Genomic DNA, 72,089 nt, shown 5'->3' with positions numbered 1-72,089 from the left:
TTTGGAAAACTGGTAATGGAAATTGAACTGAAGCCAATCGGTTAACCGATTGACCGGTTCGGTTCATTGGTTATTTTACTTTTTATTATAGAAAAATATATAAATATATAATAAAATACTAGAAATATATATAATATTATATTTTAAATAATAAATAATATATTATATATTATAAATATATATTTATATATACAATACATATTTATTAATTTATAATATATTAAAATATAATATATACAAAATATATAAATATATGTATACTGGTAAGTTTGGTTAACTGCTGGTTTTCTATTTTAGTTAACCAAAATCGAACCGGCAGGTTTGACGGTTTGATTAACTGAATTTTTGGTTTGGTTTTGGTCAGTTTTTTCAGTCGGTTCGATTTTTTGTTTTTGTTTTTTTTTTTTTTTAACTCACTCCTAACACAATATGCTTGTCCATCTTCATGGTACACATGAGAAATGACTTCATTTGTGTGGTTGATTGGAGCGGCCCATTCAAAAAAATAATCACAAGGCTTCACATTTGGTTGTTTCCCCTGCATAGAATATTTGTAAGGACAACTATGAACAATTGCAATCATCCCAATTATAATAAAACTGAATTCATCCTAACACTCACAACTTTACGAGGGCAGGTATAGAACAACTTCTATGGGTTTGATGCTGTCTCGAACACCCCGATGACACATTTCTTCCCATAATCACATACCTTTGTTTCAAACCTAAGGCTAATTGGTGACTGTAGGGTGAATATTGAGTGCTAATTCATTTCTACAATAAAAATCAATAAATTGAAATTAATTGCACATATAAAATTGATAAACTTATTTGCTAACTTTAACCTAAACAAAATGTGAAAAAAATACAAGCACCATCACTTATGTATGACCCTGTAACCAATCCATTTGCACAATGTGGACACATATGGTTCTGCACAACCCTGAACCATTAGATCATCTTGAATTAGAGGGTTTAAAAGGTTAATCTAATTTCAACAATGAATTGAACCCACAATGGTGAGAGCCACACTTTAGTGGATTTTCCTCAAATGCTAGAATCTGTCCAATCTTCAAGCTTGGGGCTTAGGGAACTGTACCAATATTGAGACAATAAACTTTTCCATGAATAACCCTACATAACCCATACCTCAACAAAGAGGAAACCTTGTGAACTTAGAGCTTTCATAGATGTCTCATAACCATTTGATAGGTCTACTACCTCTACAAATCTCAAACTGTAACATTCAAATCATTAAATGGTTCCATTCAGTTGTCTCTGAGGAACTTGGCAGAATTATCCAATCTGATTCCATATTTATTTTCTACATTTGGAAATCTTTCATAGCTACAACTTGGAGGAACCATCATTCATGGTTAAGTTTATCAATCGGTTGGATTATTACAAAACTTAAACACTAAGTGCAAAATGGCATAAAGTGCAAAATAGCAATAACAAGTGTTTAGTTATCTACCAAGTTTGGATTTAAACTATATCAACGGACATCAAAGTGCAAAATGGCAATGACTTCAAGTTGTAATCAAGGGACATGATCACCAAATAACCAAACAACGGAATACATTTCAAGAAGGAAGAACATCTATAATCACTTGTTACCAAACTAGTATAATCACTCAAGAAACCAAATACCTTCACATGATCACCACCCAAAAACGAAAAACAGTTACATTGTTTCCACACTTGTTAGTTTCGTCATTTCAAGAACCAAAAACCCTAAAAAAATAAGCACACGAACAAAAACCATTTTCACTTGTTACCACACTAATATAGTCACTCAAATAAACCAAAAATGAAAACATTTACATGATAATCACCCAAAAACGAAAACACTTAGCTTGTTAGCAAGATGGAGGCACACTCACCGGAATAAAAAAACTTTATGCAGATACAACCCACCCACTTACGCTTGCCCTCCTCCACCAGTGAAATCACTGATGCCGTTCGCGTGGAGAATAAGCTCGGTACGCTTCAGAAGCTTCACCCCGGTGGAGAAGAAAGAGAAGGGAACTTCGTCTGCAAATGATAATAAGGGTAAAATCGTCCAAAAACTTATCATAACGGTAATTTGGGGATTAAAAATTATGGTAACAGCAAAAGTAGAAAACTGAAAACCCAAAGTTCAAGTTCGGGTCTTTGTCTAATGGTACAAGTTCGGGGGTCCTTTTGTCCAAAAAAAGTACAGGGGAATTTGTTACAAATCCCATAGTGTAAAGGGGGCCTTTGTAATTTATCCAAAGTTCAATATTTTGCAATGTATTGGCAATAAGTAGGGAAAGGAAGGAAAAGGCCGAGAAACTTATACAAGGTTTGTAAAAGTAATTCTATATTTCCTTTTCTTTCTCTACTTTTTTCTTCAAATCAAACATAACCTAAGGGGTCAGCATAGGAAACACTACAAAATCATTTGTATCATGCCTTTTTATCATGTTGACATTGTACTGTGACCGTATAAAAGCATATCGGGGCATGTTAGGATTGTATCATAGCCATATTGGGGTGTATCAGCCGATATAGTACAATTTCATGTAGGCCAAAAAAGGCTTCTAACTCTCTCCAAAAGCCTTCTTTCTCTTCAAATTCACCAAATCATCCTTAGACATTCTTGGATTGTAAAATCTTAAAAAGAAAACCCAAAAACAACTTCCAAAACTCAAGATTTTTAAAGCTTTTAAAACTTTTTACAAAACTTAAAAAAGTAAATATTTTTTTTTCAAATTATTTGATAGTTTGTTATATTATTGTGTTTTTTTAATGGTTGGAAATACTATATATATAACCCTATATTTTTTGTGCTTTAAATAGATTAAAGAAAATTTAGAAAAAATATAAAGTAACAACAAAAAATAAAATTTTAAATTTTTGGGTGATCTACCATATCCGTAGATCTATTGAAATTTCTAAAATAGTCATTTTTTATCTTTTAGTTTTTTAAATAAAAATATATTTTTTCATTTTTAGTATGAAAAAATATTTATTTTTAAAACTTTTTGTAATTTTAGATTTTTTTCTAAATTTCAATTCATAGATCTATTGAAATTTATTATAAAATATTTATTTTTTATTTGTTGTAATATTTATTTTTAAATCTATGGATTACATCCATAAAATTATTTTTCTGTTAATTTTTGGTGTGATCTAACCATAATATTTACCATTTTGTAAATCTATGGATTACATCCATAAAATTATTTTTCTGTTACATTTTATTTTTTTATTTTTTGTTATAAATTTTGTAATAAAAAATAAAATAATTGTTTGAATAAGAAATAAATAATTGTTTAAAATTTTATAGAAAATGTTTCATTAAATAATTATTAAGCTTATATTTTGTAGTTATATAACATTATTATAAAGTACCATTATGTTGCCATATGTTGATTATGACATTTTTTTCATAAAAATCACATCCTTATGTAATTTTTATGAATATATAACTCATTTAGGCCCTATATTTAATGTTATTGATGTATATTTATGATTTATTGGAGTATCTAAAGTATTTTCATGTGTTTCCATGATTTTTTTGCATATTCAATACATATCACAATACATCTTTTAAATTTGGTTTTCCAATACACTTATTGATGTAGGCGCATGTGGTAGGGCCAAGAAGCAATCCTGGTTGTATGTTGCTAACTAACTCCAAACGAGTTTAAGTATAAATAAGTGGCATCACTCCCTAGGTAAGTTATCTTGGCTCTTTTTGCTCTCTAGCTCCTGGGTGACATCATTTGAGCATTCTCTCCTCAGGTCTCATCCGACCCCCTTATTACACACTCACTAACTTGACCGTCGGAGTCTCTGCCACTGGGATAACACCTGGGGTATCTGACGTGCTTCCTCCTTCACAGGCGGACTTATAGGCCCTCGTCTTCATCAACCCTCAAACATAAGGGTGTTAATGGATTGGTTTGGACTGGACCCCCGTCCAATACAAAATCAATTTGGACAGATTGGACGAACCAAAAAGACATAGTGGATTGGAACAATCCGGTCCAAAGTATCTATTAGATTGGACTGAACTTAGTCCATTCGTAATAAATTTATATTGAATTTGGTTGGATTAAACCAATATCCAGTCCATTGATATAAAATAAGAATATAGGTGTCGATGGCCCAGGCTTGGGTTGAAACGAATCTAAATTAAAATGAATTTGAACAAATTAAACAGTCCAAACATTAAATTAAACTGATCCAAAATGGTCCAAATTATTCATTGAATTGGACCTGGTCTATTTGTAAAAGACTCACATTGGATGGATCGGATTAGACTAAATCCAATCGAATCACTACCCCTTACTAGTACATAATAGCACTCGAGTAAGGAAGTGAGTGAAAATAACTTGTTGCCCTACACTTACATTTCCCATACCGTAAACCTTAAATTTTACCGTTCTTTGATTTTTTAACGAGAAAAATATGAAGAGGTGAAGAACTAAAAAGTTGATCGCTACACTTTCAAGTTTCAAATCAAAATGTTTCGTAACCTAACATTTAGGCTGTCAAGAAGGTACCTTTTTCCTCTTTTCCTCTGCTTTCCGTTTAGCTGTATCTTCTTGTTCTTCCCACTCTGATGGGCCCTTGATTTTGGACCATCGTCAACCCTTTATTCGTCTCAACTTGCAAATGGGAGATTCATGTATGTATCACTATCAGAATAGTGTACAGAGCTTGATAAATGAGTCATGCAGCAGACGAATATGGATGGCCCCTAGGACTTGACGTGTGGTCACTAGGTGGTGGTCCGAAAGTGCTCGATGTATTGCCGCATTCAAACGCAATAGCCTTCAGCTACCTGGCAAAAGGAGCCATTCTTTTGACTCTCTACCACTTCAAATTATTTCTCTTTGTGTAAAGCTGATTTTGAACCTACTCTCAATAAGATAAGAGCAATAATATCAATAAATAAATGAGTGGTAAATACTCTTCTTTTCTCATTTGTACAGACAGGAATTTCGCCCGCAAGGTTATATCTTTTTCTTTCTTTAATTGGAAGATAGAAACATCATGGGTCTGACATGAAACTTATAGATGGTTGATGGAAAAATGGGGTATCTGAATAGGATATTATTTTTAGAATGTTATTTGCTCTCATTCAATTTTATTAAATTTGTTGTTGGGTTATACACAAATTTGTTCTCAAGATACAATAGAGACTTGGGACCTAGGAGAGTCTACAACCAGCAAAATTAAAGAGTCTCCGAATAAACCTTTTATAGATTAGACTGAGAGAGACAGGAGTGATTTCGAAAACTTGTGTGTGTAAATGCTTAATTCACGCTCCTTAAATAATTTTTGAAGAGTTATGGAGAGAGAAAAGTATTGATTCATAAAAGACTCCTTGAATAGTCACAATTTCAAACATTGTGACTGTTAAAAAGGTAACTAACAGTTTAACTTTGAATTATGTCTCTTGATCACACCTGGTCGAATCGTGGCCATTGAAAACTTCAACCGTCAGCCTTGCACCAAAAGTTAAAGCCACCCTTCGTGAATCATGCGGGTGTGCGACGTGCGAACAAAGTGTGCCCTTAAAGCGCCTCATTGCGCCACACACACGCGCACACGCATGCGTGGTAACAAGCCTCCATACTCTACTCTATATATCCAAAGAGAATAAATAAGCTCCTATTAAAAAACTCAAAATAAGTCTTGTAATTTTCCAATGTGAGACAAGTTAAAACTGGTTTTAGTAAGAGAAAAAACTATTTTTCAATACATGTGTGCATGTATATTTTTCATGTAATTGATCAATCAAACCCCATTGGATTTAATCTCTAATCTATACTACTTTAAAAAGTATGAATGTCCTCAAGAATATTTCTGGAATTTTCCAATGACAAAATTTACCTCTCTATGTAAATTTAGTGATAAAAAATAAGGACTAATAGGGTAATTAGTTCTTGATATTAAATGAGTTGAAAAGAGGTATTTTATAGATATTCAATGCATTCAATTCTCTCTCATTAAATCCAACATTTAATTTATTAACTTGCTTTCATATTTATTGAATCATATATTTAATTCATTTTTATTTCTTCTCATCATTAAGTTCTATTAATTAAATCCATACTTAATAAATTAATAATTTCAATAACATAAAAGCTTATACTTTTAAAATCTACCTAACAAAAATAGTGTTTTCATCTAAGTGGTGGTAAGAAATTAAATCATTTTGGGTCAAATGAGTTAATTCATATATCCACGATTAAATAATAAAATTAAAAAAATAGATAAATTGAAAAAAATAGAAATAAAAAAAATCAGGAACATTTTTAACATGCATATTAAAAAATAATAAGTATGACAAATAAGAAATATTTTTATTAATGATGAAAATGGAATGTAAAATTTAAAACCAATTAGAAATAAAAATATTTTTCTATTCTCTCTCATTAAATCCTATATTTAAGATATATTTTTCTCATTATTAAATTCTTGTAATTAAATCCACAATATTAATTTTAATAGTATAAAATAAATATTTTAAAAAATAATCTGAAAACAAAACCATTTTCTTCCCTCATGGTGGTGGGTAAGCAATTCAACCATTTGGGGTCAAATGGATTAATAAATAATGTCATAATTAAATAATAAAAATTTAAAATAAATAATTATGAAATGTAAGAGTATTTTTATTAATGATGAAAATGGAATACCAAATTCAAAATCCACCTAGAAATTAAATAATGTCATAGTCAAATAATAAAATTTTTAATAATAGAAAATACAAAGAATCACAAAAATAATAAAAAAAAGATAGAGAAAATTTTAGCACATATCTAATGTTATATATTTATAAAAAATAAAATATTGGATACATATCTAATATTGTACATTCATTATATTGAACAAAAATAAGTTTTATACATAAGAAATAATGTTATCAATGACGGAAATGTAATACAAAATTTAATGACAACATAGAAATAAAACAATTTTTATTTTTAGATGGTGGGTTAGTGGTTTGAATAAAATGATACCATAGACAAACAAAAAATAAGTGTAATAAGTAAAAAAATATTTTATATGATATAAATGAAATATATAATTTAAAGGGGAAATTATAGTTAAAGTCGGTTGTACATTTAAAATTAGGTTGCAGGTTGGTCCAGAAACCAACAAAACTCTGACAACTGGTTCTACATTTTGAATTATAAAAACCCCCACCATGTCATTAGAGGCTTATGTGGTTGTTGCCAACATGTGACTCTTATTCCATGTTGGACATAGTAAAAAACCTGTATAGAAAATAGGTTTTCAGTTTTCACAGTCATCTCTCGATTTCCTACTCCCTCTATCTCTCTCACTCTTTCAGCTTCGGTTTGTAGCCAAATCAAAATCTCTCTCTCTATTGTTCTCCCTCAATCTTTGTAATTATTCTCCCTCACTCTCTCTCTCGGTCAATATCTCCTTCTCCCTCAATCTCTATTATTTTCCAGTTGGTGTAAATTTCATAGCTAAGAGTTTCTTGTGAATTTTTATCAAACTAGTGTAATCATTTTTGAATCATACCAAGTTGGTCTCATGTTTTTTTATACGATCTGATTAATACTTTATAAGTGTGTAAGAAAATGAAAAAAAAAATGAGAGAGGGAACATGAGAGAAATTGAGGGAGAACAATAGAAATTAAGGGAAAATGAGAGATCAATTGAGAAAAAGAAGGAGAGAGGTTGAGGGAGAACGATAAGTAGAGAGAGAGAATGAGAGAAATTGGTATAGATAACGTAAATACAAAAACCAAAAACCATTTTTATTTATTTTCAAATCACATAGTTGTTGAGCAAATAAAGATGACTGAGTGAGTGTGAGGGAGATTGAGAGAGAGAGAGAGAGAGAAACTAAAAACTCTTTTTTTTTTTTAATTTTCCAATCAACTAACATTAAAGGGCAATTTCAGCATAAGCTTTTTGTTGTATCCAATATGGATTAAGAGTCACATGTTGGCAATGGCCACATAACCCTCTGATGACATGGGGAGGGTTTTTATAATTTGAAATGTAGAGTCAGTTGTTAGAGTTTTGTTGGTTTATGGACCAACTTGCAACCTAATTTTAAATGTACAGCTGGCTCCGATTATAATTTTCCCTAGTTTAAAACTAATCCAAAAGCAATTCTATTTTCTTATCTGGATGGTAGGTCAATGATTCAACTTTTCAAAGAAAACCTATGATGTTATAATTGAATATTATTATTATTGGTGTTGTTTAGCAAGTGTTCTTAGAGAGATCTTTCAGTAGTCCAAATGGCCAAAAGACATATTGAGCCTTTATGGTCTTGTCTTAAAAGACAATGACCATTTGGTAATCGGTTCAGTCTATCGGGCTTTTAAAAATGCATTTAGAGGTTAGATATCATGCAAAAAAAAACATAAAGTTTCATTTGAAACTTCCCAAAATTTGGTGTTTCCGGTCTTTCAAGGCCTTTCTGTGCATCCATCTTCTCATCTTTTTGGCTTTTAGTTACCAAATGGTCGAGCTTGCCAAAGCCCAGAAGACCGTGTGGAAAGACTTGTCAAACGCCTATTATTATTATTATTATTATTATTATTATTATTATTATTATTATTATTATTATTTGCTTCATGCAACCACACAACAGGGGTAGCCACCCTTGCTTAATGCTGAAAGGGATTCTATATCACAAAGCATCCGCATTTTAAAACCAGTTAGGATCAAGTAAGCACAATATTGTAAACAAATCCAATGAGCACTTAGAAAACTTTTTGACACCTATCTATTAAAATACCCCAACCTACCCTTGAAAAAGATTAAAAACCATTTTTGTCAATTGTCAAAATATTTATCAAGTCCTCATTGAACATGCTTACTATATCATGCCTATTAGATATCGTCTCTTTCAAAATGAGTCTAAGGACCTGTTCGTTTTCTCTGAAGTTTTACATCTGAAAGTGTAATAATTACATTAAGAGGTATATTGGTATTGGTGAACTTTTCTTTCCTTTGAACTCTGAATGCAGAGAATGTTGTTTTGAATTATGAATTATGAATTCTGAAAGCTATCAAATATCCATTTTGATCCCATATATGAGAGTTTTTGTTTGTCTTTTTTGGGGTATCATTGGAAAACAAAAAGTAGTATGATTGCACTTTAAGAGATAAGAGGAAATGAACAACCAATTTTCTCTTAAAATTAAAAGATTCCTCTTAAAAGATAAGAGTTAAGAGGAAACGAGCAAACCCTGACTGTGAAAAGATGCTGGTCATGGGTTTGCTGCCACAAGACTCGTTTGGAACCCAAATCAGGACCTGTAGTCTGCATTTGAATTTGGATGGGCCATATCAAGATCGTAGTTGTTTTTGTGCCCTACAAACTATATATATGCTTCCTTAACATAAGAAACTTTACCAAGTATGGATAAGGTAAGTGATGTAGTGCAATCCAGCACTCCTAGCTGACCACTGACTGGCTCCTTGCTGGCAACGAGCGGGACCTGAGAAGATGAAAGGAAGGATTCTCAGGGATTTACCCGGTGGGAATACTCCGATGCTTAAGTTAGTACTATGTATGGGAAGTAAAGGAAAAAACGAAGACTAAGAGTGGAGGTCGCGCTGTTTTCCTGTACTCAAGAGATTTTTTGGTTTTTTCAACAGAAGTTTCTCCTCTGCCCTGAGGGCTTTTATAGGGGCGCTCCTTGGGGGATCGGACATAACCGCCATTGGACCCCCTGCCACAGTCGTTACTTGCCAGGGCTATGCAGGTGGCCGTTGTGACATTCTCCTTACTCGGGCGAGTGACACGTCTCCAAAGTGACAAGCACGCCTTCGCCTACTAAGAGACGTGGGCGCAGATTGTCGAAAGGACAGGGACTACACCGTCAGTGAGGGATATGGTGCAGTATGATTGGTATGGCCTGTCAGATAGAAGCTTCCTGTGGAATGCTCATGCGACCCACTCCCGAGCTACTTTGCAGCGAGCTTGGAATACTTCGGGAGTACCCTTAGTAGAATTAGTCCTTGGGATGACTTGTCTGCTTGGGAGTTCGGGCGAGTTGGTTTTCTTAACTTGCGAGCTAAAGTTTGCCTCGGAATATCCCTTTGGGGGTAGCTCGGGGAACCCGGAGCCTGCGTCGTGGTGAGCTGCATTATGGGCCCGTTACTTAGCTGTACTGGGCCACAATGCTGAGCTGTCGCTTATGGCGAGTCAGTGTCCACATGTCATCGTTTCATAGATTGGGTCAAATCACCCTTCATCAATTGCCCCCCACTCCTCGGGCTAAGGATATCGCCTTAGCGCGGGGAGTTTATGAAGAGCGATGGGCTGATTTGACCTAAATTCAAACTTGATTGACTACCCTCATTAAATGCATTCGCGGGAATCAAGAGATCTTCTGTTTTCCTTGACTTTTCGGATTCCAAAAACGTGCTTTGGTGGCCTTTAATTCCGAACGTCGTGCAGCCGCGACTACCTTAATCGTGGAAGATGTGACGCCAATCGCCTTTGGTTTTCAAAAGGCATGCAGTTAGGAAATCTGCAGACCATTGGATTTGCTTTGATTCGGGCCGTCAGTTTGAAAGGGCGGGGGCTATAAATAGGGGCCCCCTCGGGCCCTACCTTCCTCCACGCCATCCTTTGGATTCTGAGGTTGCATACTTCGCCTAGCTTAATTGAGTTCCTCAATCTGCTTCGTTTCGTCTTACTCTGGTGAGTCCCAATCGCCGTCAGCCATGTCTGGGTACCCACGTCATGTCTATCACAAGGGCGATAGCCAGGATGATGATGCTCCCTCGAGCTCGGGGGGAGCCTAGGAGCGTATCTCGGAGGCTCAGGAAGCCTCTAGCGATACGGCATCTACTTCTAGGGGAAGGGAGCCTGATACCTTTGGCCCTTCCTTAATGATAGCGGAGAGACTCAAGTCTCTGATCTGCTACTTTCGTCTCCCTGGGGGCCTGGTTTACAGCCTCCCTACTAGAAACTTCCCATGGGAGCATGGTCCCAATGACATAGTAATCTTCCAAGAATAGCTTGAGGCTGGCTTGCGTTTCCCCCTGCACCCCTTGATAGTGGAGGTGCTAAATCATTTTAACGTCACCATTGACCAACTTCATCCCAACACCATTCGAAACATGGTTGGGACTATATCTTTGTGTTATGAGTATTGTCTTCCTTTAGATCTTGATATTTTTGCTTCTATCCTTTGTATAAAGAACACTGCTCTTGGGGTTCCTCCAGAGAGGCGCTTTTATTACCTCTTCCCCCGTCGCGGCTATAAGCTCTTATACGAGCTGCCGAATAAGATTCCCGCCTAGAAGCGGGACTACTTTGTGATCCGTAACCCTGAGGGGTGGCCCTTTCCCACTGCTTGGAGGGCTGCTATCCAGGACCCCGAGGCCGAGCTGGACCCTGAGACTCAGAAAATGATGCTGTCCTGGGCATCGGTAGGCTTCCATTGCTCGGACTACTTAGCCGAGGAGAAGCTCATGCAGGCAGGCTTGAGCTCGGGTAGGTCGGTCTTTTAGGTCGCGTAGTGCCTTGTGATTTGTATACACATGCATTTTGTTTATTGTTGGACTAATACCTTATGGTCTTGTGGCAGCCATCATGTCTAGTGCTTATTCGCGCCGCCTTCTCTCGGGCAGCCAGAGATGCCATGCGAAGAGGATGCGCCCCGATCGAACCCCGCCTTCAGGAAGCACTAAGTTCAGGTCCGCCGAGTCGGTCCTTCCCTCTTCTTCGCCCGAGGTTCCAATGCCCCCTCCTGAGGGGACTAGTGGGACTAACCTTGGGGGAAGCAAACTCCCCCAGCCAGGGGAGGTATCCTTCAACCCCCTTCAACCCCGTCCTTACCTCCGATTCCCAGTGGGAAACTGGGAAGGGGTAAATGATTATCTGGTAGCCCGCCGGAGGAGCCGGAAGGCAATTACCAATGATGAAATCGCTCAGTGGGGAAACATGGAGCATGGAGATCTATCCGTGTTTGCCTCTGTTCACTGTATGGTGGTAAGCAACCTTTTTTCCCTCTTCTTCTCTTGTTTTGCCATTTTCCGTTGTCTTCTGAACTTTCTTTCTTGTCGATAGGTAAATTCTGCCATTCATGCCATGGCCCTCCAGATGCACATCCATCGCGTCAACGCTCTCGACCAGCGTGCTACCAACTAGAAGCTCTAGGTTGAGCTCAACCAGATCTGGGGCGAGCTCCATCACACCCGCAAGAGGAGCGAGTCTCAGGAACTACTCGTCCATGACCAAGAAGCTCAAATCGCTCGGCTTACTGAAGAGAGCGCACGCTACAAGGAGGAATCGTCGAGGATGGCGGGGGAGAGGGAGCTTCTCAGGCAGCAGGTGCGGGACTTGGAATCCACTCTTCTGAACCGGACCCGAAACTTCGATCAGATGGTGGAGGCTGAGCGAGAGAAAGCGGTCTAGGATTTTAAAGACTCCTACGAATTTCATGACTTCCAGGCGGAGTATGGTTCGGGTTCATACCGCTCAAGGTTTAAGCTCTGCCAGTGGCTGGTTTGGAAGAAGTTCCCTGGGCTCAACCTTGACGGCATTACTATGAAGGGTCTGTCTCCTGAGACAGTGAACCAGGTGGATGAAGAGGAGCCCAATTCTCCAGAGGACGAGGAGGTGGATTCTTGAGGCGGCGTTTCTTTGGGCTTCTATGGCTTCTGAGTGCCATAAACCCAGTCTTTCACAAGTTTTTCAGTTGGGCGGTTGTGCCCTATGATGATGGAACCTTTCCCGAGCTGTTTAGCTCGGTTATTGCACTTGTCATTTTCATTTTTTTTCAATGAAAGTTTTCTTCCTTCTCCTGAGTAGGATGGACTCCCTCTATTTTTACTAAAGCAATCTCATCACTTGAGTTGTTAAAGTTACATACTTGAAGTAGGGCTCTTTGGTAGGCATTATCCCGATTTGTCACGCTTAAGGCCTTTGTGTTATATCAAGAAGTGATTACAATGTATGCCTGAGCTAAGCATTGGTTGGCTATTTCTCAGTTCAACCAACGTATCGGGACGAACTATGCTCGCGGGGTTTAAACCCGAGCTACTTACGCTTTTAATATTTCATACCTTGCCTTTGCCACTAAAGTGTCTTTTCTTCATGCCGAGGTCTTTGTTAGCTCGGTGTTTTGGCCCTTAGGCTTTGGGAGGGACCCATAGTCCGCCCCTCGATTTCTCCCAGGCTGAAGTGGCAACTGGGGCCTTTTTGTGCCAAGGTCATGTTAGCTCGGCATTCTGGCCCTTAGGCTTTGGAAGGGACGCGTGGTCCACTTGATTTTTATAGGTAATATTGCCTCAGGTTGATAGGCTAATAGGTTGCAGTCCTAATGTACGCAAGGTCCCTCACTTCGTCGAGTAGGTCGATGTTGGTACGTAGCTCGTCTTCGTTTGTTTGATCACTGTATGCTTCCAGGCTCAACGTAGGTACTTCGATCTCTACGGGAATCACTGCTTCAGTGCTGTAGGTGAGATTGAAGGGTGTTTTTCCCGTGGCGGTCTTCTCCATGGTTCGGTAGGCCCATAAGACACTGGGTAGTTCATCTGCCCACAATCCTTTAGCTCGGTCCAGCCGTGCCTTTAGTCCGCGGAGGATGGCTCTATTTGTGACTTCTGCCTGACCGTTTGCTTAAGGGTGCATGACTGAAGTAAAGTTCTGTTGGATCCCCATGTCTCGGCACCAATCTTGAAATTTGATGTCATCGAACTGTTTACCATTGTTGGAAATCAATACCCGAGGTAGTCCAAAGCGGCATACGATGCTCTTCCAAAAGAAGTTTTGGACATTTCGGGTTGTGATCATCACGAGGGGCTTGGCTTCTACCCACTTGGTAAAATAGTCCACCGCCACTACTAAGAACTTTCTTCCACCCGTTGCTGGCGGGAATGGCCCGAGTAGATCAATGCCCCACTGCACAAAGGGCCCGGGCTGGTGAGATACTTGAGGTCGGCCGCGGGTTGGTGGTGAATATTGGCATGTCTCTGACATTTGCCACATTTTCTGATGAGTTCCATGGCGTCTACCTTCATTGTTGGCCAATAATACCTTTGCCGAAGTGCTTTCTGGGCAAGGGCCCTACTCCCCAAGTATCCACACACAAACCCTCATGAGTGTTGCAGAGTACGAGCTCGGCTTCGGTAGGTCGCAAGCAACGCAGGTAGGGGAGCATATAGGATCTCCTGTGTAGCCGCTCATCTATCATAACGTATTTAGCTGCCTGGTGTTGCACCCTTCTGGCTACTTTGCGGTCCGCAGGGAGGGTCCCGTGTAACAAGAAGCTCATGAGTGGGTCAATCCAGCTTGGCTCTACTCGAACGACAGGAGCGACCTCCTCTACCCCCGCGAGAGTGCTAGGCTGAGACAGGTCCTCTATGTACACAGTTCTCATGGTGATGTCGCTAGTGCTGGCTAACTTGGAGAGGGCATCAGCCTCGACGTTCTTTGATCTGGGGATCCATCTGATGAAGTGTGATTGGAAGTCGAGCAGGGCCTCTCTGACTTTGGCTAAGTAGGTGACCATGGTCGGCTCGCGAGCTTCATATTCGCCCGTGACCTGGTTGACTACGAGCTGGGAGTCGCTGCAGATACCGATGTGCTTGGCTTTTACTTCTCTGGCCAAGGTTAGTCCAGCTATCAGCACCTCGTATTCTGCTTCATTGTTGGATGCCTCGAACTTAAAGCGTAGCGCGTACTCTAGCTTCATGCAGCTTGGGTCGTGTAGAACTATTTTGGCACCGCTGCCCCATTGGTTCGAGGAGCCATCTACGTGAAGGATCCAGGGCTCCTCATCCCAGCTTGCGGTTGGCTGAGCTAGGAGAGGTGCCACACTGGCTACTACTTCACGGGGTTCGGACTTGACCGATCCGGGAGCTTTGGGCTCACCCGAGGTGGGAGCCTCGTGCTCAATCGAACTGGGAACTTCGGAACTGAATGTGCATTTGGCTATGAAATCTGCCAAGGCTTGGGCCTTAATGGTTGTTCGCAGCTTGTACTGGAGGTCGTACTCGCTGAGCTCGATGGCTCACTTCGTTAACCGGCCGGATATCTCAGGCTTAAGCTATACTTGCCTCAGAGGCTTGTTGGTAAGGACGATAATAGTATGAGCTTGGAAGTACATACGGAGCTTCTGAGCTACAATTATTAGTGCGTATGCTAACTTTTCCATCTCCGGGTATCTCGTTTATGCTCCTTGCAATACTTTACTAACATAATAGATGGGTCGTTGGACCCAATCTACTTCTTTTATTAGTACCGAATTGACCACCTCGTCGCTCGCCAAGAGGTAGAGTTCTAAAACATCGCCCTCATCGGGATGGGTTAAGGTCGGCACACTAGTGAGGTATTCTTTGAGCTTGTCGAACGCGAGCTGGCAATCTTGGGTCCATTCAAACCCTTTGCTCTTTATTGCCTTAAAGAACGACAGACAGCGGTCTGCCGATTTAAACATGAAACGACTTAGGGTGGCTATGCGGCCATTCAACCTCTGAACTTCTTTCAGCTTTCGGGGTGGTTTCATGTCCAAGATGGCCTTAACCTTATCCGGGTTGTCTTCAATGCCGCGCCGGTTAATGATGTATCTTAGGAACTTACCCGAGGTTACACCGAACACACACTTGTTTGGATTCAATCTCATATTAAACTTATGCAAAATTTCAAAAATAGAACGCAAGTCTTGTATTAATTCATGTGAGAGTTGAGTTTTGACGACCATATCGTCTACATAGCATTCTACTTTTCTGCCGATTAACGGCGCAAACAATTTATTTACAAGTCTCTGAAAGGTTGCCCCTACGTTTTTCAACCCGAATGGCATAACCTTGTAACAGTAGAGGCCGAACTCTGTGATGAATGTAGTCTTTTTTTCGTCTACTGGGTCCATCTTGATCTGGTTATAGCCCGAATAGGTGTCCAAGAAACTGAGCAACTCATGCCCTGAGGTTGCGTCCACCAGACGGTCAATTCGGGGGAGCGGGAAGAGTCTTTCGGGCAAGCCCAGTTCAGGTCGGTGTAGTCGACGCACATGCGCCACTTTCCGTTGGCCTTCTTTACCGGGACGGGCTAGCTACCCAGCTCGGGTATTGGACTTCTCTTATAAAGTTCGTTGCGAGGAGCTTCTCGACTTCCTCGTCGACCACTTTCCACCGTTCTAGGGCTAAGTTGTGTTTCTTCTGTCTAACGGGCCTAACTACAGGATCAGTGTTCAGCTTGTGAGTTATGAGTCTGGGGTCTATACCAAGCATTTCTACCACGGACCATGCAAAAATATCTAAATTTTGAAGTAAAAAACTTACCAGTTCGGATCATAGGGGCTCCTGGATGGAAGCACCAATATGGAGCATCCGAGCTGGGTCTGCTGTCGAGGTCGGGACCGTGACCGTTTCTTTCGTGGGCACGGCTCGCTCTTCGCCTTGCTCCATGGGTCACTCCAGTTCAAGGTCATCGGCTACCTTGGTTTTCCCCTTTAGGGCAGCAACGTAGCACTTGTGGGACTCAAGTTGGTCGCCCCGCGCTACTCCCACCCCAAAGTCGGTTGGGAACTTCATAGCTAAATGGTAAGTAGAGACCACCGCCCATAGGACATGGGTGATCGGTCGACCTACTATGGCGTTGTAGGGCAAGGGGGTCGCTACCACCAGGAAGTTGTGCTCGAATCTGGCCACACAAGGCCACGTGCCGATCTCTATCGGGACTGTTATTTTCCCAAGGGGCCGGACTTCTTCTCCACTGAAGCCTACCAAAGTAGTGTCTGCGGGCTTCAGGTCACTTCTCTGCAACTGGAGCTGGTCAAATGCAGCTTTGAAAAGTATGTCGGCCGAGCTGCCCGAGTCGACGAGTACGCGTCTGACCTCGAAGTCATTGATTCTCAGCTTTTTCACGAGTGCGTCGTCTTGGGGGTAATGGACCCCTCGCGCATCGTCTTCTGTGAAGAAAATCAGCTCTTCTGTTCTTAGCTGCTTTGGGGGATTCTACTCCTCCCAGGTGACCTCACGAACCGATGTCCGAGCTACCGCTGAAGTGCAACCCACAACGATTGTGCCTCCCACCATCATGTGGATAGTCCCCCGAACTGGCCTCTCCTCCGAAGGCTGTCTCTGTGATTGTTCGACCGGCCTGCTGCTGGACTCGGGAGCGTCTCTACTGTGCTCCCCTTGCCGACCTGTTCTATTACTATTATTATTATTATTATTATTATTATTATTATTATTATTATTATTATTTTGTATAAAGTTCCTCAAATATCCGCGACAGATGAGCTCCTCTATCTCGTTGCGGAGGTTTTTACAACTCTCGGTATTGTGATCGTGGTCTTTGTGAAAGGTGCAATACAAATTCTTATTTCTATCACTGGGATTCCCCCTCAGATGAGGTGGCCACTTCACGTATGGGGCGTCCTTGATCGCCATCAGAATTTTGGCCCGCTTTGCGTTCAGTGGAGTGAAATCAGCTCGGTCCGAAGCAGGAGCTCGGAACAGCTAACCCGGCTTTGCACCCCGGGGTGTTTCCTTTTTTCTTCATGTGTCCTCTTGACTGGGAGGTTCTTCTCTCTTTCTTTTTTGGGTGTGCCCTCACCCTTCTGGTTGATCTCCTCTTCGGTGGCTATGAACTTATTCGCAAGTTTCAGAAACTCGGTTATGGTCGCGGGTTGGTTGATGACCATGTGCCACTTGAACTCTTTGTGTTTCACGCCCTTCTTGGCCGCTACAAGGCATACAATGGGATCCAGGCGTGGTATCTGCATACAAGTGTCGTTGAACTACTTGATATAACTCCTGATGGACTCTCCCTCCCTTTGTGCTATGTTGAAGATGCTTTCTTTAGTTCGCGGGCACCGCTTGCTGGTGACAAAGTGGGACATGAAGGCTTGTGCGAACTATGCCCAACTTCTTATTGACCCGGGTGCCAAGTTCTGGTACCACATGCGGGCTGCTCCCCTAAACGTAGTGGAGAAGGCCACGCACATGCATGACTCACTGGCTTGCGCCAGGTGCATTTGTGACCGAAAGGCATCTACATGATCACTCGGGTCGAACGACCCGTCATACTTGTCAAGAGGGGGGAGCTTGAAATCCTTGGGCATCGGGACCGCCAGGAGTTCGAAAGATAGGGGAATAGAATTGAGAGAAGGGGAGTTTTGGCTTCGACCGAGCCTACCTCTTCTTTGCCCATGGGTTCGGGCAAATCGCAGGTGACAGATCAACGAGCTCGGCGTCGGCACCTCTGCTTCCTGACGGGCTCAGTGTTCGTGTTGCTCGCTTCCACGCTATCTAGAACAGTTTGCACCGGGGGTAGCTTGGTCTGCTGGTGATGGTTACGGACCGAAGGGGCCTGCTTGGAGTCTGCTGCTAGGATTTCAAACTGATTCTCAAGGATCGGGGTTCCAAACTTTGACTGTCAGGGTGACGTTGACCGACTGGGCCGGGGTTCTCTCGACATGTCCGCCCGCGACGAGATCGGGGTAGCAGGTCTCTCCCGTCTGCCGTGGGGGGAGGCTTGGTTTTTTGGGAGACTTTGGGGGGCCTCTCCTCGGCCAAAGTGTTCACTCTGGTGGCAAGACTTGGCTTGCTGCGAGACCTAGTGCTGAGGCTGGAGCTGAGGCTGTTGAAGCTGAGGTTGGGGCAGCTGGGGGAACTTTTGCTGATACTGGTACTGGGAGACATGGTGCAGCACGTGCTGTTGATAGAGATGAAGCTGTTGGAACTGTTGCATTTGGGCCTGCATGGCCCTCATGCACTGCACTAGGTCCTCCAGTTGGTTCGGGCTGGCCGTCGGGGGCACGACCGAAGGTTCGGTGAATATCGTTCCGACTATAGCAGGAAGTGGGGCGATGACAAGTGCCACTGTGAGAGGCATGCTTAAGCTGGGGATTCCATCCGCTGAGAGGGGGACAATGAACTGTCTGATACATACAGTAGGAAGCTGGGGTTGTTCCCTGGAGTTATCCATTTCCGTGCTTCGTCTGACGTTGCTAGGGGAAGCCATGAATGTTGGATTGTTTTAAGGAAGAAGAAGGAACTGAAAGAGTTTAGAGGGAAAGGCCTTTTGAAGCGATTCCCCCAGATGGCGCCAAATGATGTAGCGCGATTTGGCACTCCTAGCTGACCTTTGACTGGTTCCTTGCTGGCAATAAGTAGGACCTGAGAAGATGAAAGGAAGGATTCCTGGGGATTTACCCAGTGGGAATACTCCGATGCTTAAGTTAGTACTATGTATGGGAAGTAAAGGAAAAAACAAAGGCTAAGAGTGGAGGTCGCACAGTTTTCCTATACTCAAGAGATTTTTTGGTTTTTTCAGCAAAAGTTTCTCCTCTGCCCTGAGGGCTTTTATAGGGGCGCTCCTTGGGGGATCGGACATAACCGCCACTGGACCCCTTGCCATAGCCGTTACCTGCCAGGGCTGCGCAGGTGGCCGTTGTGACGTACTCCTTACGCGGGCGAGTGACATGTCTCCAAAGTGACAGGCACGCCTCCGCCTACTAAGAGACGTGGGCGCAGCTTGTTGAAAGGACGGGGACTGCGCCGTCAATGAGGGATATGGCGCAGTCTAATTGGTACGTCCTATCAGATAGAAGCTTCCTGTGGAATGCTCGTGCGACCCACTCCCGAGCTACTTTGCAGCGAGCTCAAAATACTTCGGGAGTACCCTTAGTAGAATTAGTCCTCAGGTTGACTTGTTTGCTTGTGAGCTCGGGCGAGCTAGTTTTCTTAACTTGCGAGCTGAAGTTTGCCTCAGAATATCTCTTTGGGGGTAGCTCGGGGAACCCGGAGCCTACGTCGTGGTGAGCTGCTTTATGGGCCCGTTACTTAGCTGTACCGGGCCACAATATTAAGCTGTCACTTACGTCGAATCAGTATCCACGTGCCGCCGTTTCATAGATCGGGTCAAATCACCCTTCATCAATAAGGAACCTTAAGCTGTGTTTGATTTGAAAGAAAATAAGACAGAAACAATACAAAATTTTCTATCAAAATTCAACTATGTATTAAGTCAAATTCCAACAAATCATTCATCTAAATTGATTATTAAAGGCCTCTCACTTATTACTGGTGTTAAATGGAACAAAAATCAAAGATTTGTTATGCTGATTGAATAATGAAAAGTATTCATGAGACACGAATGTCCACCATACGCAATTATTGAAAAAACTTGAAAAGGACCTTCAGATGTTAAAACGACATGCCAAAATCGTTGCCAATCCAACTTCTCTTGGATGGTTACAACACCTACCTCAAATGCAGCCAATCTTACTTCAAGTCTTCAACACAAGTCTGAAGGCGAACGGATTAAGCTTAAGTTTTGATATGAGCACCAATCCACAAGTTCGGATAAGGTCGGTACGACGTTGTAAATACATTTGATGAGTACTTAATTTTTTTTTTGACACCTTATCCCTTAAAATACCCTCATCCTATCCTTGAAAAAGATTAAAATTCATTTTTAACAGTTTTCAAAATACTTATCAAGTGTTCATTTAACCTATTCACTTATGTTGTGCCTACTAAATTTGGTCCCCTAATCCATTTTATCGAATTGGCCATAAGGCATCCTTCATGTTGAGAGTCCCGATCTACTGGCCACACACGTAGCTGTACATCAAAAATATCGGTGATGTAAATTACAACCAATGTTGGCAGGATGCACACGGCCAACAATGTCATCACTGATCAGCAGATCCGAACTCTCATGTTGAGAAGGCATGGGTTTAAATCATGAAGAAACAGACTCTCCATGTTGTATGTTAATCGACCTAACCTAAAAGACAATATTGGTAGAACTTGCAGCCAATCAACCCATGACCAATGAGGTGATATTTATATTAAAATTCACAAGGGTGTTTTGATTGATCAAAGATCTTCTGGTACCGTATCTTTTCGGTATCATAATTTTTCCCTAATTGCATATAACACCTTGCTCCTAAGAGGTCTAAAACACAACAGCAATAACAAAAGAAAAAAATATATGAATATGAGCGACCAATTAAGGCTGATAGGTGTTCCATTTGGGGCTGAAGGCCATGATCTACCAAGTACCATCTAACTGCTACGGATTGGAATGACCCATATATACCTAAATCATGGTTTTTAAAATCAACCCGGTAACTGAATCGATCAGGGGTCCGGTTATTGGGTTGAATGGTCTGATCGTTCGAATCGAATATTCAGTCCGTTTTGACAAAAAAATAAAAAAATAAAAAATAAATAAAAAATGATCAAAATCGTTTCAACGGTTAATTGTCCGGTTCAGCGGTTCAATGATCAAAATCAACGGTTTTGAGGGGAAATCCGATTTTTGGAGAAATCGGAGCCAGTCACCCGACCGATTCCTGGTCCGATCGTCTGATCCAGTCCAATTTTGAAAAACTTGACCAAAATACAATTTTGTATTAAATTTATTCTTTTAAATTAATTCATACATGTTCAGCTTATTAATAATAGGGGTTTATTACTATTTTGGGTTCATGTAGTGGAAGCGATTTACATGGATTATCTTTATTAACTCTTTTATAAGTTTAGAAATTATAATGGGTTTATTTGCTTTATGCATATAGATGTAATTATAATTGGTTCATGCTTACTATATTGATTCTAATGTAGTGCTTCATAAAAGCTGTTTTAAGTGTGTTTTTCTCATTGGTTTGCTCCTTATTTACAGTCAGTTCAGTTTTAGAACTAGTACTGCTGTTGATATCATAATATCCACATCTTAATTATTCTAGTCTTATTCTAATGTTTTCCAAGCATATCCCAATGCCCCTTAAAATTGCTTTTCCAAAATTCTATACAATATTGATACTTCCAATCCTGTTAGATATGGTGTTTGGGATAAGTCTCCCTAAATCACAGGTTTTGATGCTTGGATCAGTCTTATAAAAATTTACTATATATGTTCTGCATTGACAATAGGCTCTCAAAATCACAATTTCTTAATGCTCAATCCAACCTTATGTGAAGGGGTGATAATCTTAAATTTTACAGATTGGATTTTCTGCCCACTACTCTTTATCCATACTCTACCTGCCTTAATTACAACCCCACATCGCCATCTTGTATTGTGAGATGTGTGGCTATAGTGTATTGTGGGTAGGGTGCGGGTAGGGAAAGTGAATACGAAATCTCGGTTCTATTTTATTAATTATTTTCAAAAGAAAATTTTAAAAGAATAAGAGAGGACTTAGCCGTCTTACCCCATAACCCAAACATACATAGCTTTCCTTCGTCATCTCAGGCCACTAAAAAAAAGTAAAAAAACCTAATCAATTCTAAAAACATGCAAACCCAAATTATCTTCATACATAATATGAGCCAAATTTCTAGGAATACTACAATGGTATCCGTCTCATAAGATATGGATCAACCTAATATTCATTCAAGATGTAAAAAAAAAAAAAATTATTGTTGCTTTCCCATCAAAATATCAATAACTATTCTATTGTTGCTTTCAACCTCTAACCCTCAAATAATTATTCTTATGTATTGATTTCACTGATGTAACATTTTGAATGAGCCTAGGTCTTCTTCTACGCACTAGATTCCCACGTGAGAGCAATCTATTTTCCTATTAATTATATAAATTGTTAGATTATTAGATATATATATATATATAATTATCTAATTATATAAATATATAATAGTAATTATAAATATTGTTAATAACTATATATCAAATTGTTTGAATAGTTTTAATCATTTTTATTTTTTTAATTTTTTTATCAAAACGGGTTGATCATTCAACTCGATAATTGGATCCCTTACCGGTTTGATTAATGGTTTTGACCTTTCTTTTTAATATTTTTAATTTTTTTGTCAGAACAGGTTTGACCCGATAACCGGATCCTTGATCGTTTCGATCTTCAAGTCGGTTTTAAAAACCATAATGTTTTGTCATTCGAGCATGTGACTCATACAACCCGAAAATAGAACTGTTTTAGCCACCAATTTTTTGGTCAACGGTTTGACTGTTCGGTTCGAACAGACAATCCATTCTGACAACAAAAATTAAAAAAAAATGAAAAAACAACCAAAAACCATTGAATGGGTCAACGAGTTAATGGTTCGACCATTTGGGTCAATGGGTAATTGAGCGATTCAACGGTTTTTGTCCAGGGATCGGGGTTGGGGTAAAACGGAACCGGTTGTCTGGACGGGTCCCAATTAAAAAAAAAAAATCAGATGACCGTTCTGACAACAAAAATTACAAGCAAAAAATTGAGTGTGTGAGGTCCATTAAGCAGTACCATATGTGTTATGTCATTCGAGCATGTGACTCATATGACCTGAAAATGGAATTGTTCTGGCCACCGGTTTTCGGGTCGATGGTTTGACTGTTCGGTTTGAATGGATGGCCCGTTCTAACAACAAAAACTAAAAAATAAAAAAATGACCAAAAACCGTTGAACGGGTCAATGGGTCATTGACCGATTCAACGATTTTTTGCCAGGGATTGAGATTACGATAAAATGGAATTGGCTGCTTGGATGGTTCCCAATTAAAAATAAATAAATAAATAATAGCAAAAAACCATTTTGTGGGTCAACAGGTCGCTGGTTCGACAAATCGGGTCAATAGGTCATTGACCGATTCAACGATTTTTGACCAAGGACCGGATCAACAGGTCAACGGTTCCATTCCAGCCCCTACGAAGAAGGGCCCCTTTGCTAGTCTAAACATTATTGTACATGCAATCAAATTTGGTCATTTGTAAAGACCTAGCTTATGTGATGGTAAGTGGAAGTCCTCAATTATTCTTTTATAATATAAAAAATAATAAAAATTAAACAAACCCTCAATAAGAAAACTCTTCTATCACCTCTTTCTATCCCTTCCCCCACCTTCTTGTCCTCTTCAGTTATAGATGAAACAGTGCTTTGAAACCATCCTTGATCCAAACAGTTAGACTGTTTAGCCTGGAACCGTTTAGATAATCGGTTTTGCTTCACCTTTAACCTGGTTTTTGGTCAAAAACTATTGATTTGGTCAATGATCCGTTGACCCAAGTGGTTGAATCATCGTCTCGTTCAATATTTTTGGCATTTTCTTATTTTAATTATTTTATTATCAAGTTGAAAGGGTCCATTCATTCAAATCAGACAGTTGAACCGTCTACCCAAAAACTGGTGGCCAAAATGGTTCCAATTCCTATTGATTTTTAAAACCTTGAGATGAAATGCCAACAGCTGACATGGTTTTTTGGCATTTTCACCGCAACTGTCCAACCCCTAATGATGCAACTTTTGTCAATGACAACAAATAAAGTGATAACCTAGGAAATTCTGATGGTAAAATCAATAAGTAAAGAATACAGTGCAAAGAAACCGCCTTAGTAAATGGAAAAGCCAATTCCCTTTCTTATGCAGTCAAGCAAACCCTTGTTCAATCTGTAACTCTATATTGTAATCCCCATTTACTGCATGAGTGTAGCAAAACTGCCACAAAAAAAAAAAACTATCAATGAGATGGAAAAATCACAAAAGCAATTCTAGTGGAAATTTGGTTGTAAAACACTTGAAATGAGCTGCTTGGAACAAACTCTGTTCTCCAAAAGACATAGGCGGACTTGGAGATTTCTTACCGAGCCTGAATCTTTATGAGTCAGAGTCTTAAAAGGGAATACCTTTAAGGGAAACATGGTATCCCCTTCACAGTCTCCAGAACTTGGAAAGCCCTAGTTGAAGCTTCTCAACTCATACACTCATCCATAGGAGTTAAACCTTGTAAGAGCTCAAAGGAGATGGCCTGAGACCTCCCATGGATAAAAAAAAAATGGAGAATTCATAACTCCCCAAGGGCTTCCCAGAAAACTGACAGGAATCGGATGATAAAGGATCTAATTTTTCAAAACCTGATGGTTGGGATACTGATAAAATTCAGTCCACACTCCCTGATTATATGGATTTAATTCTTAACACAAATATATCAAATGATCAATCAGATAATTTCTTTTTGTGGACTGATGTCTAGAATGGAAAATTCTCTACAAGGCAGATCTATGATTCTTTTTTGGAAAAACCAAGACCTGGGTCTGCCTTCTGTGAGTGTGAAATGGATTAAATTAGCTTGGAAGCTGAAAATTCCTCCAAAATTCAAACTATTTCTCTGGAGGTTTATAAGATAACTCGTCTTATGTAAAACTGAGCTCTTGAACAGAGGGCTACTTGGAAACTCGACTTGTTCTCTATGTGATAATAATGAGTAAAATTCAATGCATCTTTCCTTATGGTGTCCTTTTTGGCCAGAGCAGTGCTATTTGCTAGCCCATGATCTATTGTGTTTCCCCATAATCTTCAGAATTTTCAAGAGGCTCTGCCTTATTTTGGCTTGCTGTTGCTTGGTACTTTATATGGAAATTAAGGAATGATGCCATTTTCAAAAATGAATCCAAGGATGCCCTCTTGGGCTTTAAACAAAATCCAAGAATGCCAACCAACGAATTCAATAATAAAGCATATACATAGCTTGTGATGGAGGTTTTCTTAGTAATAATCAAGGATCTTTCTTTGGTAACAAGGTTGATTCCATTTGCAGCTCCTTGGAAGATGAGCGTGTTGTTGTTTTTCAAAGTCTTTTTTTTTTTTTTTTTTTTTTTTGCGAGAGTATGGATGAACCAATTTATTATTCTTCACAGATGCCAGCCAAAGCTTTAGTGGATGATCTGGAAGGATACTTAGACTTTTTTTGATTGGGGTCTGGAACACTCTCTTGAAAAAATTAGGCTATGTTTGGAAATGATGCAAATAAGTGTAAATGAAAATATGTAGAGTGTAAAACGTTTCATATAATTAAATTGCAAAGTTGGGTTAGTTTTGCACCGACAAAATTACCTTCTTACCAAACAGACTTTTAGTTTCAATGGATGCAAATACGGATTCCAACAAAGCATATGCTTTTTTATTGATGTAATTTTACATTGTAAACATGCATGGGAAAATGTGTTTTCTTGTCATTTGTCAATGCATAAATGTAATGTTGTCAAATACAAGCAAAAGTGAACCAAAGTGCAAATTTACCCAACAGGGATTTACACTCTATTTGCATGTTTCCAAATACAGCTTTAAGAACTTATGCAATGATTTTACTTTTGTAAATATTTACTTTAGATCTTGGGAACTTACTTCACCACTCACATGGTAGCCTAAGAGGCTAAAATCATTGATATTTTTCTGGTATTGGAAAATGCTCCCACATGGCTGGACCTAAATTACTGTAATTTGCTTTAAATTTAGTTCTCTTTTACCTATCAAAAAAGAAGAAGAAGAAGAAGAATTCAACGCGAAATTGAGAATTATATTTAAATTAAGAAGAAGAAGTAAAACATCTATCATTTTGATCATTTCATCCATATGCCAATCATTCATTGTTGATGTTGGAATATCTTCTACATAATACATTGTTGGTCACTGGTGTCAATGGCCAAAACTAGAAAAATTGGGGGTGGCCAGTTGGAGAAGGGAGAAATGGGGAGATCAAGGTTCAAAGTATTGCAATATATCAGTGCGCATCACAAGATATATATTTAGGACTATTGATACATTGAATACTTAGGGTACATTCTTTTTTTTGGATTTTGAGAGGGGGGAAAGTTGGTCAATGGGATTTTGGTTCCCATTGACCAAGAATCCCATGTTCTTTTTTTGGATTTTTGTGGGGACTGGGGAAAGTTTATTTTCCTAGGTACCACTTACTCGGATAAGTGATACCCATCTCCTAGAACTTTCCCACCTAAGGAGGAAGTTTCCCCGACTTGAATGGGACACAAATACCTCTTTTAATAATGAATTTTTATGGCTAAAATAGTCATTACCTTATTTACATTAGAAATAAAAGAACATGGGTAAATGCACTTACCCGGATAAGTGTTTCCTAGAAAAAACTTACCTAGGTAACTACATTTGCCGAAAAACAAATGAGGCCTTAGAGTCAATCCAGTGTAATAGATTCAAATCAAGGGCGAGGCTACATATATATATTGTGTTGAAAAAAATTAGTAAAGAGTATTGACTCCACAAATTTAAAAGGGTGGGGGTCAGCTTAGTAAATTATATATTAAAGTGGACTAGCCTATCAAGAGACAATAAGCATGGGCTTTAACTGATGGATAAAGAAAAGAAAAAAAGTAAAATAAAGATTCTAGAAAAAACCACGAGTTAGAATCCCTTGGGCTTTAACTATTTGATAATAAACACAAACTAAAAATCCCTTGGTAATAAAAAATATAAAAAGAAAAGACTGATTCAAAAGAAAGCTACCATTCCAACTGAATAGCCCTCTCATATATCTTATACATATAAATTTCAAATGTAACTTTCATATTTTTTTGTATGAGACTTGTTATGAAGTTAAAATCAAGAACTCATTTACCACATTAATTTAATTACAAGCATCACAATTATAGAATTGAGAAAGATAAAGTATGAGTTCTCTAATTTTCTTACTTACAATTGTGTAGTTGACTTAATAAATCCATACGCTTTCAATTTTCCCTTCTGGTTCAGTTTGGGAAGAATACAAATATAAATATGTACAATACAAAAATATACAAAATAATACAAAATACAAGGTTTTGCACTCCACATATTTGTATTTGTATCCCTTCTAAACTGAGCCACTGGAATTATATTTTTATAGGTTTATTTTGTACATATATCTAGACTATTTGTTTTAAGATATAAAATTCTCAAGGACACTTACAAAATGACATTTATTTATTTATTTTGTTGAAGTAGTGTGATTAATGTAATATGCCTCTTTTTTATTTATATTTGTATTTTGAAGATTTTAAATTATTTTTGTTACTTTTAATCAAATAATTTAATGCATGAAAATATTTTTGATACAAGTTATTGAATGACTCCACTAGAAAAAAATTCCTAGCTAATCCACTAATTCAAAAGCTAATATATATTCATCTTCACAAACATATAAATGTATCTGCAAAGTATGCATTTGCACATTATTAGACTAAAAAAAAAGACTATTATAGTGATCAGATGCTCAATATCAATAATTTGGATCATTGGCTAGAGGGATAAGGTTAGAGATAGAACCTAAACAGGGCCTTCCCATGATTAAGAAAAGGGTGAAAAGGACCTTCCCATGAATGTATGGCAGGTGCTAGGATTTGATTGCTTGTACAACATTTAACAAGGAGTTCACATCCCCGCCCCATAACGTCCCGTCCCACAATGCCCCACAGCACACCCCCGCCATGTATTGAGAACATCTCCTGATGATAGTACTAGATCAGATGATGTCATCATCGGGAGATGTTCTCAATACATGGTGGAGATGTGCTGTGGGGTGGAGATGTGAACTCTTTAACAAGCCATGTGCAACAAATTCTTACTTGTTTTGAATGATTGAAAAAAAAAGAATGAATTAGGGACCATTATGTAATGGCTGAATTATCTGAACTGAATAACTCATTGCTTTGCTTTAGTAGATAAAATAAAATGATTATATAATAGATAAAGAACTCATAAAATCCTTAATAATTTATTTATCATTAAAAGACAAAATAAATAAAGTGACAATATTTTTATGGGTAATTTACAAATTAAAGACCTCATGGCCGAATGTATAAATCATCAAAACACCCACATGAATTTTCCTTATTTCCTTTTTCCTCAACCTCTTCTCTTAAACCCTAATTCACACAAAATACCTTCATTTTCTCCAAACAAAATCAACTAAAATAACAAATATCATTTCACTGACATAGAAAAACAAATTTCTTTAAATTATTATTGTTTCATATAATTGACACGAATATGTCTCTCTTTATCTTAAAACATAAAAATTATCTATTCCTTTCTCAAGAAATCAAAAAGAAAAAAAAAACAAATAAAACTTTAAATTTATATCTACTAGAAAAGAAACCTCTATCTATCATTTCATATAATAAAAAATCTGCAAGATATTAGAGCAACAGAGAGAACTTCAATATTATATTTAGAAAACTAAGAATCATAAATTGTTCAAATAAATAAAAAAAGGGTAATTTGAGGATTTAAAAAAATTAATATTTTTCGAAATTTAACAAATGAAACTTTAACACAGGCGTATTTGTCTAAAAATGAAAGTTCAGGTGCTCTTGTTGCAAATGAAATGGGGTAATTGTCAGTAACCTTATAATGCATGCGTTCTTTCTAATTTACCCTATTTTTATTTTATTTGTTGAAACGAAAAAGGCGTCGGTGGTTCGGTGCCTTCAAAACAAACCAATGAAAATATATTTATAAAAATTGAGAAACCAAACAGGCCTTTACAGGCTTTTCCCAATCCAAATCACATATAATGAATGCTAGGAAACACAATGTGTACAATAGGCTACGTACAGTGAACACGTCAACGTACCTGCTCTTGATTGAGTTACGTAGCTGATGGCCTGATCCAGAGTTATTAATTAGTCTTCTAGATAACACACCGAGCCGAATTCCCAAAGCACTCACTCAAAACAGCAAATCTGAACATCGTCGTAAAATAAGGACGGCACTCTTCAAACCTCCCGGTGAATAAGCACAGATAACTTAAAACAACGCTGCATCTCTCTGTACTCCAGTGGGTGAGAAACATGAGACTGTTGGATTAGAATCCGGATGTACATCTAAGTAAGATAAGGCTTTAATTTGACCACCCATCAATGAAATACGCATAAAGATGCCAGTTGTTGCTACATAGAATCAAACAAACTCATCAATCCACACACTTCTCGGATGTATTTCAGATTTCTTCCATCTGTTTCTAGATGATGCCCATCCAACGGTGCAACATGATTTGTGATATGAACAATCAACTACGGCGTTTTGGCTTCATTGATGATGATGACGACGACGATGAAAGATTAGCCATGAGCAACTTGAACTAATGATTTGTGTTAGTGCAGAGCGGGCAGGATAGGGTAGAGAGTAAAGATTTTGAGGAATCTTGGAAATGCAGGCCATTCTTTTATTGGTTTCTAATTTTAATTTAATCTTGGAGATGGGTTTTGCTAGACGAGTCGTGTAGGAATCTGATGAAAAAAGAAAAAATAATAATAATTGGCTTTATATCTCCTTTTTTTCTCTCTCATTCTGTCTGAACCGCCTGTGCTCCTATCTCTGTTGCCAAAGAGCTTTTCTCTCCTCTGAGACTAGAAAGATTCTGAATTTCCGATACAACAAAATGTCTTCCCCGAGTAAACGCCGAGAGATGGACCTGATGAAATTGTTAGATTTTCAACTACCCTTCTTAATTCTGTCTTTTTTTTTTCTTAGTATTGCTGGTAATTTTGACTCTGTTTCTTGTTTATTTTTTGCCTGCTAGGATGATGAGCGATTACAAGGTAGAGATGATCAACGATGGCATGCAAGAGTTTTATGTCGATTTCAATGGACCCAGTGATAGTAAATTTTCCACGCCAGATGCTTTTTCCCCTTTTTATTATGTTATTTTCATCGCTAATAAGACATATAAGCGTTTTCATATATTTCCTTTTCTGGGTTTCTATTATTTTTGTGGTGAGTTTTTTGTTTCGATCATGTTGGCCATCACTGGATGTTCGAAAACGAAGGCTGCTTCTTGGTTTTGTTTGGGACAGTAATTATTTTGATCAGTTTAGAAGGACGGTAGTTGATATTTATATTTGCGTTTTACTTCTTTCCTTTGTTTACTGTGAATTTCGGAATGAAATTTTATTTTATTTTTTAGAGTTTGATTTAGGCTCTTAAATTTAATTCTTTGGTTCAGCCATTTGTCCAGCAATAGATGCTCAAAACTATACATTTGTTTTCTGTTATGGTGAAGAGAAATAAAATATAGGCAACTGTAAGTGTTCTATTAAGTTGCTTTTCTTGTTATTCGTTGTCATTACTTTATTAGTTTATAATATGAATTTAGAACCCTTCTAGCCAATGGGCTCTTTTACTATTAATTTCTTCAGTTCTTGGTATTGCTATATAGTTACATCAGCTTTAAATTATTTGATTGCCCATACTATTCAGTGAATTCAAGAACATTACTTGTGGGTTGCAACAGGTCCTTATCAAGGGGGGGTGTGGAGGATCAGAGTAGAGCTTCCAGATGCTTATCCATATAAATCTCCATCAATTGGCTTTGTTACCAAGATCTACCACCCCAACGTAGATGAAATGTGAGTTACTGAACATTGATAACTATGCGTTTTTTTTCTGTTTTTTTTTAGTGTTTTCATTAAGTTTTGCCCATGGATGGTATACAAAATGCATTTATTTTTCAGCTTCACCATTTCATTTATATGGTTATCTTGATGGCTTTAAATTTCAGGTCAGGATCAGTTTGTTTGGATGTAATCAACCAGACCTGGAGCCCTATGTTCGGTAAAAAATCTTAACCATTATTTCTGTGATGCATATAGGATTGTTATGGCTTTGTAGAAGCATTTTATTGGAAAATTTGCACTCAGTTGTTGACGTTGATGCTTCTTCTCAGATCTGGTAAATGTGTTTGAAGTGTTCCTTCCACAACTTCTTTTGTATCCAAACCCATCAGATCCATTGAATGGAGAGGCTGCAGCTCTCATGATGCGTGATCGAGCTGCATATGAACAAAGAGTCAAAGGTGGTTACCCTTCCCAAAGTTCAATTTGTCTGATTATTTTGCTGCAATGTTAATGTGACCTGATTGAAAACCCATTTATTATAGCTTTTCTGTATATTTAGAACAATAATAATTGAGAAATTCCTTTCCAAGTTGGAAAAAGAAATTCAAAGAAAAATCTTCCCATAATATGGTTGTATTGAAATTCATTTTTCTCTTACATTCAAGATGTGTAGTCTTAATTAGATTTCATTTTGTACCTATTGTAGACATTTACTGATTTGCAAAACTGAGCAAATTTTAATACATGTAAATTTTCCTACACTCAATTTTGGTCTAACTTATTATTATTTTTTTTGTTCTTTTGTTTTTTTATTTTTTGGCTAATTTGTTAGTCATTTAAATATTAATTAGGATGTTAGTTTTGACCTTTCTCAAAAAAAGGATGTTGGTCTTGGCATAACTCTATATTTGCTTTTAAGAGGTTCACTGGTAACACAAACGTGGGGACACTAGGACTTCTAAATCTGATCCGTTATCATTCCTGGAGTACATCCTATCACTATTGTAAAATCCCTTGCTGTATCTTGAAGTATATTTACTATCTGGACAAAATTATGATATGTTGTTATCCCAGTAATCTTGCTCTTGCTCAAGAACTTGAGAAGTTCATTAATTCCATTCATATTCTCTGTTCCATATAGTTTGGGACAAGGCTTAGATGATGATGAGACAATGGATTAATACTGACACTTTGTTTCTAAGTCCTTTAGTTTTGTTCTGGAACTTCACTTTGTATTAAGCACTAGAGATGCTGATTTGTTGTGGTTTCTATATCTTACTTTAGGATAGTATAACTCTATACGAGTATTTTGGATGAGAATTATACTTTGTAGAATTTGAGTTGTGGAACCTTAAGGTTCTTTCTCTCAAGTGTGATGGTAAAATCTCGGGCTGACAAGCATGATATGTTGGTTCTAGTCTGAGAGTGGCCACTTTGTGTTAAAAAATGCCGAAGTTTGGGTCCATGTCCAGTTGACCTATCAAAAGTCTGGGGATGGCTGGGACCAACGTAGGGTATTGGCCTTCTTTTAACAATCAGGTTCTTTCACTTGTTTCCATGCACTTTTTTGAAAACCTGGATGGGGCAGGAAACCAGGAAGGAGTCTGATCCATTCTTTTAGCAGTCCAACTGCTGGCTTATATAAACCACTGAACTAGGGACCTTCTGGTCTCCAGTTTTCCCAAAAAGTGGGGCCCAAAATGGTATTGAGAAATACTGCTTCCAAGCTTTTTCTAAATAACTATCTTCTTCATTGCAACCTTTATTTTTTCAGTGGTCCCGAAAGGTTAGGCATTCTCTTTGAGTGGAACAAGATATGCATTTAAAAGGCGGATTGATGCTAAAACTTTTCCTTTTCAATAAAGAACCTTTTGGTCTAGTTCTACTTATGATACCAACAAGTTAAATTTCAACGGGTTTTCTTAGGGAAATCCAAGAGCATTGGGGCCAAAAATGCATTTGGTATGGTCTTGAGACATTTGTAATACAAACTCTCATTTGCCAGAAGTTCTAATCCTTTTTTCTAGAGTAAAGGTTTGAAGATTTTTTTTTCTTTCCATTATTGCTAAAGATAGTTCTCAATTCTCAAATGCAAATAGATGGGGTGGTGGTGGTGGTGGAGGTGGAGGGCATGATTCTTTGAGCATGTTGTTCTAGAGTGTGTCAAGTGTGCTATTCTGCCATTTTATTCTGTTCAGTGCATTTGCTTTTTGGTTTGCTCCTATTTTTTTCTCCTCTTGAACTTTGTAACAGATCATTTCTTCTATTCATACACGCTTGTATTTTCTTATTCTTATTTGACCATGTACCAGTTCATTGTCATGTAGGTGATATGTTACATGGCTTTCACTTTTCACCATTCACTTCTCTTGACAAGCATGGTTGGTTCTTATGCAACAACCATAGAATTTTCTACCTATCTGAAATAATTGAGAAAATTTCAAATGCTCTCTACCTGAGTTCTCTTGTGGTTAGTGCTCACAATTTGGTTAACCAAACCATGAGCTAAATTTTGAAACTGAACCAGTACCACCGGTTTTTGAAAAACTGGGAACTGAAATCCAACTAGAATCAATCAGTTAACCGTATTTTTTTGGTTTGGTTCAATTTGTTGAGCATCCCTACTTGGGGTTTCAATGTGAAGGATGGGGTTCCTATCTTATAACCTTCAAGAGTTACAGCGATAATATCATTCATTGATTATCTTATTCTTGCAACATTGAATGATATGGGTTATTAAAGCATGGAATAGTCATGCTATTAGTTTCCTCAGATATCCTTATGTCTTTGCAATGTACTTCATTTTTGAGCTTGCCTTCTGTTTGCCTCCCATTGCTCTTCAAGAAGAGAGTTCTGTTTAAGAGCTTGAAAGATGCTTCGAGGGTCAGATATGTTTCTAAATATGTTTATCAGAGATAGTATCTCGTGTCATAGATTATAGTGTAAATTCATGGAAAGAGACCAAAAATAAAATCACTCTTAGTTCATAAAGTTGAAGATAGATATGTGGTGGAAACCTTGAGTTAAGAGTTGTTGATCAATGAAGTTGACAGATTTGGAGCTTCAATTAATGGTGAAAACAGTGATTTAAAAGGCATGCCTCAGGCGTGCCTAGATGCAAAGGTGAGGTGCATTTTAGGGTATGCACCTTGCTTAGGTCCTAGGTGCAGCACTTCAAAAGGTGCATGCCTGGTGCATCTAGGTGTGCACCCGATGCACCTTGTGCCTCAGCCCAGGCATGTGCCTTTTGAAAAGAGTCAATTGTCAGACCCAGCCAAAGGAGGTACAAAGAAGACAACAACATGAGAGTTCTTCAAACAATACAGAAAACATACAAATACACCAATATTAACAGTTCAGGATTTCCTGGTCATGGAAGTTCTGTGCCCGGAAATAACACCTTCCTCTTTGTGTCATCTCTGGCTGAGAGATCTTCTAAAAAAAGTTAACAATTAAACTAAGATGCATTGATAAGCCATAGAATTCTTCATAGTGGGAGAAAAGGCTTCATTATTGGAGGCTATATTAGCTACATGCCAATTGATTAATTATGGATATCTGGTCGTTCCACTCCCAACTTAGGAATTCAAGAGAGAGTTTGCAAGTGAACATTGATAAGTCAAACATTCTTTGTATGGGGAGGAAAACCTTCATTATAGGAGGAACTATCAACTAGGATGTCAACTGTAACTATCAAAATTTTGGGTATCTGTGTGCTGGATATTCTTGGTCAATGAATTCCCTCTGAAATTTGTTTATATGTAGATATCAGAGAAAATCTCTAGATGTAATTGTAGCTTGTTGAAGATTGGAACTTCACTCTGTGCTTAGGAGAAACTTGAATTCCACATGAACTTTTACTTTCGGAGACAAGCCAGTGTGTCATGCACACGAGAGGTTTTTAACAATGGTATGGCATTCAACAGAACGGAATGGCAAGAGGATTCGTGTAACCAACAACTAAGGGCCATAAGGCTTGGATTATGAGTTTATTGACTTCCAAATTTCATGGACTTTTCCCACAGTTGATTGATTATTGATCTTTAAAGTTTGTCTAATTCTTCTGAGCAATCACGCAAGGTTGAGCATCAAATAAAATTTTAAGGTGGAAAAGATATGCCAAGTTGCAGGTCCCTTATATTCCATAGTGAAGGTTTTCCTCCCCATAGAGTAGAATCTGAATGAATTTTATGACCATTTTGGTTAAAAGTATCATTTATGTTCTTCTCAAGACTGAGGTTAAAGCAAGATTTGATGTTTACAGAGAAAAGTCACATGTTGTAGTGTTTATTCACATGCTAAGTAGGTTCCCATTGTGAAATCTAACCTAAATAGAATATAGAAAACTATAATATATATTTAGACAGAAATTACTGTAAGTTATCAATCTTGATCAAGAAGAGAAAATGTCTTCAACCTACAAATTGTAACTTGCGTGAAATCTTACTGTCTATCTTCTGATTTAGGATCTATACTTTGTAACTCCTACATTTTTTCCCACTCTCCTACTTTCTAATCCTCTTGACATGCTAATGTTTTTTCATATAAAAGCACTTCCATTTTATATAATGCTACCTTCAAATGCTCAAGTCTGTTAGGAGTCCTATTTTCATGGGGTGCAACTTGGGTCGGGTTGGGTTGGGAATTTGTTATAGGCCCGAGCCCGATGTAGTTGAAATTCTTTGAGTAGGTAACCCGACTTGCAGTATTTTGTAGTTTTTGACTTGTTAAATTTCTGCCCCTCAAATCACTTTAGAGTTGGGGTCAAATCCCGCCTGCACCTGGGTTGGGGGATGTGCTACCCCCCATTGTGTAGCCCTTCAAAAGATATAAAAATAATCCCTTTAGAGTTGTGAAGTAGATTTCAAGCATCTTTCTTTATCCTTGTCAATTGTCAGACCCAGCCAAAGGAGGTACAAAGAAGACAACAACATGAGAGTTCTTCAAACAATACAGAAAACATACAAATACACCAATAGTAACAGTTCAGGAGCTCCTGGTCATGGGAAGTTCTGTGCCCGGAAATAACACCTTCCTCTTTGTGTCCTCTCTGGCTGAGAGATCTTCCAAAAAAAGTTAACAATTAAACTAAGATGCATTGATAAGCCATAGAATTCTTCATAGTGAGAGAAAAGGCTTCATTATTGGAGGCTATATTAGCTACATGCCAATTGAGTAATTATGAATTTCTGGTCTCTCTACTCCTAACTTAGGAATTCAAGAGAGAGTTTGCAAGTGAACTATGTTAAGTCAAACATTCTTTGTATGGGGACGAAAACCTTCATTATAGGAGGAACTATCAACTAGGATGTCAACTGTAACTATCAAAATTTTGGGTATCTGGGTGCTGGATATTCTTGGTCAATGAATATCCTCTGAAATTTGTTTATAATTATGTAGTTATCAGGGAAAATCTCTAGATGTAATCGTAGCTTGTTGAAGATTGGAACTTCACTTTGTGCTTAGGAGAAACTTGAATTCCACATGATTTTTTACTTTGGGAGACAAGCCAGTGTGCCACGCACACGAGAGGTTTTTAACAATGGTATGGCATTCAACAGAACGAAATGGCAACAGGATTCGTGTAACCAACAACTAAGGGCCATAAGGCTTGGATTATGAGTTTATTGACTTTCAAATTTCATGGACTTTTCCCACAGTTGATTGATTATTGATCTTTAAAGTATGTCTAATTCTTCTGAGCAGTCATGCAAGGTTGAGCATCAAATAAAATTTTAAGGTGGAAAAGATATGTCAAGTTGCAGGTCCCTTATATTCCATAATGAAGGTTTTCCTCCCCATAGAGTAGCACCTGAAAAATTTTATGACCATTTTGGTTAAAATTATCATTTATATTCTTCTCAAGAGTGAGGTTAAAGCAAAAGAAGACTTGATGTTTACAGAGAAAAATCGCATGTTGTAGTGTTTATTCACATGCTAAGTAGGTTCCCATTGTGAAGTCTAACCTAGATAGAATATAGAAAACTGTAATATATTTTTAGACGGAAATTACTGTAAGTTATCAATCTGAAAACAAGAGGAGAAAATGTCTTCAACCTACAAATTGTTACTTGCATGAAATCTTACTGTCCATCTTCTTGATTTAAATCTATACTTTGTAGCTCCTACATTTTTTTCCCACTCTCCTACTTTCTAATCCTCTTGACATGCTAATGTTTTTCTTATAAAAGCACTTCCATTTTATAATAATGCTACCTTCAAATGCTCAAATCTGTTAGGAGTCCTATTTTCATGGGGTGCAACTTGGGTTGGGTTGGGTTGGGAATTTGATATAAGCCCAAGCCCGATGTAGTTGAAATTCTTTGAGTAGGTAACCTGACTTGCAGTATTTTCTAGTTTTTGACTTGTTAAATTTCTGCCCCTCAATCACTTTATAGGTGGGGTCAAATCCCGCCTGCACCTGGGTTTTTGGGGATGGGCTACCCTCCATTGTGTAGCCCTTCAAAGGATATAAAAAGAAAATCCCTTTTAGAGTTGTGAAGTATATTTCGAGCTCTTTCCTTATCCTTGTTAAGCTCACTAATGTCATCTTAGCTAATGGCTCAATGTAAATCTAGGCCATTTACGTGTGACTATCACTGCATGTCATCCTGAATGGAGAGAGTCGAATATCGTTAATGACCTCAATAGTTGCTTACCTGGGGAACATAAAAATGTCTGGAATTTATCAACAGAACTGATATATGCCTCTTTTGCTTACAGTTGCAGTATTAAGCATCGATGCAAGATGCTTTCAACTTCTGGATGACAATCAAGGTTGTTTAGACATTTGCTTGTGTATGGGACCTTTAAATTGATTGGCACTGCCTCGTTGTTTGTTTTTGTATACAAGTTGATTTGCATCCTCATCTGAAGTGAAATGCTTATGTAAACAGTAAAGTTGTATAACTTTGTAACATAGATTGGTAATATGAAACTGGCTTCCCTATCTTTATAGAAAACTAAAAAGGAGCTATTTGACATTGTTAAAACTTGATCTGGAATTGCCAATAAAGAATCATTGCATTGTCAGCTCTCTGGGATACGCAAAGGAGGTCATGCTAAGAGGTTTCCCATGGTACATGTGTTTTTTTCTTTTGCTAGAGAAACGGTATATCTTGTGGCATTATATTTCCTTGTTTCTTCTTTGTTTGGCTTTGGTGGTTCACCTCATGGTTCACAAATATAGACTTGGACCTCAATAATTGCAAATATTATTGATCTCCCTGTAGTGATTAAATTGCAACATTTTACGAAGCAGCATTGCATCTTCCTTTACAATGCCTCAACCCATTTTTGATCTGGAAGGTTTTTCTTGTGTGTAACTGTAACTCCTGTGCATCGAATACCATGCTGAAGTTAAACATTGTTACATTGCCAGAGCTTCTTGGATGTGCTTTTAATGAATTTGGATTAGCTGAATGCGATGGCTGTGAAGCCAGCTGTGAAACCAATGACAACGCTTCGCACCAGCATAAATACTAAGTGAGAGAGAGTGGTTGTGGGCCATAGTCATTTAATGACCGGCATGGGGCGTTATCTTTGGTTCCACAGCCTAGTACACAGCCATCACGTTCAGTTAATCTGATTTCACTTTCAATGTTTTTGGGGCTAGAAATGTTCCATCTATTGCTTACTGAGTTCTGCTTCTTGGCTTCACATTTACGAGGATTAGAATATTGTGAGAAGTATGCGAAGCCAGAAAACGTTGGGGCTGCAGTGGAGGACCAATCCAGTGATGAAGAGCTGAGTGAAGATGAATATGCTTCCAGTGATGAGGGAGTAGCCGGCCATGTGGATCCCTAGGTGCATAAGTTTATGCATCCATTTAACTGTCTGTATCTGTACATGACATTTTAGCTTCAGATATTCAGGTAAACAAACCCAAGGCCGCACAAGGCTTTATTTATTGGGAAAAAATATCCAGGTTCTTCTGTTTATTAGTTTTACTTGGCACTCTGTACATACATTTACTCGTGCCTTTTCTTTCGGTTGTTGAGACTTTGGACTGCAAGATGAACACGGGCACCCCCAGTGTGGGTGGGGTTTGAATTTGAATCCCAGGCTTTGAAGAAATAATCAACATCCCTAAAGAGTTATCCTGAGTTTTTGTTGTTTTTTTTTTTTTTTTTTTTTTTTGATAGGAAAAGAGCTCCTGATTCCTGAATGTAACAAGGACCATTATTTCTCGTCAGGTCAGGATAAAAATAAGGGTAAAATTTCTGGTTATTGCTAAGACCTCTCTTAAAGTTTGGTAATTGCAATCTACGCCCCTGAACTTTCTGACAATTGTAAGTAGACCCCCTCTGATAGAATCTTTTAAAAAGAGGTATGAAAATGTCAAATACCAATGCTTTTGCCAAAAAGTGTCTATATTCTAAATTTTCTCTCATATTAATCACTACCCCAAACCCCTTCCAATATCTTTTGTGAAATTGATTTATTTTTCAAATTTGTCCATAAAATCAATCACTCAAAAGGCTTCAACTTTAAATTCTCTTTGTTTTTATTGTTCATAAAGTTTGTATTGCCTTTTTAGAAACCAACATCAGTAGTAATTGTGTCTACTTGCAACCGAATCAGAAAGTTTAGGGGAGTTGATTGAAATTACTAAACTTTAAGAGTTTTAGAAGCTGTCACAAACTTCGAGGGAGATTTTAGCAATTTACCCCAAGGCTCATTCGTTTTTTGGTAAGTTACTTACCTGGGTAAATGCACTTACCCATTTTATTTTATTTTACAGGTAAATAAGGCAATGGCTGTTTTAATCATAGGAATTTATTATTAAAAATGGCATTTTTGTCCCATCTAAGTGTTGGTAATTTTCTCATAGGTGGGTAAGTGATGCAGGGAAATAAACTTTCTTTGATCCTTACATAAATCCTGTTGACCACCTTTTCCCTCTCTCAAAATCCCAAAACAAACACCCCCTAAAAATAAAGTAACTAGTAAGACTAAGAATACCCTTGCCTAGGGGTGAGTGTTGGACTTGGCTTATTAAGTGTGTGTTTTGTTCTGTGGATGTTTCGTGATAGACATTTATCAAAATGCCGCCATGTCATCACCAAATCAACATTTTTTTTTCATCATGTTTATTCGTATGCATTAATATTCACAAAAGTGGGTTTTTTTAGTGTGCACACCAGTTGAGTGTTTATTCATTGTTCCATTGATGTGGTGCCTAATGGCACCTAGTTGTCAATAAACAGTTTATCAAGTACTTTTCTTGGTTTTGAAGACAAATCAAGTACAAACGTTTATTTAATAAATGGAAGCTATACCAAACACATACTAAGGGGTCATCTGATTAAATTGATATTTTTGGTTGGGACTCATTCATTGGTTGGCCCTGATATGGGTGAAAAACACTAAAACAAGGCACATGGCCAGTTATGGGCAGGAGGGACCCAAGTCCTTTGGCCTTGGACACTACCAATTTATAAGATCATCATTCATCATCAACAAGGTTCATGCCTTCCTGGTAAATGGTCCTATTAGATGGATACCAGTTGCTCTTTGTAATGCATGAACAACCGAGCCATCAAATTTACATTATGGCCTTGCTATCTTATGAACCTAGAGAGCAGATCCTCTTACCAATGGTGAACCAGGATGGAGCATTACCATTGTATGTTACTCTGGCGGATGGTCTGAAAGCCTGTGATTAAATGAATAAATGTGGAAGTACATTGTTTGGCAACCTCCAAAAGTTGGTGCTATCAAAATTAACTTTGATGCATCCTGGCTAAACAATGGGATGTGCTCAGTTGCAAACATGGAGTCTGCATTCTGTGCACCCATGGGTGCATTGGATGAGTGCACCCTCGAATGAGAGGCGAACACGTCATCTCATCCATCTTAACCACGAATTAACAGAGACTTTCTCCCATTACCAATGGTTTGACTAGTTGAATTGACCACAAACATGATTTAGCTTTCCTTTTCATCGGCAAACAACACCAATCAACAACAACAACCACCAACTAGGGATTCAAAGCACTCCCCCATCCCTTGCATCTACGAGTGAAAACAAAGGTCATCATCAACATAAGTGAATCCCACCGTGAGAGAAAGAGATAGCGATGATGGCCAATGTATGAAGCACAAATGGGTAAAAGATGAGAGAGATGCGTCAAGAGATGCAAAGGGTCGGTGAGATAGGCCATAATAGTAGAGAGGTTGAGAAGAGAGAGAGAGAGAGAGAGAGGGCGTAGAGACAGAGGTGGGTTGGTTGACAGATGTTCGGTGAGTGGTGGTATCAGGATACTCATCTGAACTGACTAGTGGGATGAAGGAGGGTCGAAACTTGGCGTTTCTCTGCTTTGGTTTAAACTTGGTAGTGACGAATGAACAATGTCTATCCACACTGAATACCATGTCCATGGAGGAGGAGGAATGAACGACTTCTTTGTATTTTTCTGGTGAGTCTTCCAATCAAGCCATTTTACATTGCTAACTCCCCCATGGCTCATTCTTCTTCCCTAGTAATAGGGTGAATGCCAAATCGTGCTCACTCTTCTTCGCTGAGTTTGTAGGGAAGGAGGAATTTTAGTGATGTAATTTCGTGTCTGGAAGATTTGAGTTCTTGCCACAGACCCCGACTGTGTAGTGGAAAGGCCGAATAGGTAGGGTTTAAATCATCTAGCCAACACAAGAAGAAGAGGAGAGAGAGGAAGAAGACGTATGGACTAGAGGCCGAATGATTTATCCCTCGCCGTCGATGGCTTCGTCGTTCATAGGGGCATGGGTTAGCCTCTCACTACTGGAGGTGTGGGAGTTTGAATTCATGTGAAGAGAAAATGAAAGTTTTTGTCTTTTTGCATCTGGTTGAACCGGACGGAATCAATTGACAATCAAGACTCATTTAATGTGGCTGAACCTGATTGGTGGGTGCACACGTCCGGTGCACAAAATGCGATCTTGCAAACATAGCTAGAGATTTTATGGGAGAGGTGGTAGATTACAGGCCTACCACTTAGGTTCTTCAATCATTAACTTGGTAGAAGCATGGGCTGCTTGGAAGGCCCACAACTTGGCAGCGAATTTCTCAAACCATTTCATCATCATTGAAGGTGACTCTTTGCTCATGATATCCTGTTTGAAGCATCTCATCGACCTCACCTGGAATCTGCGGAACATCATTGAGGAGTGTCTAGAATTGAAGAATCATGCAAATTAAGAATTTGTACTGGGAAGCTAATTAATCAAGCGGTGGATTGGTTCGCCAATCCAACCTTTTCCTCTCAACAGGGTACAATAAGTCTCAATCTAAGTGACATTCCATGGAATTTAGCTTTAATTTGTATGTTTGATTTGTGGGGACGTGCTACCCCCCATCTTGTGTAGCCCCCTTTTGGTTTCTATCAAAAAAATGAATGAATGACTGTACTAACACCAGTAGAATTAAAAAATTGGTATTACCTGTAACTTTTGTCTTTTGATGTCCACTCCACAAAAGGTGATAGTTCGCAGTCCAAAGTTAACCGCGTCAGCCTTTGAGGAATGCCTCCAATTAGGTGTTTTGAAACAATTTGGATTCAGTCCTCACGGAACCGGATTCGCATCTGTGCCCCACATAGCGCACCCCACAGAAAATCTGAATCATGTTGGAAAGTTAGGGGAGATGTTCTCAATGCATGCTGAGATGTGCAAGTGGGGTACCTGTGGGGCTCAGATGCGAACTCCACACAATCGTTCTCACACCGTGCATAAAAATATGGAGATGTTCCTGATGTGCTGTGAGTACATGTGAGGATAGTTTTGTGAGGACTGAATCCATACCAAGGTTCAAAATTTTGATACGAATCGGGCCATATTGGCTGATATATATTATATTAGTAGATTCCCGATATGCCCCTATTGTGGGTGTTTTGGGGTCTGATCTGGTTCAGGGAGTAGACGGACCTTAAATCGACCCCCTTGAACCAGATTGAAAAAAAAAACTGAGCCTCAATACATGCCGAAACACCCCTACCGGCGTATCGACCTATATCAATATTTTGAACCTTAATCCATACTCTCTTTAGAAAACCAACAATGTGTTTGACGAATCCAAATTTGCTCCATACAGAGCATATTTTACACCAACCTCACAATCCATTGCAGCCATGAACATCTTCCCATGAATTAAATATGGGAGATGTTCTCAATGCACAGCTGAAAATGGTTTAAGATTGGTATGAGGTGCACTCTGAGGAGCAAATCTGAATTTGTGTTTGAGTATTTGATAAGAATAGTCTATTTTGAAAAGGCAAATGCTAGTGTATTAGAGCTACGTGGCAAGTTCGTCCCCAATAGCCAATACCCTTTGAGAGTGTTGTAATAGGATGCCACTAATGAAGAGTCTTGCATTGTAGTAATTGGTCGCTGTAGTGGATAAATCTGTAGTCCATTGCTGAGGGAGAAACGATCGTGGAGATCGTCCAAACTATGAGAGCCAAGTCAGTATACAGTACACTAGGAGCCAAGTGTTTGTGTAAGGAGTTTAGGATCCACGAAAGAACCATCTTGTTCACATGTAGCCATGCAAGATACGTTGCCTCAGAATCCTTTGGTCTCTTTATGGTTCCCTTTAACAGACCCAAGTTTGTTCTTAACTGAGAGAGTCATGGTCATGGCATGGTTCCAGGTGACGTAGCTATCACTTGTGAGAGGTGTTGTGACACTTCCTCCCAGATCAGACTATCATATAACCGTAACCCCAAGTTTTCTTAGAACATCTCTGTCTCCCCTATCTCCTCGTCTCCCCATTGTTTTCTGCTACGATCATAGAGTCCACCGTACCAATACCAACAATAAGTGATGGAAGCACAATAACAGAGATAATTTTAGGTCAACTGAAGTTTAAAAAAAAATGGGCAAACAATAAAAAATAAAGAAAGTTCAGGTGTATATTTTGGTAATTTAACACCCTCTGTCATCCAATTTAGCGGCAAGGCGAAAGTTCAGGGGTAATTGTCACCAACCCCATTCTACGGGGATCTTTGTAATTTATCTTTTTTTTTTTTTTTTCTTTTCAATTGCTTGTGCACTATGCACAACCCGTGTTGGTATGTATCTCACTTTATGACCTTTTAACTCCTATTATCAACTAAGCATCCGTTTGGTTTGTATTCAGAATCGGAATTGAAATCCTTTGGAATCGGAATTGGTATGGTCCATTCCCATAGTCTGTTTGAATCAGACAGGAATAGGAATGAAAATTAAAATCAGCAGGAATGAGATTTCATTCCCAAGAGAAGAACAGGGAATGGCCATTCTAGCAGGAATGAAAATGGGGTTCCGATTCCGTCCAACCAAACAATTGGAATCGGCTCCAAACCCTATTCCTGCAATCCAAACGAACCCTAAGAGACTAATGTGAAAATTTATTTTTCCACATACCCTTTTGAAAATTTGTTAAAAAATCATCTATTATGCGGAATTCTCAATTTCTTTTTAAAGGATGTACTAGCGGAGAGGCCCTGCAAGCTAAAGGTAAAAAGGCTCGTTCATTTTGATATTAGGCCTATTTATTGGCCCATTCCCACTTTCATTGGGCCTCCTATTGATGGCTCATTGGGATGACGTGGATTGGCTGTTTATCTGTCCGGACTCCAGAGAGAAACAAGAAGCGAGAACCGAGCGGAGTAGAGGGTAGATGACGCGGGAATCGTGTCAGCACACCATCTGCCTGTCAGACGAGGGGCTGAAAAATGCAGGCCAAGCATTCATCGGGCATATTAGAAATGTAATCACAAGTTTCGGAGACAATCCTCAGAATCTCGGGATTCAGCTCGACTTGCATCGACAAAATAACAGGCATGAATCTATTCTTGGTGAGAAAAAAACTCACCGACCTCCGCCAAACCTCCGTCGTTGGTATTTGCAGCTACCGCTATCGTTGGTGATGCCCATGGCCACATCGATGGATGGGTTCCTCGTCCACAAGTGTATAAAACCTCTTTCACACGATCTGAGACAACCTGAAACCTGAACCTCCCTTATTACCGATATCACCATTCTCTCTAATTAAGTAAGCCTTTCTCTTCGGAAATCTATTTCACCGACTGGGGTACGGCGTATCCAACTATCCAGGTACAGAAACCGTTGACGCTATTACCACCATCACCACCGTCGCCACTACCACCCAATTCTTCTTCGATTTCATCATCATCAACGACTAAAGCAACAAATGATGAACAGATCAAAGCAGTGGAAGAGGTGGAGAAGCAGTAAGCTTTTTACCTTCTGTACGAAGAGAGTGAAAGCAAGGCTGAACAAGAATAAAGAGTGGCCAATTTTTGTAGCTTATAGAATGAGGAAAAAAGCAAGGCGGAAGAAGAACAATTTGTTCAAGCACCACAAAAACATATATACATGGTTAAACTTCCAATCATTTAATCCAAAACTGACCACTCACTGATTAAGAATGGCCAATGATGGTGATTTGGCCCGACCTCGTAGCACGGGGACACATGGACATGACCTGGCATAAGTGACAATTCAGCGTGACAGCCTGGCCACTATTCGGCGCATCGAGCTCGCCGAGGCCCAGCCAAACGACTCAACGGGTGTGACAGCTCGTCGAGAAGCAAGGCCCAGCTTGCCCCGAACCTGAGGGTGGAGCCCTCAAGCTCGCCCCAAACCTGAGGGTGGAGCACCCCGAGCTCACCCCGAACCTAAGGGTGGAGCACCCCGAGCTCCCCCGTGCAAAGGGACCCGAGCTCCTCTTGAGACCCGAGCTCTCCCTTCCTCAGAAGGAAGCACCCCAACTTTTGGCTAAGTGTCCTGAGGGAGAAACACCTCGGGGCAGCACCAACGAGACTCCTGTTCTAATTTGCTTAAGGCTCGCCTCCAGTGCGGGCACCTCGGCACCTCAGTGCAAGGCAAACCTGCCCCAGGTGGTTCAGTGTACAGTAGCTCGGCAGACTGCAGGGAGGTTTGCCTGACATTCATACCAACCGGATCCGGTGGAAGTGATCGGATCCCTTGCCAGGCGGCGTTCTACTTGCCGTCTCTGAAAAGAATGGCACGCCTGTCGAGTCCGTACCTTGTAGTAGCAGCTTGGAGTAGCAGACTGCACCTGCCACCCCTGCCCTGGCAATAACGGCTTGGGCAGTGGCGGTTACGCTTGATGTGACCGAGCTCCGGTATAAAAGGACTCCAACCCTCACGAAGCAAAAGATTGGAGTGTTCCCGCTGAGAGAGCTCCCTGGAACCCTTCACCTTCTTCCTCTCATGTGCCGTCTATCACATCTAGGAGCCAACTTTCAGCCAGTTAGGAGTGCCCCGATTGTGTTGCATCAGCAAAAATTGGCAAAACATGTACGCGTTAAAGCTTTGTTCTTACACACTTTATAGCAGTCCTTCAAAACCAGATTTTGGTCTTCTCTTCCTCTCAGACCATTTTGTAATTAGGGGTGCAAGTAGATCGAACCATGATCCGATTTGAATTCCCTTATCAGACTTTTGAACTGGATATGATTGAAAATAAAAATTGTCATTTATTTCTTAGGATGATTTGCCAAATGGTGAGATGAGTAGAAAAAGTGGAATCAGGAAAAATTGTTTCCTTTTACGAAGAAACTTCTAAATGGGTGTTCAAAAATTGCATCACGTTACATCAATCTTGAGGCTTATGAGGAACAATTGATTTCTTTTAAAAACAAGATATTTGGCAGAAGAAATTGAAAATCGAGAGTTAATTCTCCCAGTGTTTCTCTTTCTAACTTTCGTTTTAAGAAATGACCTCACTAGATTGGGATTAGGGGTGTCTGAAAATCCAAAATCCCGAATCAATCCGATAAAATCAAACTAAAATTTCTGATTAATCGAATTGGTCAGCTCGGTTTCAGTTAATATTTATATAATATTTATAATATTTATATATTTATTTATAATATATATTAAATATCAAAAAATCAAAAAGTTAAGTGTCAAAAGTGGGATTTGAACCCACGCCTTCTCACGAAGACCAGAACTTGAGTCTGGCACCCTAGACCACTCGGCCATCCTGACATTCGAATTAAATTCTAACTATTAACCTAGGAATTTAGATCTATTAAACCATAGCAAATTATTGGCCACATTAACGGTTCACCCAGCCATGTATTAGGGTCATCATTTCATATCATTGATATTCATATTTTTTATGTGCGGCTGGATGAACGTGGCCAGCAATGTGTTATGATCAATAGAGACATACTCATAATTTAATCATTTAGTTCTTGTTGGAATCGTTTTCTCAAATAGCTTACCTTCTAAATGCTTTTCTCCATCAATCGAAGGTAAACAATAACTTGAAACATATAGAGAAACAATGGCCACCATCTCTCTTATTCTTAAAGGTGAAAAATATTTTAATCTTTCCACTAATTGTCAGTTGGTTTCAAGTACGACTGCAAATGGAACAGATCATGATCCGATTTGAAGTCCGGTCTTATATTCTTGGATTCAAATAGCCCCATTTCGAATCTTTGGATCAGATCAGCTAATAGGATCTGATCAGAAATTGGATCAAATTCAGATCACCTAGCCCCTATCTGATTTGATAAGATTCAATCCAATATATATGTTATTTAATTATTTATATGTGTATATAGCAAACATAAATATGTTACTTATTTATCCATTTATAAATATATTATTTATACTGTGTTTTTATAAATTTGTTATATTATTTATTTTTTTATAAAAACATGTATATATATGATGAAATTATGAAAATAGTTGAAAACATACTTGTGGTTTCTGTTTTTCTTTATTTAAATTGTTATATTTTATTTTCATTTAATAATTTATTATTTTTTTAAATCAAATCGGATCGGATCAGATCCAAAAATATGACTTCCTCATCGGATTCAAATTCAGATCCATGTGTATCATATCTAGGATATGCAATTAATAGTATCGGATCAAATTCGAAGATACCCCGATTCAAATCTGATCCAATTTGTTTGCATCCCTAGTTTCAGGTAACCAACTCCCCAACCTAACCAGGTTGATTTGGTTGACCAAACCACCTTGAACCGGACCGAATTAACCTATGAACACTCCTAAATTTAGTTAAATTCATAGTCTAATCTCTCAAAAATAAAAATAGTTTAATCTCCAATAATTATTGAAAATTTATAACGAAAATACACAAATATTGAAAATATTTTGGAAATAAAATTACAATAATTACAAAAATTACAAAAATACAATAAATACTAAAAAATATATTAAATTAGTCAATAAATAGTGTAACCTTAAATAATAGTTTAAACTCTAATAAATATTAATCAATAAGTATTACAAAAATACAATAAATTAAAATTAAAAAGCTGAATAACATTAGTTTTATATCTAATAATTATTGAAAACTTTCTATTAAATAAGAAAACAAAAATAGATTTATACATAATTATTGAAAATATATTAGTCACAAAAAACAATAAATAATTACTTGAAATACAAAAAATATGATTTTAGCATATAAAAATATATATTAAGATTTTAAAATTATTATTAATAAACTTTATTTTTTTGAAAGTTATTTTCTTGAATTATTAATTGATATAAGTGAAATTAGTTATTTAAAATATTATTTATTCATTTAAATAATATAATTATTTAAATTTTAAAAAATAACTTTTTATTGAATTTAATAATCCACAAAATTATAATTTATACTATTATTACATAATTTCATTATTAGTTTTGTAAAACAATAAATTATTATAAATTTAAATATTATGTTATAATTATTTTTAAAGTTATAAGAAATTTATTAGATTTCTTACATGATTTCATTATTTTAACTATTTAAAATATAGTTATGTTAAATATTTCATTAGTTAAAATATCTACTTATTTAAATATTTAAATAATATATAAACTATTTAAAATTTGTCATTATTTGACTTTTATTTATTTTCAAGTTATTACATAATATTATTTATTTTGTTATAGAATTATTTATCTAATTTTATTATTTTGTTTTTAATATATTTATTTATTAAATATTTAAACAATATTTTATTTTTCTAATGTTAAGTATTTATTTATTTCAATAATATTTAAATTGAATAATCCAGAAAACAATAATTTCTATTTTTAGTACATAATTTATTTCAATAACATTTAAATTGAATAAAATAAAAATAATAAATTATAAAATTATTAATAATATGAATAATATTAAAAATATTAAAACTATTATTTTTTATTTTTAATAAATATTTTGAAATTATTATATAATTTTATGAGAATATTAAATAATTTTAAAATTTTTAATTAAATCTTTCTTTAGATAGATATAGATGAAAGGTGGGGAGAGGATAAATAGGAATAGAGATCATTTAGGAGAGAAGTCTCTACTAAATTTGAGATAATTTAGGAGAAAGTGAGGGATAGTGGGGTTGGTAGTTTAGGAGAGGATATTATTTAGGTTATTGGGAACGTGTGGGAGCGAGAGAGAGAGAGAGAGAGAGAGAGAGAGAGAGAGAGAGAGAGAGAGTATAACTATTTTTTGTGTTTTCAATAAATATTTTAAAATTATTATATAATTTTTTGAGAATATTAAATAATTTTTAAATTTTTAATTCAAACTTTCTTTAGACAGGTATAGATAAAAAGTGGGGGAGAGGATAAATAGGATTAGAGATAATTTAGGAGAGAAATTTGTATTAAATTGAAGATAATTTAGGAGAGAAATTTGTATTAAATTGAAGACAATTTAGGAGAAAGTGAGGGATAATGCGGGAGGTAGTTTACGAGAAGATACTATTTAGGTTATTGGGAATGTGTGCGGGCAAGAGAGAGAGAGTATAACTATTTTTTCTGTTTTCAATAATTATTTTAAAGTTATTATATTAAATAATTTTTTAATTCAAACTTTCTTTAGACAGATATAGATAAAAAGTTGGGGAGAGGATAAATAGGATTAGAGATAATTTAGGAGAGAAATCTGTATTAAATTGGAGATAATTTAGGAGAAAGTGAGGGATAGTGGGGGAGGTAGTTTAGGAGAGGATATTATTTAGGTTATTGGGAATGTGTGCAAGCAAGAGAGGGAGAGTATAACTATTTTTTTCTATTTTCAATAATTATTTTAAAGCTATTATATAATTTTGTGAGAATATTAAATATATTTTTTTAATTTTTTTAATTCAAATTTTCTTTAGATAGATATAGATAAAAAGTGGGGGAGAGGATAAATAGGATTAGAGATAATTTAGGATAGAGTGGGGGATAGTGGGGGAGGTAGTTTAGGAGAAATTTTTGCTGAGGATATTATTTAGGTTATTGGGAACACGTGAGAGAGAGAGAGAGAGATTTTAGGTAATTTTTGTGGGGAAGGAAAGGATATTCTTCACTGTTGTGTTTTAATATATATAGATATATATATATATATATATATATATATATATATATATATATATATATATATATATATATATATATATATATATATATATATATATATATATATATATATATAGAGGGAAGGTGTTAGGCACCCCTCTCTCCAAGCTGCAATAGAAGCCTACTATGGGAGTAATTCATGCTCAAATTCTAGCGAAGCATGAATTAACAAAATTACTCAAAGCTCCTGAAATCTGGCGAAAATGTTCCCAACTTCACCCTGAATTGATTTGAGGTGATGTTATTGGGTCTTAGGTATTGGTTTCCCTAAGACCTTCACCTCTCTACCTCTTTTTCTCAATCTAGAGGAAGTTGGGAATGCAAGTTCGTACGATTTTAGGACTTTAAGCAATCTGAAATTAAATTAAAGCAGGGAGATGGTGGAATGAGAGACTTACCTCTCGTGTAGAAAAACTTTCCTGCAGCTAAAAGGACTTCAAACAAAACTTGAGTAGGGCACAGAGCTGGGCTGAACGTTTCTTGTGTTAAGTTTGGAAAACAGGGGATGGGGCTCGAGCATGGCTTCAGGGATCTGGGGCAGGCCAAATGTTGCAGCCCCATATTTGGGGTTGATAGTGGCAAAAAATATAAATTTGATGAGCTTTTAAATGGGGTTTTGTCATTTCTTAGTTTCAAGTAGGGGTTTGTTTGGTATTTTGAGTATTTTAAGCTTATTAAGCTCAAATTCATTGGTCCATGTGTTTTAGTGGGGTTAGTAAGGAATTGACATCATTCCCCACCCTCTTGAAATCCTAGGATGAGATAGCTGATGTGGCGATTCAATCTTGTGCGTCAAAATAAGTCTTCCTAATTTAATGGTCAAACAAGTGAATTAGAATGTGAAATTTGACGTGATGGGGTTTTTTTGGGTCTCTGAATATGGTGATGAGATCTGATTGGTCAAATAAGGCTTGGATGATGCTGATTCGTGATAGGTGAGCTTTTGATCAATAAGATTAGTCAAAAAAGAATCAATGCTTGATGTTGGGTCAAACAAGGGAATTTTGGGATAAAATTTGGTGGGTAGGTATGGATTGGGCTTATGAGGCTATTGGAAGGATTTGATCATGTTAGGTATGTGAAGATCACAGGTTTTAGGTTCAAGGAGTGTTGTAGTGTTATACACATTGAAATGAAATCTCTAGTGGATTATTGGCTAAATCAAGGGATTTAGGGATCAAATTTTGTGTGATTGATTGTTTAAGGATTTTGTTTCATGTGATGGAGTTTGATCGGGGCTCAAGTATGGTGATGCGGCACCCCTTCTTTCTCTCTGATTCCAATTATATCCACCATTCTCTATAAAAAGGACCCCAGGGGCCCTGGAGAAGGGGTTGGTCAATTCACCCAGTTAACAAGACTAAGTTTCTTGAGGAGTTCAAGGGTTGTAGAAGGGGAGGTTGCTTGGATCTTGTTGAGAGGGGTTCCTGCAAGCTGTTCAACCATTTTGCAACTACCACTACTGGATCTGATACACCATTCTTTTCTTTTCTTTATTTTCTTTTATGTTATTTTTATTTCTATAATCTTTTAGATTTAATTCTTGTTCGTTTCTCTGTTTTGCAGATCTGAATTCGTTTGGCTCAAGGCTAAGGTGTCTCAAGGGGTTCGAGGGTTGTAGAAAGGACTGATGCCCGGTTCTTGTCAGGAGGGGTTTCTGCAATCTGTCTGGCCGATCTGCAGCTACCGCCACCAGATCCGGATTTTGGATTTTTTTTATTTATTTCTTTTATTTCCTTTGTTGATTCCCATATTTTATTAAATTCTAATTCTTATTTATTGTCTTGTTTAAATTTGAAACATTTAATTTCAGCAATAATAAATTTTATTTTCATATTTTCTGCAATTCCCAATTGCATTCTCTTGTCCGAAAGTATATAGTAATTTTTCACTTGCTTCCCTGTGGAGTACGACCCGTTATCACCCACTTACTACGTTAGTAGTTGTTTAAGAAATGGTAAAAACTATAAATGTTTAAACTAGTGTCTGAGAGTGTTTAACAACGCATTTCTAGACACACCACTTCCCTAATGGACCTTAGAGGTGGCATATCCAGGGCTGCTTGGATCTTTTTGGGGTTGGCTTCAATAACATGTCAAATCACCATATATATGAGAAACTTGCCCAATGTGAACCAAATACACACTTATTAGGGTTAAGTTTTAATTTTAATTTTTTAAAAATATCAAAGACCTCGGTGAGGTTGGTAATGTGAGAGTTAGAAAAATGGCTTTTCACAACCATGTCATCAACATAGACCTCAACATTTTTTCCTATTAAAGCATGAAAAATTTTATTTACAAGTCATTAATAAGTCACCCTAGCATTCTTAAGACGGAAGGTCATAATAACTTTTTTTAGTTTGTGGGGTCCATCTAGATCTAGTTGTAGCCTATGTAGGCATCCATGAAGCTTAGCAGCTCGTTCCCCGAGGTGGCATCTTCCAGTCAGTCCATCATGGAGAATGGGAAGCTATCCTTTGGACATAATCTATTTAGGTCGATATAATCAATGCACATGTGACACTTCCCATTCGCCTTTTTTGACGAGCACCACATTGGCTGTCCACTTCGAGTACTTGACTTCTTTAATGAAGTCAGTGTCAAGTAACTTCCCAACCTCCTCATCAATGAGCCTCCACCAGTTTATGACAAAGTTTCTTTTCCTCTGTTTTACAGGTCTAACCAAAGGACTCATATTTAGTTTATGGGTTATAACAAATGGGTCTATTCTGAGCATATTGATGGCTGACCAAGCAAAAACATCAGAATTTAAACTTAAAAATATTATCAATTCTATATGCATAGTTTCCTCGAGGTTTTACCCAATCTACACCTTCCTTTCTAGTTCAGTCCTAGAAAGAGGAATCGGGATGACTTCTTCCACAGGTCTTCCTCATTCATCGTTGGGCTCTTCAAGCGGGTTGAAGTCTAGGTCGACTGCCATCAATTGCTTGACCTTGCCCTTTAGGGTTGCTGCATAGCACTTTTGAGACTCAAACTGGTCTCCCCGAACTATGCCAATCCCCTTCTTTGTTGGGAATTTCATTGTGAGGTGGTAAGTGGATACCACAACTTGGAGCGCATGCAAGATTGGACATGTCATTGTTGGGCGACAACGAATCAGCAATTAGAAAATCATGGTTGAGATCTATTCGATGTGGTCCCCGCTGAAATCGACAAGTTTATTTTCTTGATGGAGTGGTCAATGTCCCCATTGAAGCCGACCAAAGGCACACCGGTTGGGATGATGTCTCTTTGATTCAACTTTATCTTATCAAAGACATTTGAAAAAATGATATTGGTCGGGCTACCGCTATCCACTAGGATTTTCTTTACCTCATAGTTGGCTATCAACAATTTTACAACCAAGGCGTCATCATGAGGGAAACCTACAATGCATAGGTTGTACACTCTCTGGGATCATGCCACTTTCACTCGTATGGTTGGCATGGGTGTTGGAGTTAATGTGTCACTTTGACTTCTAATGTGTCTGTCAAAGTGGCTCCTCTATAGTGAGATGCATGGTGGATGTTAGATCGGGGCGAGATCTGTAGTGTTTATGGTGGGCTCATATGAGCCATTGAAGGTCCTACATAAAAGGGGACTCCCTAGAGATTAGGATTATGTTATTTTCTTTTGAAGCACTTAAGAGAGTAGAGCAAAGCTAGGTTAATAGTTAAGTTTGGATTGGTTGTTCATTGAATTATTTAATTGGTTTGTTCTATCAGTTTCCATACCCCACTCATTCATTATGTCATCTAGTTCTAGTTCTCACTATATTTCTTGGTTTGAACATTCTAGCTCAAGATCAGAGTTGGCAAGTGGTCACTCTATCCCGATAATTGAGACCATAGAGGGTGAAGCTAGGGAAATAGAGGTCGATATTCTTCTAGCTGAGGATGAGGCCACTCTATAGATTGAGGCCGAGGAGGCTATGGTCCAAAGCCAACATGTGCCTATGGGTTTTAGAGCCAAGGCAGAGGATGTGGAGGTGGACATCGTCAATGTTGATGACAAGGTTAAGGGTGGTGTTATTAAGGTTAGGACCTCAAATGTGGTATGAGATGGGGTTGAGTCCGAGGATGAGTCTCCAATCAAGGAGATGCCTGAGAGGGTGCTTGGCTCATTAAGAGTATTCTAAGGCAAGGGAAATTGGAGAGGATAAGGGTTCAGTACCATATATCAGAGGGGTATAAGCTAAGGGTCCATTTCAAGGATGAAAGGGACCAATTTTCTAGGGGTCAATTTTCATGATAAGGCGGCATTACTACTCAACTTGGAATAAGGGAACTCAATTTTCTAAGGCTCCACCCTCTATCCATTATTGAAAGAAAGATCCTTTTATGTGACTAGGCTAGAGGCATGGTGATTGCCGATGAGGTGGTTGGCCCTTGTGACAGACCTAAAGGAGCCTGTGTTGACTGAGAAGGAGCTAGGGGGATTCAATAGTCTGGTCCATGCCAAGGTCAACGTCAAAGAGTTCTTGTCAAAAACCATGCTAGTTGAAGTTGGGTTGAGTTAAGCAAATCAAAATAGAAATGTACACTGAGCTGATCAATATAGACTTGACTTTTCTTTTGGTGTTTATGCATGTACTAATGTTTGCTCTTTATTAATGTAGAGATGGATGATCATTATATAGGCATACTAACGTTTGCTCTTTCCAAGGTTAGGGTAGTCCTCTGATGGAGCCAAGGTCGATGGTTATATAGGAGTGAATTGAGATCCTAGACAATGACTACATTGGGATAGAGACTACCAAGGCGACTCCACTAGCACCAGAGAGGAGGGTGTTCGTGTCAGTGGTCCATCACTGAGGTCGACTTTGTGAGGAACAAGTGGAGAGCCAAGGCATTGGCTCAAGGAATCTACCTTCCTATGGACTAGAAGGAGGCGAGATAATAGACACTGTATGCTCTCAACTTCAATCAAATTGATGTACCTAAACACTTACCAATAAAATGAATAAAGTACAGTGTTGTTTCATGTTCTTATTGGTGTGTTTTCTATGAATTGCTCTATAAACTGGACACTTATGAGACTCGTGTTAGATTAGAATGTTCTCAACCATTAGATAGACTTGGGGAGTTTATCCTAACAAGGTTGACACTGGTGTGATGCCAAGCTAGTGGAGCAACTTGTCTTAGCTACTAGGGTTTGACCTCAAGCATAGCTAGTGGGTTTTTAGAAGAAACATAGAACCCAAACTAATTTGCTTTTGCTCGCTATAGAGTCTCGCTAGACACATGGCAAAACCTTAATAAAATTCACTTGATAGTTGACATGAGGATAAAGATCCCCTTTCCTAATAAAGAACGATCTCCTTTGGGATCTTCTCCTAATAGCCTAAGGATCCCATCTATAAAAGGAGGGACAACCCTGCTCTTCTCCCCTCTCCCCTCTCTGCTCTTCTCCCCATCATTCTCTACTACAATGGTCTTTCGTTATGGTCATCTTGTGGATCAGCTGTTATAGATCACCAGTGCTACCATAATAACCTTGGTTTGAGGGATTTTATAGTTCTAGATCCATTGTATGATCTTCAGCATAGGGGCTATCACAATCAGGCTTGTTACAGAACCCCGAAGTTCACCCAAAAATCAAGAGCCAACATACCCAGAACTTCATCCATTTCCCCTTTTACCATGCAATTACTAGTAATGACTCTACACTAGTAGCATCGCAACAAGAAAGGCCTTAGGTTTCTTGGTATCGAATTTCCCCGTCATCGTCACCGAGCAAAAGCATCATCACAACTTGTGGTTCATTTGCTCATTGGCAAAACCTTCTTTTAAGAGATTTTGCCTAGATGATATCATATAAGGAATCTAAGAGGAATGCCTATTTATTTATTTATTTATTTTGAGATTCGTCTCTGCCATTATCGACCGCCCTTCAGCATTCCCAAAATTCTTTTTTCTCGTCACAAATCTGATTTCGTATGTTTCATAGGGCAACGATGTGGGAACCTTTTATCGCAATGGGAAAATGGGTGGATCTGCTGCCTCTAGTTAAGATTCGAGCTGAAGAAGCTAGACACAAGTGTTCGATCTAATTTTATTAAACACCATTTCAGAAAAAAAAAAAAAAAAAAGAAGAAAAATCAAAAGTTCTGTGATTCAGGTTCTCAAGTTTGAATGTTGGTTCTCTTATGGTCCCAAAGTAAAAGTATAACAAAGCATAAGCTTAGACCTTGCCCCACTTTGTTTGAGGAGCTATTAAATAGCTTTAACCTGGAAGAGCTCAGGATTCTCAAAAGTTTTGGTAGTCTAAAGAAAAATGAATTCAAATAAAGAACCTGAAACAAAGCAAAAGGACATGTTGTATGAGTATCAAGGCGTGTATATTCCCCAACTCAATTTCAAATTAAGCATTAAAATTTGAGACATTTGCTATATTTAAATTCATTTATAATTTGTAAGTTCATTTATCCATTCTCTTTGTTCTATACATGGTCACCATTCTTGGTTTCTTTCAAAACATTTTTTTTCAATTTATATATATATATATATATATATATATATATATATATATATATATATATATATATATATATATTTTCTGAGCACAACCTTTTCACCCTTGTTCATTTTTTTCTCATTCTTATGAGTATTGTTGTTCATCATTTTCTTTTTTGGTATTTTTCAACATATAGTAGTTTAGGTTTAAAGCTCTAAATGTCTAAGTTCGACTCTTTGCATTAAAAAATAATTATCGCACATGATTTGAAAAACATGCTTTGGCATTTTAACAAAGTTTTGTTTTCCTTTTTTCCAAGACCATTCCCAAAACACACTATTTTAACATGGTATCTCTAGTCAAACAGTTATTTTCAAAAACATACTTTCAGTACTATCTCTTAAAAAAAATTGTTATTTGGCTTCAAAATCATGCTTCATCAATATTTTTCTAGGAACATGTTTTTGAATATAGTATTTTTTTACTCTACAATGAAGATATGAATTTGAATTGATTTATAATTTTTAAAATGAATTTTAAACAAGTGTTTATCCATTCATCGCATTCCTTGTATTTCCCTAACGTGCTTCTTGCAACATCATATAGAAGTCTTGAGCAAAAAGCACTGATAGCAAACACAACTTATTCGTTACAGACCTGGTTTACCAGACCCGAGCACTACCTACGAGCTGACACCCTACTTGTAATAAGCCCTGGCAACCCAAAGAGCAATCTTACATATCTTGGAAACCCTAAGAAGGCCTTGGCAACCCCAGGCGCGACTTCACATACCTTAGCAATCCTAAGAGTGGTCTAACATACCCTAGCAATCCCACACATGCCCTAGCAACCCCTAGCGCGGTCTTACATTCCCTAGCAACCCTAAGAAGGCCCTGGCAACCCTAGGCATGATCTTATATACAATATCAACCTTAAGAAGGCCCTAGAAACCCTAGGAGCAATCTTACATACCCTAACAATCCCAAGAAGGCCCTGGCAACCCAAGAGTGATCTCACATACCCTGACAATCCTAGACATGACCTAACATACCCTAGCAACCCCAGGTGCGTCTCAATTCCTTGACAACCCCAAGAAGGCCCTGGGAACCCTAGGCACTCATCTCATAAAACCTTGGTAGCCCCATGTATTGCACACCACTTATGAAGCTCTAGCTAACTAGCCTAGACACTAGTGATTTACCTTATCCTTGCCAATATCACAAATAGACATGAATATAACAGACCACAAAGCTTATCATAATCAAATAGCTATGCAAGAACTCAACATTAGTGAGCTCTGACATCGCCCATCTTATGCCAAAACTAGCAACAAAAGCACTATTTCAAATGACTATTAACACATTGACCAAACTACATAACAATATATCCCACACACAGTTCAAATAAAAATACATACATGCATCATGATTTACGATACTGTCGTTACAAGAATATCAATATGCTGTAACAAAGCAATTGCAATAAATGCTCGAATCACATCACAAGAGTAATATTATATTTCTTCCAAAATTCTACAAACTAAATGGTATGGGCTTCCTAATACCTTTGCACCATATTTTCCCCTACTTGATACTTCACATACCAGTGATTGGAAACCCACCATCAACTCTACTAGCAGCACATCAATTAGTTGTTTAGTATATACTTATTCAACAATGATGTTCAATAATTTGGGTGCTCAAACTACTCCAGGCATGTATCTATGCGCCTAAGGTTCTATATACACCTTCGAGAAAACATGCTTAACCCAACTCCAAAAGAAATCAAATGGAGGGCTGCAAACCTTTCTCCTCTCAAATGTTTCTTCACAGAGTGCCTTCCATCAAGAAATAGGGGAGGGGGTTGAAATTTCAACCTCACCTCTTCCCCCTCTTGAACGTTTCTTAACAAAATGCCTTCCATTAAGAAATAGGGGGCTGAAATTCTGATCTAATCTCTCTCATGCTTCTTGACAGAATGTCTTCTATCAAGAAGCGGGAGGGCTAAAAACTAAGAGAAAAAGTTCAAGATCATTAGATCTATTCACTAAGCATCAAGAGCAAGCATTTACAAAAAAATTAATTCATTCAAGATTAAAATTAGAAAATTGAAAAATCACTAGATCCATTCATCACAACTTAAAGTGCACTTAAAAGAAAAGATAACTAATGCTTATTGACAAGAATACTCTTATCAATAAGCAGGGGGATAATTGTAAGTACATGTTGCTCACCTTCATGGAATTTACAATTGAAGCCGTAGAGCAAGATGATGGAAAATACCCAAAGTATAAGAATGGCCAATGAACCTCTGTAATAGAATGGCAAACCCCTTAGAGGTAGCACAAGGCTTACAAACTTGCAATGAGCATAAAACACCATCCAGGATCTACGATAAGCACAAAATACTATCTAAAACCTGCAATGAACATAAAATGACATCTTAGCCTTGTAATGGACCTAATACGCTATCAGTACCCTACAATGAGCATAAAATAGTAGTTCAGGCCATGACAAACGATGAATAAAGCCAAAGTTGGCAATATATATTCATAGGCAATTCATGCTCCGTACAGTCATGGTTTTCTGTGATGAAACGTTCCAAAGATGACTTACGAAGACATTTGAACATGTCAGTCGATCAAAAGTCACATGTGTCTGCAAGAGAACCCATGAAGGGGTGTAGCCAACACATGCTATACAAGAATCCTTAGGGAAAGAAAACTATATCCCTAGAGAGTCTTGCTAAACACGTGGTGAAACCTTAATGGAATTCGCTTAATAGCTAACATGAGGATAAAGATTCATTTTCTAATAAAGAACAATTTCTTTTGGGATCTTATCCTAATAGCCTTGGGATCCCATCTATAAAAGGAGGGACAACCCTCCTCCCATATCAGACTACCTATAACCCTAACCCTAGGTTTTCTTAGAGCATCTTTGTCTCCCCTCTCTCCTCTTCTCCCCATTGTTCTCTACTGCAATCTTATTCTCTTTTCTTCACTGCCATTCTCTCCAAGCCTTTGGAAGCAAGACCACAGTGATCATAGAGTCCACCATACCAACACCAAGAAGAAGTGATGCAAGCACAACAACAGAGATATTTTTATGTCAGTAAAGTTTAAGAAAAAATGGGCAAAGAAGAGAAAATAAAGAAAGTTCAAGTGGGTATTTTGGTAATTTAACACACTATCATCCAATTTAGCGACCAAGGGATATTTATTGTAAAGTGAAAGTTTAGGTGGTAATTGTCACCAACCCCATAGTATGAGGATCTTTGTAATTTACCCTTTTTTTCTCTTTACAATTGCTTGTGAGTGCACTGCGCACAACCCCTGTGTTGGCATGCATTTCACTTTATGACCTTAACTCCTATCAACTAAGAGGATGATGTCTACCCCTTGTGTGAAAATTTAATTTTCCACATACCCTTTTGAAAATTTGTGCTCTAAATGTCAAGAATTGTCGATTATGTGGAATTCTCAATTTCTTTAAAAAGGATGCATTTGATAGAAATCAAAAATATATGATGTTTACTGTCATAATGCAAAAATAAAGAGTGGCCAATTTCTCTAACTACTTTTTGTTTGATAGAATGAGAAATAAAGCAAGGCTGCACAAGAACAATTTCTTCAAACATCACAAAAAAACTGACCACTGATTAGGAATGGCCAAGATTGGCAATCAGCAACACAATTTGCTTCCCTAAAAATATGTACGTACTCGATCATTAAAGCTTTGTTATTACACACTTTATAGCTGTCCTCCAAACCGGATTTTTGAGATGGGTCTTCTCTTCCACTCAGACCATTTATATTAGGGGTGCAAGTAGATCGAACCATGATCCGATTTGAATTCCCTTATCGGATTTTTGAACTGGATAGGATTGAAAATTTTGATCCATTTAAAAATGTTATGATCCATTTGTCTCATGTTGGTAGCATGGGATGCTAATGTGAGGTATCCCACATTGATAGTATCGGGTGCTGTTATGGAGTATATATATGCTCGGGTTCCCTCCCTCTAATAACTAGTTTTTAGGGTGAATTCTCTTAAGACACATAATAAATGGTATCAGAGCCTACACTATGCCTCCAGTTGCAATCGTGCAGCGCTGGTGGTGATGTCAGTATTGCAGTGTTCGGTTGGGACTAGGTGGGCTAGTGCAAAGTCAACCTGCATGGGTGCTGGGACTATGGAGCGTGGTCGAATGTTAAGATCCATTTGTCCCATATTGATAGTATGGGATGATAATGTAAAGTATCCCACATCAATAGTATGGGGTGTTGTAGGTTCACTCCATCTAAAAGGTAGCTTTTAGAGGTGAATTCTTAAGGCACATAACAAAAAATCCATATACGAATTGTCACTTCTTTCTTAGGATGATTTTCCAAATGGTGAGATGAGTCGAGAAAGTGGAATCAGGAAAAATTGTTTCCTTTTACAAAAAAACTTCTAAGTGGGTATTCAAAAATTGCATCCCGTTACATCAATCTTGAGGCTTATAGAGAACGATTGATTTCTATTAAAAAGAAGATATTTGGCAGAAGAAATGCTGGCATGACATTTTTCATGTTTTTTGTCGAATGCGAATTATTGGCATTAATACGTTACAGTCATGTTAGGAATTAATATATATATATATATATATATATATATATATATATATATATATATATATATATATAAGAATCACTTCTAAAATCACCCTAACTATAAAATTGAGAGTTATTATTTGTTGATGAGAGTTATTCTCCCGATGTTTCTCTTTCTAACTTTCATTTTAACAAATAACCTACTAAATGCTAAAATCAGCTGATGCATCAATGCGCGGAACCAAAATAGACTAAAGAATGCATACAATAATGGGCTTGAGTCCTCACTAGATTGGGATTAGGGTAGCGATGGATTCGAGTCGGGCCAAGCCGAATAGTAAGAGGATTGAACTCGTCTTGACAAATAGGGCTTAAGCTTGAGCTCAAGTTCTGTTCGAGCTAAAATATTGAGCTCAAACTCGGAGTCAAAAATTCATAAGCTCAAGCTCGATTTGGGAAAAAGATGTTTTATAAAAATAAAAATTATATATAAAAAATATTTTTTATTTGATATTTAAAAATTTAAGAATTATAATATTTTATTATATATATATTATTTTCTATAATTTTATTATTATTATTATTATTATTATTATTATTATTATTATTATTATTATTATTATTATTATTATTATTATTATTATTATTATTATTATTATTCAAGCTCGGCTCGAAGCTCGGTTGAAATTGAGACGAATCGAGCTTTTCATGAGCCGAGCTTGAGTAGCTCGTGAAGAGCTCGGCTCGTGGCCACCCCTAGATTAGGGGTGTCTAAAAACCCAAAACCCCAAATCAAACCGATAACTAAAAATTCTGATTAATCGAATTGGTCGGCTCGATTTCAGTTAATCAATATAAAAAAACTGATCATGGTTAACTAAATTGATCACTATATATATAATATTTATAATATTTATATATTTATTTATATTATATATTAAATATAACAAAAAAGCAAAACAACTAAAGAATCTAACCAATTAATCGGTTTATTTTTATTATCTTTGAGGTGCAAAAATGTGAATTAGTTAGATCTCGCCCATCGCCCCAGTAAAGAGAGCCAGGCCTAGACAAAAATGTATATGTTAGAAGTGGGATTTGAACCCACGCCATCTCAAGAAGATCGGAACTTGAGTCTGGCGCCTCAGACCACTCGGCCATCCTGACATTAGATATAAGTTCTAAATATTAATATAGTAATCGATCTGTTAAACCATAACAAATTATCGGCCACATTAACGGTTCACCCAGCCATGTATTAGGATCATCACTTCATATCATTGATATTCCTATTCTTGATGTGCGGCTGGATGAACGTGGCCAGCAATGTGTTATGATGAATAGAGACATACTCATAATTCAATCTTTTATGCAATTCTTAGATCCCCTTTTCCTATTCAATGATTTTTATATTGGACAACTTAAGTCTTAAAATATTATTAATAACTGGAGAAAAGCTGCTTTTTGGACTCAAATTTTCCCTTCTAATGAAGAGGGAAAACAAAGTGTGCTAATAGTCTAAACCGGTAGATGAAAATGTAGCTCAAATAGAGCAAAGCTGCCTTTTGGATGACTCTGGATCTCCTGCCGATGAGAACTCTGCCCACGCCTACCCACAATACACTATTCCTGTGAATTGGGAACATCTCCACCTGCATAATACTATGCAGAGAATGAGATGTTCTCCATGTGTGGTCGCGATAAACGTGGGCAGAGTTCTCATGGGCAGGAGACCCGGATTCCTTTTCGACTTAAATTTGCATTAATAGAATAGATTTTTTATTTTTGAAGTAATACAGTCATCAGGGTTGGGATATGTCAAGGATTACCTGCAAGGCATCAGGGTCGAGATATGTCGGGGATTACCTGCAAGGTGGGGACATGTCAGGATATCCCATACCTGACGGGGCCAAGGATGGGAGTTGAATCTTTACCCCGATACCATGGATGGGTTAGGGGATTTTAGCCATGAGGCAGGGATGGGGAGGGGGTGCCTCACCCCATATCTGCCCCATTGCCATTCCTAGTGACATTGAGGAAAGGGATGACATAGTCCACAAACTAAAGGGCCGCATCCACGAGCTAAAGAAGGTGTGGGAAGCATTGAAGAAGAATGTCGGCGAGAGGGTTGCTCGGGTGGAGGAAGAGGGGCTTCGGAGGCCTACCAGATCGAACTGGACAACTTTTCCATTGAGTCCTGGCAACAGGGCTTTTCTTTTTGTCAGTGGAGAAGCCGCTTCCCAGAGGTGGTTGAAGTCGTTCAGGGGCCGGGCCCATTTGACCCCCCTACGCCTGGCGAGGAGGATGCCACGGCTGAGGTCGAAGAACGAGCTAAGGAGCCCCCGATTGAAGATTGAAGTGCTCTACCCTTTGCTACTGCCTTTCTTTTTTTTGTCATGTATATAGCTCGGTATGTTGAGCTTCTAAGCCTTATTTTGCATTCGAGTGGTCTGATCATGGACCTCAATCTTGTGTTGGGCCGAGGTATTGGGTAGTCGAGAACTAGGGGTTCATGTCTTTGGCTTTTGTGTTGGCTGAGGTGCTTTTGAGCTCTTGACATCATGGGGATGCTTGGTGGCACTTGGTCTCGGGAAGCCTTGCGCTCTTTCTTGGGCTAGTTGTGCTCCTCAGCTGGGTCTAGTCTAATGATTCATCAGCTGGGTGTGCGGAGTTCGATGACCACCCTCCTGCCTTTGGAGGCGTGGGCATCGTTCCTGCTTCGGGCTTCAGCCGAACAGGATTGGCCGAGTCTACTAGTCATCCTAAGTCGACTTTGTGTTGCTGAAGTGTGAAGGTTTGTGTAGTGACGAGTGTGTTCTGTGCGCGGGCTCCTCAATCGTTAGAGTTCGGCTGGGTGGTGTGTGCTTTTGTGACGTGTTCAGGTACCTCATCCATTAGAGTTTGGTTGATCGGTGTGTGTAGTGAGATGCTCGCTAGACAGTTGGATGAAAAAAAAACATTTTATTGATTGAGCTACTAGTAATACATTCTTAAATTGTCTGTGTTCTAGCTTCTCGAAACGGGCTTCCCGTCCTTCCAACTTGTAGGTGTTTGGCCAAGGACCCTGGTCACTCTATATGGCCCTTCCCAATTTGGTCCAAGATTTCCTTCTCCTAGTGCGGGTAAAATGACTTTGCGAAGGACGAGGTGACCTGTCTTGGACTTCCATCTCCAGACTTTAGAGTTGTAGTACTTGGCCATCCGGTGTTGCTACACTGCCATTCTGAGGTATGCTCGGTCTCGGGCTTCTTTCATTAGGTCAAACTCTGCACGAAGATCCTCACTGTTCTGCTTGTCATCATAGAGCTTGGTTCGGAGAGTTGGGGAGCCAATCTCTATGGGGATCATTGCTTCAGCCCCGTACGCCAGGCTAAAAGGTGTCTCTCCGTTGGTTGCCTGCGGCATGGTCCTGTACGCCTAGAGAATGTTGGGCAGTTCTTTGGCCCACCTTCCCTTGGCCTTGTCAAGTCTAGTCATCAAGCCATGGAGTAGGGTTCAACTAATCACTTTGGTCTGCCCATTGCTCTATGGCTAGCAAACGGCCGTAGTCCAGTGGTCTATCTTTAGTTTAGCGTAGAAGGCTTCAAATTTTTTATCTATGAACTGGGAGTCATTGTCAGTGATGAGGACCTGATGAATACCAAAATGGAAAATTATGCTCTGAGGAAATTTTGGGCATTCTTTGTGGTGATGCATGCCAAGGGTTCGGCCTCCACCCACTTAGTGAAATAGTCTATCGTGATGAGGAGAAACTTCTTTTGTCCAGCCACGTTAGGGAAGGGTCTAAGGATGTCCATCCCCCATTGGGTGAAGGGCCACGGACTAGTGATGGGCATCAGAGGAACTAATGGCTGATGGTGGAGAATTGAGTTTCTCTAATAGTAGTCACACTTCCTGACAAGTTGGGTTATGTCCTGCTTCATGGTGGGCTACAAATAACCTTGCTAAAGTGCCTTGTGTGCCAAGGTTCGGGCGCCGAGGTGATCTCCACAGATACCTTCATGTAGGGGTGTCAATGGTATTCAAAAATCCGATTTTGAATTTGATATTCAACATAATCGAATCAAATTCGAATAATTTGAATATCTAATCAGTCGAATTCGGATATCCTATTCTTATCGAATAATTAATCAAATTCGAATTCTGATATGACCTTATTCAATTCGACAAATATCCAAATTCAACCAATTATTTAATTCTTATATAAAATATTTTATATATAATAATTAAGTTATATAAATAATTTATATATTTATATACTTTATATCAATAAAATATTTATTATATATATTAACTATCTAAAATATTTATATATCAATAAAATATTTATATACTTTATATCAATAAAATATTAATTAATTGAATTTGAATCAAACCGAATATTTGAATATTTAACCGGATTCGAATTCAAATATTAATTTTCAATATCCGTCAGATATCGGATTTTCTAATCGGATTCAAATTCGATTTGTTTACACCCCTACCTTCATGTATCTCCTTGAGGACGTAGTCAGCCTCTACTGGGGAGACACTTTATGTAGGGGAGAGTGTGTGACCGGTGTACGGGCCTTTTTTCTTTGGTTCGATCAGATGGAAGTGTATCACCCTCTAGATACTGAGCTATGGGGTCCATCCACAACGAACCTTGTTGAATAGGGAGGATGAGCAAGGCTGTCTTTGATATGTTGGGATGTGCAAAGGTATTCATCTAGAGTGTCGGTCGAGGTTCATGCATGGCAAGCTAGTGAGCTTTGAGAGTGCATCAGCTCATATGTTCTTGGCTTGGGGGATTTGCTATATGATGAAGTGTTCAATCCATTGGACGAGATCTAGTACCCTTTGTAGGTAACTCGCCATAGTTAGTGTCCTTGCTTCGAAGTGGCCGAGGATCTAGTTAACTACTAGTTGGGAATCAATGAATGCTTCAACTCGTCAAGCACTGAGGTCCAAGGTAAGCTGAAGTCTAGTGGTTAGGGCTTCATACTCATCTTCATTATTTGATGCTTTGAATTCGAACCTGATGGTGTGCTCTAATACGATGTTGTTCGGGCCGAGAAGGATGAGCTCGGCTCCGCTATCTTGCTAGTTGAACTAGCCATCCACGTGGAGAGTCCAAACTAGTGGCACTGAGCTTTGATGGCGAGAAGGTGCACTCAGCCAGGAAGTCGGCCAAGGCCTGGGCTTTGATGGTGGGCCGAGGCATTTAGTCGACGTCGAATTCACTCAACTCCACACTCCTTTTGACTAGGTGGCTAGATGCTTCTAGCCTTTGCAAGAACGTTGGGAGGTTGCAAGTACGGCCTGAGCTTTCTTGTTGAGGTGACTAGGGCCAGGGCGACCTTCTCCAGGTTTGAATATTGAGTTTTCACACCAGTGTGGACTTTTCTAGTGTACTACATCAGCCTCTGTGTTCGGTCTTATTGCTTTACCAAGACCGAAATGACCACCTAGTCTCTAGCCAAGAGGTAAAGCAGTAGTACATCTCCGGGGCTCGACTTTGTGGGTAGTGGTTGTGAACTTAGGTACTCTTCATTTTGTGGAAGGATCGTCTACACTCCTCGATCCATTAGAAGTCCTTTATCTTTTAGTGCCTTGAAGAAGGGCAGGCACTGATCCACGGACTTTGACATGAACCTATTGAGGGCAGCTAATCGTCCAGTGAGGCACTGCACTTCTTTGTAGGTACAAAGTAAATTCATGTCGATGATGGCTTTGATCTTTTCTGGGTTGGACTCAACCCCCCCTCTCTATGACCATGAACCCCAGGAATTTGTCGGAGTCGACGCCGAAGGCACATTTCGTCAGGTTCAGCTTCATTCAGTATTTCCTGAGGGTGTCAAAGACTTCATTGAGATTGGATAGGTGTTGCTCGACCTTCTTGCTTTTTACCAGCATGTCATCTACATATGCTAGCACGTTGCAGTCGAGCTAGTCCTTGAATACTTGATTCACTAGCCGCTGATAAGTAGTGTCAGTGTTCTTCAGACCGAAGGGCATTACTTTGTAATAGTACAATCCTCAGTCGATTATGAAGGTAATCCTCTCTTGGTCGTCTGGTTGCATTTGGATCTGATTATAGCCTGAAAACATGTCCATGAAGCTTAGGAGTTTGTGCCTCATCGTTGCATCGATGAGTTGGTTGATCCTCAATAGGGGAACGCTATCCTTCGGGCAAGCCCTATTTAGGCTGATGAAGTCGATGCAGATTCACCACTTCCCGTTGTCCTTCTTAACCATCACCGTGTTCGCTAGCCAATCTAGGTATTCTACTTCTCAGATGAAGCTGACATCGAGTAGTTCTGAACCTCTTCGTTGATCACTTGCCACCGCTTTGAAGCAAAGCTCCTCTTCTTCTGCCTACTGGTCGGTAGTGCGGGTTAGTGTTTAAGTAGTGGGTGATGATCATGGGGTCAATCCCCAACATGTCTGCTGCCAACCAGGCGAACACATCAGCATTGTCCTTCAGCAACTGTATGATGTCTTCCCAAAGACAATCTTCCAGGAGGGACCCAATCTGGATCGTCGTCTCGGAGTCTTCGTTGGAGACTGGTACTTGGATGAGATCTTTGACGGGCTGGCTGCACTATCCTAAGCTTGTCCCTCATATCCATGTTCTCCATGCTAAGGGTCTCGAAAGCATGAGGCCTTCCTCAGTAGGCTGTCAGGTAACATTGTTGTGCGGTCCTTTGGTTTCTGTGAGCAATGACTACTCGGTATGGGGTCGAGAATTCGATTGCCAAATGATATGTGGAAACTGAGGCTCGTAGAGCATTCAAGGTTGGTCATTCAAGGATGGCATTGTATGGAGAGAGGACTCAAACAACGATGAAGTTCACCATCGCTATAGTGGTGATGTCGTTGTCTCCGATCAGAAGAGGTAGGGTGATCTTTCCTTGCGGCATAAGAGAGTCTCTAGAGAAGCCTACTAGGGGAGTGTTGACCGGAGTGAGACGGTCCCTACTGATGCCGAGCTGCTCAAATGCTTCTTTGAAGAGGATGTCGGTCGAGCTTCCCGTATCTACCATGATGTGTCGAACTTTGAAGTTGACAATTCTGGCAGTTATCACAAGGGTGTCATCATGTGGGATCTGGACCCCTTGAGGTTGTCTTCGATGAAGGTGATCGGATCATCTTTCCGCCATCTCTTTTGCTTCTATCCTCAATTGGTGCAACCGGACATATGCCTTGTAGGTCGAGCTGCTTTCAACTAGAGGCCATTCTACTTGAAATTACTACAATGACTCCGACAGAGGGAGCTCGGGCTGGAGGCCCATCAGGCCAACATGCTTCCTCCTTTGGTTTATGCTCTTTGATGTCTACAAAGCTGTCAAGGTACATGCGCCTGATGAGGTCTTTGAGGTGGTGGTGTAGATCGCAATAGCTCTTCATATTGTGGTCGTGGTCTCTATGGATGTCACAGTACTTGTCTCGGCTTATCTTGTTGTTTTGGAACTTCATCTTCTTGGGCCATCTGACGAAGCGTCAATCTCGGGCCAAGGTGCATTCAAGGGTGTGAAGTTTCTGTATGTTGGTGGCGGGGTTCTCGGTCTGCGGTCAGATAATCGGCCATGTCTCTTGTTGTCTTGATCCGGACTGCGCTCGTCATGGTCTCTCCTCTTTCAGTCAAGCTGCTCCTCCTCATTCTTTTGTTGTGCCTATGTCTCTTCGACGTTCATGTACTTTTGGGTGTGCTTCATCAGCGCGGCTAGGTTTGGAGGAGGGTTCTTTGACAATGAGAAGTTGAAGGCGGAAGAACGCATGCCATTCATGATGGTCGTCATGGCTACGAACTAGTTTAGGGCGCGGACTTGTAGGGCCTCGGTGTTGAACCTCGCCAAGTACTCTCTAGAGGTTTCTCCCTTCCTCTACTGCACTTGCATGAGGCTATTTGAAGTCTTCCAATGTCACTGGTTGGCTATGAACTGTGCCAGGAATTGGCTCTCTAGTTGCTCCTAAGAAGAGATGGACCATGGGGGAAGGGAAACGTACTAGGTCCGGGCAACTCATTGGAGGGTGGCGACGAAGGCCTTGCGCATCAGCCCCTCAGACGAGTTGTGCATAGCTTCGAAACCTTCAACATGGTTGTTGGGGTCTGTGGCTCCGTTGTACTTCTCGAACTACGAAGGCCACCAGCCATTCGGCGGGAGTACATCTACGATCTCTTAAATAAAGACTAATTCTTTCGCAGGTTGGCCGCAGAGATCTGCGAGTTAGGTCATTGGAGGAGTCATGGTTCTGTTAGCTATGCTACGTTCCTGATCGGCTAGGCATTCTTTGTGTTCTTTGATTTCTACATCCTTGTTGGTTGGGTCTGCACATGTAGACCTTTCTCCTTTCGGCACCACAAGTTGATCTCTGATTGAGCTGGATTCGGCAATAGAGATTGCCTAATATGGAGGACGTTGGCTGATCTGATCTTTCACCAAAACCCAAGTGGATTGGTGCGATTCATTGTGGTCGTCATGTGCACAAGACTAGACTAGAGAGTCTAGTCTTATTGATGGCTATCTTTCTTTATTAGACCAAGCCCTATGTCTGTTTGAGTGGTGCTTTTTGGGGTCCTCGGGGTGTGGATCATCTGTGGTAAGCTCTTGGACAGAAGGGGGAACAGTCCGAGGGGCCTGTGTTGGCTGTCCCAGCATCTGCATCATTGCAAGAATATGGTTGACCTTCTACTACATCACCTAAAACTATGCAGGGTCAACTGTGACTTGATGGGGATCAAGCTGTAGAGCGGCCGGATGTGTTTCTTGGCATGATTCTTGATTGTGCGAAAGAAAACTTGGGAATGACTTTTCGTACATTTCCCACAAACGATACCAATCTGTTGTCCGATCCAAGGTGCTCTGAATCAAGATCGCAATCAAATAGTCCTGTCAACTGGCGAAGCTAGGGTGGAAGGACAAATTCACGCAGCAAGATCTGAAACCAAGAAAGAGACCAGATGCCTGAGGAGTTATTCCCCGGGTAGGCACTCCGATGCTCAAGTCAATGATGTGAGAGATAGGTGGTCGGTTCAAGCAGTTGAGAATAATGTTGGTCCGAGCAGAAGCACAATAATAGTATAAAGTCTGAAGAGTCAAAAAGTCTCTTACCTTGAACAGGGGTTACTTATTTATAGCCAAAGATTTGTGTCCTATTCGGATGAGGCTTTTGGGGTTGTCAGGATGAAGTTATCTGCCGAGGTCTTCGGGATAAGTCCTCTTCCTTGGCGGCATTGTCCTCCTTACCCGTATGGGGCTCCTTGGTCGCGCTTATCCACCCTACGTGGTGCCGATGTGGCCAAAGAGATAAGATGGCCATGGAGGTTGCCATGTGGCACCTAGGACCAGCTCAACCATAGCCCAAACAATTTCTATATCTCACATTTTTCCTCCCATCAATAGTTTGTTTCTCTCTTATCTTTTGTTTTTGTTCCTAAGAATGTCCAAGAAGCTCTAACCTCTCCAAGGTGGCATCAAGCAATAGAAGAAAAACTTCATGGTCTAGCTCATAATCATATGTGGGATCTCACCGCTCCCTCTTGGCAAGCATGTTGTAGGTTATAACTGTGTATACACTGTCAAGTCTTTGCCAGATGATAGTGTAGAGCAGTTGAAAGCTCATTTGGTTGCAAAAGGTTATTCATAGTTATATGGCATTGACTACACAGAAGCCTTCTCTCCTATTGCTAAGATTGGCTCAATCCATGTTTTGATTTCCCCAGATGCTATATATGATTGACATCTGTTTCAGCTCAACATCAAGAATGTCTTTTTTACATGGTAACCTTCTTGAGGAGGTCTACATAGAGCAACTACCAGGGTTTGTTGCTCAAGGGGAGAATAGAAAGATGTGTAGACTCAAGAAGGCTCTTTATAGACTTAAACAATCTCCTCGTGCGTGATTTGGTAGATTTAGTAAAGTGGTAAAAGAATTTGACATGAAACAATGTCAGATTAACCATTCAGTATTTAGCAATGATTCGGGTGCTTGGAAGATTTTGTTGGTGGTATATGTAGATGACATTGTTATTACTAGTAATGACAGGTTGGGAATTAATAGACTGAAAAGCTTTTTGAATGATCACTTCCAAAAAAATGATAATGGTAAATTAAAATATTTCTTGGGGATAAAGGTAGCAAGTTCTAAGCATCATATTAATTTATGCTAGAGGAAGTATTTTCTTGACCTATTAAAGGAGACAAAATTGTTGGGTGCCAAGATAAAACACCCATGGAACCAAATGTCAAGTTGAGTAATGATGTAGGTAAGGAGTTCAAAGATTCTAAAAGGTACAAGAGGTTGATGGTTAAGTTGAATTATTTAACTATTATGCGGCCATAATAGAATTTGATTATCACTTTGTGAGATAGAAGGTATTCATTAGAGTGATAAGTATTGCATATGTATACACATGAAGTCAATGGCGGGCTTGTTCACCAAAGGGTTGACTTTGGGAAGAGTGGACTACATATATAACAAGGTAGGACTATATGGCATATACTCACCAGCTTAAGGGGGAGTGTTAAAGTCGATCGTAAAGGGGTAGTTTGGTCATTTTTTATGTT

At 38.7% G+C, this 72,089-nt stretch overlaps 1 protein-coding gene and 1 non-coding gene across 3 annotated transcripts; one reads left to right on the top strand and one right to left on the bottom strand.

Annotated features, from left to right (window-relative positions):
- Positions 1-29,462: 29,462 nt before the first annotated feature.
- LOC148848721 (ubiquitin-conjugating enzyme E2 5-like) lies at positions 29,463-39,200 on the top strand. 2 transcript variants are annotated; one of them, XM_088949183.1, is made up of 6 exons: positions 29,463-30,184; positions 30,282-30,361; positions 30,993-31,107; positions 31,260-31,312; positions 31,425-31,553; positions 38,771-39,200. In XM_088949183.1, exons 1-6 carry the CDS (start codon positions 30,141-30,143, stop codon positions 38,899-38,901), a joined length of 552 nt encoding a protein of 183 aa, XP_088805309.1. In that variant the 5' UTR covers positions 29,463-30,140; the 3' UTR covers positions 38,902-39,200. The 2 variants fall into 2 exon arrangements, with proteins under 2 accessions (XP_088805309.1, XP_088805310.1); XM_088949184.1 differs by lacking the exon at positions 38,771-39,200 and adding an exon at positions 37,819-38,127 and having other exon boundaries at positions 29,794-30,184.
- Positions 39,201-47,010: 7,810 nt separating this feature from the next.
- Positions 47,011-47,094, bottom strand: TRNAL-CAA (transfer RNA leucine (anticodon CAA)). The gene has a single exon. It is a non-coding gene; the product is annotated as a tRNA-Leu (tRNA).
- Positions 47,095-72,089: the final 24,995 nt, after the last annotated feature.

Source organism: Nelumbo lutea, chromosome 6, assembly GCF_056320005.1.
Source record: "Nelumbo lutea isolate HS-2025 chromosome 6, American lotus-T2T, whole genome shotgun sequence".
Classification (NCBI taxonomy): Eukaryota; Viridiplantae; Streptophyta; class Magnoliopsida; order Proteales; family Nelumbonaceae; genus Nelumbo; species Nelumbo lutea.
Note: the sequence above shows the minus strand (reverse complement) of the source record. Positions and strands in the feature narration are given on the sequence as shown.

Excerpts from the sequence above, each read along its gene's own strand:
- LOC148848721 (XM_088949183.1), top strand. The coding sequence starts at position 30,141 with ATGTCTTCCCCGAGTAAACGCCGAGAGATGGACCTGATGAAATT. Across the intron at positions 31,313-31,424 it reads GACCTGGAGCCCTATGTTCG|ATCTGGTAAATGTGTTTGAA; the intron begins GTAAAAAATCTT and ends GCTTCTTCTCAG. Across the intron at positions 31,554-38,770 it reads ATATGAACAAAGAGTCAAAG|AATATTGTGAGAAGTATGCG; the intron begins GTGGTTACCCTT and ends TACGAGGATTAG.